Source organism: Oncorhynchus mykiss, chromosome 23 (assembly GCF_057628025.1).
Source record: "Oncorhynchus mykiss isolate SJ-2025 chromosome 23, ASM5762802v1, whole genome shotgun sequence".
NCBI lineage: Eukaryota > Metazoa > Chordata > Actinopteri > Salmoniformes > Salmonidae > Oncorhynchus > Oncorhynchus mykiss.
In genome coordinates, this window is record NC_143044.1 from 57,215,628 (window position 1) to 57,286,911 (window position 71,284).

The window sequence follows — 71,284 nt, forward strand, 5'->3', positions numbered from 1 at the left end:
CCTAGTGGTTATAGCAGGTAGCCTAGTGGTTAGAGCAGGTAGCCTAGTGGTTAGAACCAGGTAGCCTAGTGGTTAGAGCAGGTAGCCTAGTGGTTAGAACCAGGTAGCCTAGTGGTTAGAGCAGGTAGCCTAGTGGTTAGAGCAGGTAGCCTAATGGTTAGAGGGTTAGAGAAGGTAGCCTAGTGGTTAGAGCAGGTAGCCTAGTGGTTAGAGCAGGTAGCCTAGTGGTTAGAGCAGGTAGCCTAGTGGTTAGAGAAGGTAGCCTAGTGGTTAGAGCAGGTAGCCTAGTGGTTAGAGCAGGTAGCCTAGTGGTTAGAGCAGGTAGCCTAGTGGTTAGAGCAGGTAGCCTAGTGGTAAGAGAAGGTAGCCTATTGGTTAGAGCAGGTAGCCTAGTGGTTAGAGCAGGTAGCCTAGTGGTTAGAGCAGGTAGCCTAATGGTTAGAGCAGGTAGCCTAGTGGTTAGAGCAGGTAGCCTAGTGGTTAGAGAAGGTAGCCTAGTGGTTAGAGCAGGTAGCCTAGTGGTTAGAGCAGGTAGCCTAGTGGTTAGAGAAGGGTGCCTAGTGGTTAGAGAAGGTAGCCTAGTGGTTAGAGCCAGGTAGCCTAGTGGTTAGAGAAGGTAGCCTAGTGGTTAGAGCAGGTAGCCTAGTGGTTAGAGCAGGTAGCCTAGTGGTTAGAGAAGGTAGCCTAGTGGTTAGAGAAGGTAGCCTATTGGTTAGAACAGGTAGCCTAGTGGTTCGAGCAGGTAGTCTAATGGTTAGAACAGGTAGACTAGTGGTTAGAGAAGGTAGCCTAGTGGTTAGAGAAGGTAGCCTAGTGGTTAGAGCAGGTAGCCTAGTGGTTAGAGCAGGTAGCCTAGTGGTTAGAGCAGGTAGCCTAGTGGTTAGAGAAGGGTGCCTAGTGGTTAAAGAAGGGTGCCTAGTGGTTAGAGAAGGTAGCCTAGTGGTTAGAGCCAGGTAGCCTAGTGGTTAGAGAAGGTAGCCTAGTGGTTAGAGAAGGTAGCCTAGTGGTTAGAGCAGGTAGCCTAGTGGTTAGAGCAGGTAGCCTAGTGGTTAGATCAGGTAGCCTAGTGGTTAGAGCAGGTAACCTAGTGGTTAGAGCAGGTAGCCTAGTGGTTAGAGCAGGTAGCCTAGTGGTTAGAGAAGGTAGCCTAGTGGTTAGAGCAGGTAGCCTAGTGGTTAGAGAAGGTAGCCTAGTGGCTAGAGCAGGTAGCCTAGTGGTTAGAGCGTTGGGCCAGTTACCGAAAGGTTGCTGCATCGAATCCCCAAGCTGACAAGGTAAAAATCTGTCGTTCTGCAGGCAAGTCAGTTAAGAACAAATTGTTCTTTACAATGAGGGCCTACCAGAAGGCCTCCTGCAGGGACGGGGATTAAACATTTAAAATAAATAAATATAAATATAGGACAAAATACACATCACGACAAGAGAGACAACACAACACCACATAAAGAGAGACCTAAGACGACAACATAGCAAGGCAGCAACACATGACAACACAGCATGGTGGCAACACAACATGACAACAACATGGTAGCAGCACAAAACATGGAACAAACATTATTGGGCACAGACAACAGCAGAAAGGTCAAGAAGGTAGAGACAATACATCACACAAAGCAGCCACAACTGTCAGTAAGAGTGTCCATGATTTAGTCTTTGAATGAAGAGATGGAGATAAAACTGTCCAGTTTGAGTGTCTGTTGCAGTTTTCATCAAGGATTTCTCTGTGCTTTGCTCTGTTCATCTTTCCTTCCATCCTGACTGGTCTCCCAGTCCCTGCCGCTGAAAAACATCCCCACAGCATGATGCTAACACCACCATGCTTCACCGTAGGGATGGTGCCAGGTTTCCTTCAGATGCTTGGCATTTAGGCCAAAGAGTTCAATCTTGGTTTCATCAAGCCAGAGATTCTTGTTTCTCATGGTCTGAGAGTCCTTTTGGTGCCTTTTGACAAACTCCAAGCGGGCTGTCATGTGCCTTTTATTGAGTAGTGGCTTCCGTCTGGCCACTCTGCCATAAAAGCCTGATTGGTGGAGTGCTGCAGAGATGGTTGTCCTTCTGGAAGGTTCTCCCATCTCCACAGAGGAAGTCTGGAGCTTTGTCAGAGTGACCATCGAGTTCTTGGTCACCTCCCTGACCAAGGCCCTTTTCCCCTGATTGCTCAGTTTGGCCGGGCAGACAGCTCTAGGAAGAGTCTTGGTGGTTCCAAACTTCTTCCATTTGAGAATAATGGAGGCCACTGTGTTCTTGTAGACCTTCAATGCTGCAGCCATGTTTTGGTACACTTCCCCAGATCAGTGCCTCAACACATCCTGTTTTGGAGCTATATGGACAATTCCTTTGACCTCATGTCTTGGTTTTTGCTCTGACATGCACTGTCAACTGTGGGACCTTATATAGACAGGTGTGTTTCTTTCCAAATCATGTCCAATCAATTGAATTTACTGCATGTGGACTCCAATCAAGTTGTAGAAACATCTCAGGGATGATCAATGGAAACAGGATGCGCCTGAGCTCAAATTTGATTCTCATAGCAAAGGGTCTGAATACTTATATAAATAAAAGGTATTTATGTTTTTAATACATTTCTATAAAACCTATTTTCACTTTGTCATTATGGGGGTATTGTGTGTAGATTTTACGAAGACATTTTCTTATTAAACTGTAACATAACAAAACGTGGTAAAAAGTCTGAAAACTTTCCGAATGAATCTTCCTCTATCAGGTTTACTAGAACACATAGAATACACATCGTTTACCCAGATGTTGATGTTGGGGTGGTGCTGGAAAAGGATGAACACGGAGCTGAAACATTTTGAAACTTCTGTTTAAGGGTCATGTTTCTGAGACGAGCCATTGAGAGCTGTCCGTCCGTCTGTCTATAAACAGTAACACCTGACTATAAATAGCCACCAGGGGGGTTTCCTGTTGTGGCCAAACAGCACCAGTGATTGTGTAATCACTGCTACGCATTAAACATTAAGAAAGCGGCTGCAGAGAGTAGCAGAGCAACAGACCATAATACTGTAGCAAGAGGCACCTATCAAAGATCCAGTGATCAAGGAGAGATCAATCTGTTTCCATGGCGTCTGAGCAGCAAAAGGGTGATGAGCCCTCTCTCCCCAGGGAAGAGGCTGTGTGCCCGGGCTGTCAGGGAACAGGGCCCCTGGTCCTGCCGTGTGGCCACAGCCTGTGTGAGGCCTGCCTGGGGCTGTGTGAGGGCGAGCTGGGCCAAGGGGGCTGTACCATCTGCTATGGCAGAGACCTGCTGGACTGCGTCCTGAAGAGACTGCTGGACTCCCTGTTCCAAGGGCAGCCGCGGCGTGCCAGGGATGGAGGGGTAGAGGACGGGGACAGGGAGCTGTGTCCTCTGCATGGGAAGAGGCTGACGTTGTATTGTGTGGAGGACAAGGAGATGGTGTGTGTGGCGTGTCAGAGCGAGGAGCACGACGACCACGAGTGTTGTCCCACGGAGGAGGCTGTGCACGACTGCAAGGTGAGAGTGTTGTGACTGACTACCTACACAGATACTCAGAGACGAAAGCGGAATTCAGAGTCCACAAACGCAGAGCTGCAATAGTTCAGTGGCCAATTGTGACATAACTACAACTGCTCCTCGGGGGAAACACAGTCCAGTCGCACACCATCCCAACACTCCCAACCAACACGGCTCCATGAATATAATCAGAATTCATGTAAACATTACAGTTTTCAAAATATAGCTTGTCAAAAAAGTTGTCTCTTGGCATACCTTACGTATGAGGTAAGTTGAGCCCGGGACAGGGTAAGATAAGCCGCCTACAAATTTCTCAACTGAATTCAATTTTACCACTACCTTGTTAAAAAACATGTCAATTTTTATTTCCCAAATCACAATCACTTTTTTTAAAAACAAAATTTTAAGCATCTTTGAACTCAGGCTTAACACCTAAGAAACACTTTGTACTTTTTAAAACACTTTTAACATGGGCCAGGCCCTGTTGTTACCTCATATCCCAGAGATAATGCCAGAGATAATGCCTTGGATTTTGCCTGGGAAGAAAACACTTCAATTTGCTCAAATTGTCATTGGCTCAACCAGTGGCTCAACTTACCCAATGGCCATTGGCTCAACTTACCCAATGGCCATTGGCTCAACTTAACCAATGGCCATTGGCTCAACTTAACCCAAGCCCATTGGCTCAACTTACCCACAAGGAAAATATTTTGACTGTATTAGTCCACACAGCTACAAGGAGGCACTTTCATGCCAGGTTTAAGACCTCATATTGAAGCTGATAGAGACCCCAACTGATGTATAAAACAATCTTAATATGATCTACTTTGGTTTAGATACAAACATCATTAAAACCACGTTTTTTTGTACCTCTTTCTTATCACTTTTTCCACGTGGTTTCTTCCTTCACAGACGCCATGAAATTATGACCTCTTTCTAAATATTTTGTAAAATTATAAATTTTGTGTATGATTTCCTAGAAACAAGGTTGGCTCAACTTACCCCACTCCCCTACAGTACAACTGATCTGACGTGGTTGTTAGAAACCCTAACCGAGTGTGATGGAGACAATCTTTGGTTGATCACTGTCACACATATGTGTATGTTGACTCACCGCTGACCTCTCTCTAACCACTGACCTCTGACCCCAGAGGGAGCTGACGTCTGCCCTGAGACCTCTACAAGAGAAGCTGGAGGCTCTGAACACTGTCAAACAGACCTGTGAGGAGTCAGCTGAACACATCAAGGTTAGGAGGGGTCAGCTGAACACATCAAGGTTAGGAGGGTCAGCTGAACACATCAAAGTTAGGAGGGGTCAGCTGAACACATCAAGGTTAGGAGGGGTCAGAAGGGCTGAACACATCAAGGTTAGGAGGGGTCAAAAGGCTGAACACATCAAGGTTAGGGGGGGTCAGCTGAACACATCAAGGTTAGGAGGGGTCAGGCTGAACACATCAAGGTTAGGAGGGGTCAGCTGAACACATCAAGGTTAGGAGGGGTCAGCTGAACACATCAAGGTTAGGAGGGGTCAGGCTGAACACATCAAGGTTAGGAGGGGTCAGATGGCGTCAGATCCATCCGATAGACAGAACAATGGATCATTTCTGGGTTTGAATGAGACTAGTTCTGTGTCGTACCATTGATCAAATATACTCCCAGCAGGACTGTGAAATGGTAACAGCACAATAACTGGGATTGATGTTGAAACAGTAGATTCAGTCAAAGTACAATATCAATATCATACAGTCGAAGTACATTATCATTGATATCCGGCAGTAGATCCAGTCAAAGTACATTATCATTGATATCCGGCAGTAGATCCAGTCGAAGTACATTATCATTGATATCCGGCAGTAGATACAGTCGAAGTACATTATCATTGATATCAGACAGGAGATCCAGTCGAAGTACATTATCATTGATATCAGACAGGAGATCCAGTCAAAGTACATTATCATTGATATCAGACAGTAGATCCAGTCGAAGTACATTATCATACTATAAATCAGACAGTAGATCCAGTCGAAGTACATTATCATTGATATCAGACAGTAGATCCAGTCGAAGTACATTATCATTGATATCAGACAGGAGATCCAGTCAAAGTACATTATCATTGATATCAGACAGTAGATCCAGTCGAAGTACATTATCATACTATAAATAAGACAGTAGATCCAGTCGAAGTACATTATCATTGATATCCGGCAGTAGATCCAGTCGAAGTACATTATCATTGATATCAGACAGTAGATCCAGTCGAAGTACATTATCATTGATATCAGACAGTAGATCCAGTCGAAGTACATTATCATTGATATCAGACAGTAGATCCAGTCGAAGTACATTATCATTGATATCAGACAATAGATCCAGTCGAAGTACATTATCATTGATATCAGACAGGAGATCCAGTCGAAGTACATTATCATTGATATCAGACAGTAGATCCAGTCGAAGTACATTATCATTGATATCAGACAGTAGATCCAGTCGAAGTACATTATCATTGATATCAGACAGCAGATCCAGTCGAAGTACATTATCATTGATATCAGACAGTAGATCCAGTCGAAGTACATTATCATTGATATCAGACAGTAGATCCAGTCGAAGTACATTATCATTGATATCAGACAGCAGATCCAGTCGAAGTACATTATCATTGATATCAGACAGTAGATCCAGTCGAAGTACATTATCATACTATAAATAAGACAGTAGATCCAGTCGAAGTACATTATCATTGATATCAGACAATAGATCCAGTTGAAGTACATTATCATTGATATCAGACAGTAGATCCAGTCGAAGTACATTATCATTGATATCAGACAGCAGATCCAGTCGAAGTACATTATCATTGATATCAGACAGTAGATCCAGTCGAAGTACATTATCATTGACATCATTTCCTGAGCTCCTAATCCCACTTGATAAACTGCTAAAGTATTGATAGAGATGAGGTCATTCGGATTCTGATATTCCCTCCATCTCCTACATCTCCTCCTTTCATTCCTTCTTTATCCCGTCGTCCCCTATCCCCGTTTACCCCTGCAGAGCCAGGCACAGCAGACCGAGCGCCTGGTCCAGCAGCAGTTTGAGAAGCTGCACCAGTTCCTCCGAGACGAGGAAGCTGCTGTGATCTCTGCTCTGAAGGAAGAGGAGCAGGAGAAGACCCAGGGGATGAGGGACAGGATAGACAGAACAACAGACCAGATCAACTCTCTAGCTGAGGCCATTGAGGTGACGGTGGAGGCCATGGACACTGGTGATGACATAACCTTCCTCAAGGTACGGACTCATCAGAGAACGAGATCACGGTATGAAAAGAGGTTGTAATAAAAGGATATTATCGTTTGCCTTTCAAGTAAGACGTCATATTTTCCATTAGAACTTCAAGAGGACCTCTGAGAGGTGGGTGTGTTGCTCTATTATTTTCCTTCATAGTTGTGCATCTTGTAATCTCAGCACCTATAACCTAATCTCACCTCTAACCTAATCTCACCTCTAACCTAATCTCACCTATAACCTAATCTCACCTCTAACCTAACCTAATCTCACCTCTAACCTAATCTCACCTATAACCTAATCTCACCTCTAACCTAACCTAATCTCACCTCTAACCTAATCTCACCTCTAACCTAATCTCAGCACCTATAACCTAATCTCAGCACCTATAACCTAATCTCAGCACCTATAACCTAATCTCAGCACCTATAACCTAATCTCAGCGCCTATAACCTAATCTCACCTATAACCTAATCTCACCTATAACCTAATCTCAGCACCTATAACCTAATCTCAGCACCTATAACCTAATCTCAGCACCTATAACCTAATCTCAGCACCTATAACCTAATCTCACCTACAACCTAATCTCACCTATAACCTAATCTCACCTATAACCTAATCTCACCTATAACCTGATCTCACCTATAACCTAATCTCACCTCTAACCTAATCTCACCTATACCCTAATCTCACCTATAACCTAATCTCATCTATAACCTAATCTCACCTATAACCTAATCTCACCTACAACCTAATCTCACCTACAACCTAATCTCACCTACAACCTAATCTCACCTATAACCTAATCTCACCTATAACCTAATCTCACCTACAACCTAATCTCACCTATAACCTAATCTCACCTATAACCTAATCTCACCTACAACCTAATCTCACCTACAACCTAATCTCACCTATAACCTAATCTCACCTATAACCTGATCTCATCTATAACCTAATCTCACCTCTAACCTAATCTCACCTATACCCTAATCTCACCTATAACCTAATCTCATCTATAACCTAATCTCACCTATAACCTAATCTCACCCATAACCTAATTTAGCACATATAACCTAATCTCACCTATAACCTCATCTCACCTATAACCTCATCTCACCTATAACCTCATCTCACCTATAACCTAATCTCACCTATAACCTAATCTCACCTATAACCTCATCTCACGTATAACCTAATCTCACCTATAACCTAATCTCACCTACAACCTAATCTCACCTACAACCTAATCTCATCTATAATCTAATCTCACCTATAACCTAATCTCACCTATAACCTGATCTCATCTATAACCTAATCTCACCTACAACCTCATCTCACCGAAAACCAAATCTAATTTTGAACCTAATCTCAGCTACAACCAAATCTCACCTATAACCAAATTTCGCATGGGCTACCTCTGTCTGTCTGTCACAAGCGATTATACATTTTGTAAACCTGTTGACACATGAACCTTCCTCCTACAGGACTCAGGTGACAGTACAGGAGCCAGAGGAGGTGACAGGAGCTCTGCTGGACGTGGCCAAACACCTGGGCTGTCTCAACTACAGAGTCTGGGAGAGGATGCAGGACGTCATTACATACAGTGAGTAGAGGGAGACCATAAGACCACAATACATGTGCAGATAATGTGTTTTGAGTACCGTAGGAATGATAACTCAATGTACTCTCTGTCTCAATCAATCATTCTCTCTCTCTCTCTCTCTCTCTTTCTCTGTCTCAATCAATCATTCTCTCTCTCTCAATCAATCACTCTCCCTCTCTCTCTGTCTCAATCAATCATTCTCTCTCTCTCTCTCTGTCTCAATCAATCATTCTCTCTCTCTCTCTCTCTATCAATCATTCTCTCTCTCTCTCTCTCTCTCTCTCTCTCTCTCTGTCTAAATCATTCTCTCTCTCTGTCTCAATCATTCTCTCTCTCTCTCTCTCTCTCTCTCTCTCTCTCTCCCCTCCCTCCCTCCCTCCCTCCCTCACATCCAGCTCCTGTGACTCTTGACCCCAACACGGCTGATGTCTGCCTGTCTCTGTCTGATGATCTGACCAGCCTGCGGTACACAGAGGAGGAGGAGCGACTCCCTGACAACCCAGAGAGGTTCTGTTACTATGAGTGTGTCCTGGGTTCCGAGGGCTTCAACTCCGGACGACACACCTGGGACGTGGAGGTGGGCGTGAACAGCGAGTGGGCCGTGGGCGTGGCATGGGAGACGGTCTCGAGGAAGGAGTGGTTCCCCCCGAGCCCAGGTACCATCTCTTGCCATTGTGCCATTGAGCAAGGCACATAACTTCAACAACTCTCTGTCCAGAGGCGCTGCTCTGTGGCTGACCCTGTGCCAATCGTTGTGAATGTGTGTACGTGTGGCGGTTAAGTTGTGCAAAAATAAACCTTTTCTCAAATGGACAATAAAGTATCTATTGGTTTGGCTGGAGTAGGCCGCCATTGTAAATACGAATTTGTTCTTAACTGACTTGCCTAGTTAAATAAAGGTTAAATAAATACAATATATGTATAATCTATTCTATTCCATTCTATTCTATTCCATTCTATTCTATTCCATTCTATTCTATTGCATTCTATTCTATTGCATTCTATTCCATTCTATTCTATTGCATTCTATTTTATTCCATTCTATTCTATTCCATTCTATTCTATTCCATTCTATTCTATTGCATTCTATTCTATTGCATTCTATTCTATTCTTTTGCATTCTATTATATTCTATTCTATTGCATTCTATTCTATTCCATTCTATTCTATTGCATTCTATTCTATTCTATTCCATTCTATTCTATTGCATTCTATTCCATTCTATTCTATTGCATTCTATTCTATTCCATTCTATTCTATTGCATTCTATTCTATTGCATTCTATTCTATTCCATTCTATTCTATTGCATTCTATTCTATTGCATTCTATTCTATTCCATTCTATTATATTCTATTGCATTCTATTCTATTCCATTCTATTCTATTGCATTCTATTCTATTGCATTCTATTCTATTGCATTCTATTCTATTCTATTCTATTGCAACTATTCTATTCCATTCTATTCTATTGCATTCTATTCTATTCCATTATATTCTATTGCATTCAATTCTAGAGAGGGGCCTGTGGACCATCTGCTACTATGGAGGTGAATACCGCGCCCGCACGGCCACCGCCACCCCCCTGGTCCTGAAGAGAAGGCCCCAGGAGGTCAGAGTGCAGCTGGACTGGGACAGAGGCAGGGTGATCTTCTCCGACGCCTCAGACAACACGCTCATCTACAAGTTCCAACACAAGTTCACCCAGAGAGTGTTCCCTTACTTCTCCAACACCTGCAAGAGGCACCCTCTGAGGATCTCAGCCGGGAAGGTGACAGTTACAGCGGAGTAGCTTGGTTCATTCATTAAGAGCTGATTTGGTAAACCTTTAGTTAAGGGACATTAAAAAGCTGTTGCTGCAGAACAGGTAAAAACATTAGCTTTAATGTGGATGCACCTTTACTGCAGCAAAGGCATTTTTTATGCAGCTACGTGACTGTTTTCTGTCTCTCTGGGTTCTAATCTAAATAGATCATTACCGACTCTCTCTGGGTTCCAATCTAAATAGATCATTACTGACACTCTCTCTGGGTTCCAATCTAAATAGATCATTACTGACTCTCTCTGGGTTCTAATCTAAATAGATAATTACTGACTCTCTCTCTGGGTTCTAATCTAAATAGATAATTACTGACTCTCTCTCTGGGTTCTAATCTAAATAGATCATTACTGACTCTCTCTGGGTTCCAATCTAAATAGATCATTACTGACTCTCTCTGGGTTCTAATCTAAATAGATAATTACTGACTCTCTCTGGGTTCTAATCTAAATAGATAATTACTGACTCTCTCTCTGGGTTCTAATTTAAATAGATAATTACTGACTCTCTCTGGGTTCCAATCTAAATAGATAATTACTGACTCTCTCTGGGTTCTAATCTAAATAGATAATTACTGACTCTCTCTCTGGGTTCTAATTTAAATAGATAATTACTGACTCTGGGTTCTAATCTAAATAGATAATTACTGACTCTCTCTCTGGGTTCCAATCTAAATAGATAATTACTGACTATCTCTGGGTTCTAATCTAAATAGATAATTACTGACTCTCTCTCTGGGTTCTAATTTAAATAGATAATTACTGACTCTGGGTTCTAATCTAAATAGATAATTACTGACTCTCTCTCTGGGTTCCAATCTAAATAGATAATTACTGACTCTCTCTGGGTTCTAATCAAAATAGATAATTACTGACTCTCTCTCTGGGTTCCAATCTAAATATATAATTACTGACTCTCTCTGGGTTCTAATCTAAATAGATAATTACTGACTCTCTCTCTGGGTTCTAATTTAAATAGATAATTACTGACTCTCTCTGGGTTCCAATCTAAATAGATAATTACTGACTCTGGGTTCTAATCTAAATAGATAATTACTGACTCTCTCTCTGGGTTCTAATTTAAATAGATAATTACTGACTCTCTCTGTGTTCTAATCTAAATAGATAATTACTGACTCTCTCTGTGTTCTAATCTAAATAGATAATTACTGACTCTCTCTCTCTCTCTGTGTTCTAATCTAAATAGATAATTACTGACTCTCTCTCTCTCTGTGTTCTAATTTAAATAGATCATTATTGAATTGTGCAGCAATGTAAACATGCTATAAAACACATTTAGTCTTTACATTAGAGGGTATAAATGCAGGGCTTGTATGACCTCCATGTGATTTGCACTAATTTCATTTAACAGTAGCAATGTGATGCATTATATGTTTTCTGTGACAGGGTACAGTATACAAGGCGTTTGTAACGTTTGATAGACTCTGTACTGTTTGCATAAAAGGTTTTGCTTGTTTTCCTGTCCCATGCTTTCAGGAGAATCTATGCACACAAACAAATGACTGTAGTTAGGCAAGCCTAAAGTACTGTAACAATGTTAACATGAAACATACAACTGTTTTAAAACCTATCACCTGTCCACAGCTTGTCCATATGAACGAACATAAAGACATATAAAGCAATTGGATCTGTTGTGGTTTTGTATCAGTGGTTTTCAGAGCAGGGTGAGGGAGGGTGTGTAACCTTTCAGAGCAGAGCAGAGTGATGGAGGGTGTGTAACCTTTCAGAGCAGAGCAGAGTGATGGAGGGTGTGTAACCTTTCAGAGCAGAGCAGAGTGAGGGAGGGTGTGTAACCTTTCAGAGCAGAGTGAGGGAGGGTGTGTAACCTTTCAGAGCAGAGCAGAGTGAGGGAGGGTGTGTAACCTTTCAGAGCAGAGCAGAGTGATGGAGGGTGTGTAACCTTTCAGAGTAGAGTGATGGAGGGTGTGTAACCTTTCAGAGCAGAGCAGGGTGAGGGAGGGTGTGTAACCTTTCAGAGCAGAGCAGGGTGAGGGAGGGTGTGTAACCTTTCAGAGCAGAGCAGAGTGAGGGAGGGTGTGTAACCTTTCAGAGCAGAGCAGAGTGAGGGTGTATAACCTTTCAGAGCAGAGCAGAGTGATGGAGGGTGTGTAACCTTTCAGAGCAGAGCAGGGTGAGGGAGGGTGTGTAACCTTTCAGAGCAGAGCAGAGTGAGGGAGGGTGTGTAACCTTTCAGAGCAGAGCAGAGTGAGGGTGTATAACCTTTCAGAGCAGAGCAGAGTGATGGAGGGTGTGGAACCTTTCAGAGCAGAGCAGAGTGAGGGAGGGTGTGTAACCTTTCAGAGCAGAGCAGGGTGAGGGAGGGTGTGTAACCTTTCAGAGCAGAGCAAAGTGAGGGAGGGTGTGTAACCTTTCAGAGCAGAGTGAGGGAGGGTGTGTAACCTTTCAGAGCAGAGTGAGGGAGGGTGTGTAACCTTTCAGAGCAGAGCAGAGTGAGGGAGGGTGTGTAACCTTTCCGAGCAGAGTGATGGAGGGTTTGTAACCTTTCAGCGCAGAGTGAGGGAGGGTGTGTAACCTTTCAGAGCAGAGCAGAGTGAGGGAGGGTGTGTAACCTTTCAGAGCAGAGTGAGGGAGGGTGTGTAACCTTTCAGAGCAGAGTGAGGGAGGGTGTGTAACCTTTCAGAGCAGAGCAGAGTGAGGGAGGGTGTGTAACCTTTCAGAGCAGTGCAGAATGAGGGAGGATGTGTAACCTTTCAGAGCAGAGTGATGGAGCGTAAACCTTCACAGCAGAGTGAGGGAGCGTAAACTTTCAGATCACATGAACCATACCCCAGCTGTTACACAACACATTATAATCCTGGGATGACATGGCACCTGTTTCTGTCTGTCTGGTGTGTGTGTGCGTGTATGTGTGCGTGTGCGTGTGTGTGTGTCAGACCAGAGCACCTACGTCACGTGACTCCTTACAGAGGGAACTGGATCCTCCAGCCCTCCAGAGTAGAGGCTCGTTGGCACGCAGCCATGTTCTTAACCTTTCACACACACACACAGGAACACATACATTCACACGCACACAGACACACACACAGACAGACACAAGTAACGCACACACACAGACACAAGTAACGCACACACACAGACACAGACACACAGTCACGCACACACAGTCCCACACACACACAATCCCCCCCCCCCCCCACACACACACACACACACACACACACACACAGGAACACATGCAGTCATGCACATACAGTCACACACACACACAGGAACACATATAGTCACACGCACACAGACACACACGCAGACAGGCACACACACACACACTCAGATGAGTTAACTATGTACCAATGGAGATGTCACAAACAACAGAGAGACATGTAAGAGACCGACTTGATTTGTGCAGAGTCATATTGAATCTACAGTTGAAGTCGGAAGTTTACATACACCTTAACCAAATACATTTAAACTCTGTTTTTTTTTACAATTCCTGACATTTAATCCTAGTAAAGATTCCCTGTCTTAGGTCAGTTAAGGATCACCACTTTATTTTAAGAATGTGAAATGTCAGAATAATAGGAGAGAGAATTCTTTATTTCAGCTTTTATTTCTTTCATCACATTCCCAGTGGGTCAGAAGTTAACATACACTAAATTAGTATTTGGTAGCATTGCCTTTAAATTGTTTAACTTGGGTCAAATGTTTTGGGTAGCTTCCCACAATAAGTTGGGGGAATTTCGGCCCATTCCTCCTGACAGAGCTGGTGTAACTGAGTCAGGTTTCTAGGCCTCCTTGCTCGCACACACTTTTTAAATTCTGCCCACAAATTCTCTATAGGCATGAGGTCAGGGCTTTGTGATGGCCACTCCAATACCTTGACTTTGTTGTCCATAGGCCATTTTGCCACAACTTTGTAAGTATTCTTGGGGTCATTGTCCATTTGGAAGACCCATTTGCGACCAAGCTTTAACTTCCTGACTGATGTCTTGAGATGTTGCTTCAATATACCCACATACTTTTTCTTCCTCGTGATGCCATCTATTTTGTGAAGTGCACCAGTCCCTACTGCAGCAAAGCACCCCCACAACATGGTGCTGCCACCCCCTGCTTGACGTTTAGGATGGTGTTCTTCGGCTTGCAAGACTCCCCCTTTTCCTTCATACATAACGATGGTCATTATGGCCAAACAGTTTTATTTTTGTTTCATCAGAACAGAGGACATTTCTCCAAAAAGTACAATCTTTGTCCCCATGTGCAGTTGCAAACTGTAGTCTGGCTTTTTTATGGCGGTTTTGGAGCAGTGGCTTCTTCCTTGCTGAGCGGCCTTTCAGGTTATGTCGATATAGGACTCATTTTACTGTGGATATAGATACTTGTGTATCTGTTCCCTCCAGCATCTTCACAAGGTCCTTTGCTGTTGTTCTAGGATTGCACTTTTCACACCAAAGTAAGTTCATCTCTAGGAGACCGAAGGCGTCTCCTTCCTGAGCGGTATGATGGCTGCGTGGTCCCATGGTGTTTATACTTGCGTATTATTGTTTGTACAGATGAACGTGGTACCTTCAGGCGTTTGGAAATTTCTCCAAAGGATGAACCAGACAATTTATTTTCTGAGGTCTTGGCTGATTTCTTTTGATTTTCCCATGATGTCAAGCAGAGGCACTGAGTTTGAAAGTAGGCCTTGAAATACATCCACAGGTACACCTCCAATTGACGCAAATGATGTCAATTAGCCTATCAGAAGCTTCTAAAGCCATGACATCATTTTCTGGAATTTTACAAGCTATTTAAAGGCACAGTCAACTTGGTGTATGTAAACTTCTGACCCACTGGAATTGTGATACAGTGAGTTATAAGTGAAATAATCTGTCTGTAAACAAATGTTGGAAAAATTACTCGTGTCATGAACAAAGTCGATGTCCTAACCGACTTGCCAAAACTATAGTTTGTTAATAAAAAAATTGTGGAGTGGTTGAAAAATGACTTTTAAATGACTCCAACCTAAGTGTACGTAAACTTCAGACTTCAACTGTATATAAGACATGTTATGACAATGTCATTACAAATAACAAATATAAACCAATTACACTTTTCCCCCCTCAAACTTTATTCAGGACATGCTTACATTAGCTTTCGGGACACAAATCCTATTTCCATTGGACACAGAAACAGTAGAAAAAGACTAAAAATGGACCACTTCATTTGCCCTTTTTTACATGACCACTTAACGAATGCAAACAACCTTTCCAAAGACTGACCGAGTTACAACACTGTTGAACAAGAACAACGTTAATGTTGTTGATGTCTATTTAGGCAACAAACAAACAAAATAAAGTTTACTTTCTCAACCGGACCATGTAAAAGTACAAACGTGAAGTCTACAAAAAGAGAGAAAGGAAATGGTAGAAAATTAAATAAAATCATTACAAATAAGAGTCAGGTTTTTTTTTTAAAGCGAAAGACTTTTAAAACCACTGTTTTATTGTTCACAGCTCCACGTATCCCTGTGTATCCCTGGTTACAACGTGGGTGTTCGATAGCCTGGAATCCTGACTGCTATGCTCTGTTTCACCAAGTCAGTGGAGTATTCAGTATGGCTGAACCAGGCTAGGGTTTCAAAGCACCAGGATGTTTGGTCTTTATATACAAAAATATAAAAGTCACACGATGACAGTGGAACATGGCTGTGCTATAAAGACAAAAACACAGATATACAGATGATATGGGCTTCCCTGTACCTCCTATATAGACATGAAGGATTGGTGAAGTTCTTATTCTGACTGACTGAATAGAAGGATTGGTGAAGTTCTTATTCTGACTGACTGAATAGAAGGATTGGTGAAGTTCTTACTCTGACTGACTGAATAGAAGGATTGGTGAAGTTCTTACTCTGACTGACTGAATAGAAGGATTGGTGAAGTTCTTATTCTGACTGACTGAATAGAAGGATTGGTGAAGTTCCTATTCTGACTGACTGAATAGAAGGATTGGTGAAGTTCTTATTCTGACTGGCTGAATAGAAGGATTGGTGAGGTTCTTACTCTGACTGACTGAATAGAAGGATTGGTGAAGTTCTTATTCTGACTGACTGAATAGAAGGATTGGTGAAGTTCTTATTCTGACTGACTGAATAGAAGGATTGGTGAAGTTCCTATTCTGACTGACTGAATAGAAGGATTGGTGAAGTTCTTATTCTGACTGACTGAATAGAAGGATTGGTGAAGTTCTTATTCTGACTGACTGAATAGAAGGATTGGTGAAGTTCCTATTCTGACTGACTGAATAGAAGGATTGGTGAAGTTCTTATTCTGACTGACTGAATAGAAGGATTGGTGAAGTTCTTATTCTGACTGACTGAATAGAAGGATTGGTGAAGTTCTTATTCTGACTGACTGAATAGAAGGATTGGTGAAGTTCTTATTCTGACTGACTGAATAGAATGATTGGTGAAGTTCTTATTCTGACTGACTGAATAGAAGGATTGGTGAAGTTCCTATTCTGACTGACTGAATAGAAGGATTGGCGAAGTTCCTATTCTGACTGACTGAATAGAAGGATTGGCGAAGTTCCTATTCTGACTGACTGAATATACCATGGAAGCAAAGTTAGCTCACCTGCATTGGGATAAAACATCATAATAATAGTAAGACAAGCGTGACTAGAGGACTGTCCCTACAGTCTGTTCACAGTAACAGTAACACGCACTTATTTTCCTTGTTGTATTTGTAATGAGTAACGATGAAGAGGAAAAGTCATGCATATAACAGTAAGAGACGGTAAGATGAAGCCTAAATAGCCTACAGCCATGACTAAATAACAACAGAGAGAGACAACAAGTTCGCGTCAGTCTGAAATGGCCCTCTATTCCCTAGATAGCGCACTACTTTTGTCCTCTAGTGCACTATCTAGGGAATAGAGTTCCATGTTGGACTCAACTACAGAGTTTCTTAGAAGCACTGAAGCGAAAGCAGAAGCAGGCATCACTACGACGAGAGAGAGAGAGAGAGAGCTGAGAGGCATTCTGTGGTCTAAAGAGAACTACTTTCATCTAGGACTCATGTATCACCATGTTAGTAAAGCTATAGTGAAGCTGAGGAGACGATGAGAGAGACGGTTATCTGACTGAGGAGACAGAGACTGTTTAAACTGCATGCTATGGAGATCTGACAGGGACAGTTGACTATTGACGGGTGATGAGATAAATTGATTTGAGGAATTGATCACAATATTGATAAAGGATGACAGATCAAAGTACTAAGTTAGTGGGTTTTATCAGTTGGTGTGTCTACCATAGAAATAGAATGACTGGTAACTACTAGTGGTAATTGTAGTTCTATGCTGTATACTGTTGGTAACTACTAGTGGTAAATGTAGTTCTAATCTGTATACTGTTTTACAGTTGTATCTGAGAAGAGGATTGCATGTTCAGGTTTCACTGTTGAGTTTAGTTCTGGAAGCCGGGTGAGATTTGTTTTGATTGATGCAGTTGGTTGTTGCTACAGTAGTTGATTTATTTTTCTCCCTACAGCAGACGTGAGGAGCAAGGAGCTCCCAGGTTCACGACAGAGAGGTGATATTGGAGCGGCCACCGGGTGGCGCCACGATCCTCTGTGCTGAGCGTCGTGGGATGTGGTCGTCAATCTGAGTTCCTGTATCGGAGAACAAGAACAAAGATCCGTTACAAACAATTGAGTACATTTTGGGTTCTGATAGGAGTAAGACAGTATAACTATGATTATGACTATGAAATTACCATTGTACAGCTTCCCAAAGCCCTGACCTTAGATGTAACTACAGCTATACTGTAGCTATAATTGGTCCCGTGTGGTTCAACAGAGACAGTAAACAGAGCTAGAAGTTAGACTGTAATAAGACTGACAGGATAGACAGGACTCCCAATTAGAAAGATGATTGGCTGAAACAAGGGAATGGGAGTGAGATGGTCAGAGTGAGAGAGAAGGAAGGAGAGGGAGGAAGACGGAGAGAGTGGAAGAGAGGGAGATGGGGGGGGGGGGGAGAGTGAGAAGGGGGAGAGAGATTAGGATGCTTATAGACAGAGACACAGAGAGAAAAGGAAGGACAAATAAATAATTAAATAATACAGCCCTGACATCAAGACAAAAGGAGATGTGCAGTTTCCTGTCTGGTACTTCCAGAGAGTGAAAGAGATTTGATCTTAATGAGAATAACCCTGTATGAACAAAGGTTCAATTAAAAAAGTGAGGAGAAACATCCACACCCAGTAAAGAGTAGACGAAGCTTACCCATACCGGATAGGGTGAAACCAGACTGGTGCAGGTTCCTGGTGGGGCCGAGGGGGCCTTTCCCTGGGCACTGGGGCCCCCTGCTGGAGGGAGTGGCCGGCACTGACTTAGTCATGCTGATGACATCATGGACCGGTCCATCATAGTTCCCTCGGGGGACGCCACGGGCATCAGCCATCTAGAGAGGGAGGAGAATGTCACGTAAAGGATCATGTAGATATTCAGCCATCTGGAAAGAATGTCATGTAAAGGATAATAGAAATCGTCAACCATCTGGAGAGAATGTCATGTTAGGATAATGTAGATATTCAGCCATCTGGAAAGAATGTCATGTAAAGGATAATAGAAATCGTCAACCATCTGGAGAGAATGTCATGTTAGGATAATGTAGATCATCAACCATCTGGAGAGAATGTCATGTAAAGGGTAATGTAGATTGTCAAGCATCTGGAGAGAATGTCAGGTGAATGTCATGTAAAGGATAAAGTCATTAAGAGGATAATGTAGCCTTAATGTAGCCTCACTAAAAAGTGATTTACTGTGTAATATACAGTAAGTAAAGGGTGGAAAGAGAGTTATGCCACATTTGTAAAAGCACAAGTTGCGATGGACCTTTATACTATCACACTCTTAACTAGCCAAAAGCCCTTAGCCGTTAGCCATTAGCTGTTAGCCATTAGACCTTAGCCGTTAGCCATTAGCCGTTAGCCATTAGCCTGTAGCCGTTAGCCGTTAGCCATTAGCCGTTAGCCATTAGCCGTTAGCCATTAGCCGTTAGCCATTAGCCGTTAGTGTTTAAATGGCTGCAAGTGCACTTCAAAAGCACAGTTTCTTAAAAACCTAATGTGGTAAGAGTTTCAGGCCTCTGTCTGTAAAGTTTACCTCTCGCTCTAGGTGACTTCTGCAACAGGATAATGACAGGGACATTTGAGGATGGATTGTTCGTATTCCTCTTTAGCTCTCAGCTCTTACCTTTCACTGGTTCTCTGACTTTATCTCTTACTCTGCTGCGGGCTTTGAGAAATTATACAACTGAATGGTGGCAAAAGCTTTAAGACAATGAAATGTCCCTCTTGCTTCAAGTGAGATCTACAACACGATAATGACAAGGACATTTAACACCCCTACTGCTTCTCTTTCTGGACAGAACATCTTTGTCTTTATTAGCTTATTAAATTCCCAACCTGGCCCCATTCCATCATGGCCACCTAATCATCCCCTTCGTTCCTAATTGGGATATATCACTCCTCACCTCAACAGTCAAGTGAATTACTCAAGTGGATGCCACACATTGGTGGTGGATGAGGTGAGTTATCCCTTACATACCTAAAGCTCTTTGAGTACCTCAGTAGGTAAAAAGGCGCTACGTTAATCCAATGTAATATTATTTGTATTAGCCGTTAGCTCCTAGCTCTTACCCTGCTTCTGTAATTTATCCCACCTGCTCCTCTTTTTTGTTGGCACTGTAGGTCAATTTTCTCATCAGCTCTTACCCTGCTAGCATTAGCCTCTAGCTATTACCCTGCAAGCATTAGCCTCTAGGTATTACCCTGCTAGCATTAGCCTCTAGCTATTACCCTGCAAGCATTAGCCTCTAGGTATTACCCTGCTAGCATTAGCCTCTAGCTCTTACCCTGCTAGCATTAGCCCCTAGCTATTACCCTACAAGCATTAGCCCCTAGCTATTACCCTACAAGCATTAGCCCCTAGCTATTACCCTGCTGTCCTTTTACCCTGCAAGCATTAGCCACTATCTCCTAACCTGCTGTGCTCTTACCCTGCTAGCATTATCCACTATATCCTACCCTGCTGTGCTTTTACCCTGCAAGCATTAGCCCCTAGCTCTTACCCTGTTAGCATTAGCCACTATATCCTACCCTGCTGTGCTCTTACCCTGCTAGCATTAGCCACTATCTCTTACCCTGCTAGCATTAGCCCCTAGCTCTTACCCTGCAAGCATTAGCCCCTAGCTCTTACCCTGCTAGCATTAGCCACTATCTCCTACCCTGCTGTGCTTTTACCCTGCTAGCATGAACCCCTAGCTCTTACCCTGGTTAGCCTTCACCACTATTCTCTTACCCTGTTGGTTGTTAGCCCCTAGCTCTTACCCTGGTTAACCTTCATCTCGCTTATCTTACCCTGCTGGTTGTTAGCCCCTAGCTCTTACCCTGGTTAGCCTTCAACTCTCTTCTCTTACCCTGCTGGTTGTTAGCCCCTAGCTCTTACCCTGATTAGCCATCATCTCTCTTCTCTTACCCTGCTGGTTGTTAGCCCCTAGCTCTTACCCTGATTAGCCATCATCTCTCTTTTCTTACCCTGCTGGTTGTTAGCCCCTAGCTCTTACCCTGGTTAGCCTTCATCTCTCTTCTCTTACCCTGCTGGTTCTTAGCCCCTAGCTCTTAACCTGGTTAGCCTTTATCTCTCTTCTCTTACCTTGCTGCGTGCTTTGATCCTCTTGTAGATGAAGTCAGGATAAGCCTTTCTGGGTACGAAGCGTCCAGAGCCCTCTGTGACGTTCAGCTTTCCCCCCTCCAGGACGATCTTCCCCTGGCTGATCACCACCACCGGGGCTCCCCGAACCTCCATGCCCTCAAAGATGTTAATCTCCACTGTCTGGAAACACACACAAGGACAGAATAATGAACATCCAGCTCAGACATGATATCATCATCATCACACCCTTACAGACAGACGGACAAAACTCCTCCCTGACAGGCAGACAGACACATTGGAGAGGAATGATGTCTGAATGATTTCTGGAGGTTGTGTGTGTGTGTGTGTGTGTACCAGTGCGTGGGTCGCGGCTGAGATGGTCTTGGTCTCCTTGGGGTTCCAGATCACGATGTCTGCGTCTGACCCCACAGCGATCCTTCCTTTACGAGGATACAGGTTGAACAGCTTGGCAGCGTTGGTGCTCGTCACCGCAACAAACTCATTCTCATCCATCTTGCCTGTCGCCTGGGGAATACAGAACAACACATCCTCTTCACGATCAGGAGAGAGCTGTCTTTTATACAACAATGCAAAGACGTTACTGTTAAAGACATATCGCATCACTGTGAAAACCAGTGAAGAAGAAGAAGAAGAAGAAGAACAAGAAGAAGAAGAAGAAGAAGAAGAGGAAGAAGAAGAAGAAGAAGAAGAAGAAGAAGAAGAAGAAGAAGAAGAATAGGAGGAAGAAGAAGAGGAAGAAGAGGAAGAAGAAGAAGAATAGGAGGAAGAAGAAGAGGAAGAAGAAGAAGAAGAATAGGAGGAAGAAGAAGAGGAAGAAGAAGAAGAAGAAGAATAGGAAGAAGAAGAAGAATAGGAAGAAGAAGAAGAATAGGAAGAAGAAGAAGAAGAAGAAGAAGAAGAAGAAGAAGAAGAAGAATAGGAAGAAGAAGAAGAAGAAGAAGAAGAAGAAGAAGAAGAACAGGAAGAAGAAGAAGAATAGAAAAAAGAAGAAGAAGAAGAAGAAGAAGAACAGGAAGAAGAAGAAGAAGAAGAAGAACAGGAAGAAGAAGAAGAATAGAAAAAAGAAGAAGAAGAAGAAGAAGAAGAACAGGAAGAAGAAGAAGAAGAAGAAGAACAGGAAGAAGAAGAAGAATAGAAAAAAGAAGAAGAAGAAGAAGAAGAAGAACAGGAAGAAGAAGAAGAATAGAAAAAAGAAGAAGAAGAAGAAGAAGAAGAAGAACAGGAAGAAGAAGAAGAAGAAGAAGAACAGGAAGAAGAAGAAGAATAGAAAAAAGAAGAAGAAGAAGAAGAAGAAGAACAGGAAGAAGAAGAAGAAGAAGAAGAAGAACAGGAAGAAGAAGAAGAAGAAGAAGAAGAAGAACAGGAAGAAGAAGAAGAAGAAGAAGAAGAAGAAGAAGAAGAAGAAGAAGAATAGGAAGAAGAAGAAGAAGAAGAAGAAGAAGAAGAACAGGAAGAAGAAGAAGAATAGAAAAAAGAAGAAGAAGAAGAAGAAGAAGAACAGGAAGAAGAAGAAGAAGAAGAAGAAGAAGAAGAAGAAGAAGAAGAAGAAGAAGAAGAAGAAGAAGAAGAATAGAAAAAAGAAGAAGAAGAAGAAGAAGAAGAACAGGAAGAAGAAGAAGAATAGAAAAAAGAAGAAGAAGAAGAAGCAACAACAACAACAGAAACAGGGGTGCCCTACGGTGGTCTAGCTGTCTAAACTGCTGCCTCCAGATCATATATACAGCTGCAGCACCACTTTGAATCAGGCCAACTACAAAAACTCTTTATTTCCCTGTAAAGCATACAATGACAAAAAATAAACCTTTTGAAAATAAAACAACAAAACATACCACAGCCTTCTCCCAGATGATGGCTAGCCTCTCCTCGATGCCGTTAGTTCCCTCAGGGATGAGGGTGAAGTTGTCTTTCCCAACAGCCTTCTGGGCCGTCGAGAAGGTACTGTGGCCACTGGCCGTCACCTGAAGGTCTCCACTGTGGACCAAGAGAACAGGACAGTCAGACCACTGTGGACCAAGAGAACAGGACAGTCAGACCACTGTAGACCAAGAGAACAGGACAGTCAGATCACAGCACAGTGAGTCATCATCTAAGAGGGCCACACAGTGATTCACCATCAGGGATGACTAAGAGAACAACACAGTGAGTCATCATCAGGGATGACTAAGAGAACAACACAGTGAGCCACTATCAGGGATGACTAAGAGGACAACAGTGAGTCACCATCAGGGATGACTAAGAGAACAACAGTGAGTCACCATCAGGGATGACTTAGAGAACAACACAGTGTGTCATCATCGGGGATGACTAAGAGGACAACAGTGAGTCACCATCAGGGATGACTAAGAGAACAACACAGTGAGTCATCATCGGGGATGACTAAGAGGACAACAGTGAGTCACCATCAGGGATGACTAAGAGAACAACACAGTGAGTCACCATCAGGGATGACTAAGAGGACAACAGTGAGTCACCATCAGGGATGACTAAGAGGACAACAGTGAGTCACCATCAGGGATGACTAAGAGAACAGCACAGTGAGTCACCATCAGGGATGACTAAGAGGACAACAGTGAGTCACCATCAGGGATGACTAAGAGAACAGCACAGTGAGTCACCATCAGGGATGACTAAGAGAACAACACAGTGAGCTACTATCAGGGATGACTAAGAGGACAACAGTGAGTCACCATCAGGGATGACTAAGAGAACAACAGTGAGTCACCATCAGGGATGACTTAGAGAACAACACAGTGTGTCATCATAAGGAATGACTAAGAGAACAACACAGTGAGTCACCATAAGGGATGACTAAGAGAACAACACAGTGAGTCATCATCAGGGATGACTAAGAGGACAACAGTGAGTCACCATCAGGGATGACTAAGAGAACAACACAGTGAGTCACCATCAGGGATGACTAAGAGGACAACAGTGAGTCACCATCAGGGATGACTAAGAGAACAACAGTGAGTCACCATCAGGGATGACTTAGAGAACAACACAGTGTGTCATCATAAGGAATGACTAAGAGAACAACACAGTGAGTCACCATAAGGGATGACTAAGAGAACAACACAGTGAGTCATCATCAGGGATGACTAAGAGGACAACAGTGAGTCACCATCAGGGATGACTAAGAGAACAACACAGTGAGTCACCATCAGGGATGACTAAGAGGACAACAGTGAGTCATCATCAGGGATGACTAAGAGAACAACACAGTGAGTCACCATCAGGGATGACTAAGAGAACAACACAGTGAGTCGCCATCAGGGATGACTAAGAGGACAACAGTGAGTCACCATCAGGGATGACTAAGAGAACAACAGTGAGTCACCATCAGGGATGACTAAGAGAACAACAGTGAGTCACCATCAGGGATGACTAAGAGAACAGCACAGTGAGTCACCATCAGGGATGACTAAGAGAACAGCACAGTGAGTCACCATCAGGGATGACTAAGAGAACAGCACAGTGAGTCACCATCAGGGATGACTAAGAGAACAGCACAGTGAGTCACCATCAGGGATGACTAAGAGAACAGCACAGTGAGTCACCATCAGGGATGACTAAGAGAACAGCACAGTGAGTCACCATCAGGGATGACTAAGAGAACAGCACAGTGAGTCACCATCAGGGATGACTAAGAGAACAGCACAGTGAGTCACCATCAGGGATGACTAAGAGAACAGCACAGTGAGTCACCATCAGGGATGACTAAGAGAACAGCACAGTGAGTCACCATCAGGGATGACTAAGAGAACAGCACAGTGAGTCACCATCAGGGATGACTTAGAGAACAACACAGTGTGTCATCATAAGGAATGACTAAGAGAACAACACAGTGAGTCACCATAAGGGATGACTAAGAGAACAACACAGTGAGTCATCATCGGGGATGACTAAGAGGACAACAGTGAGTCACCATCAGGGATGACTAAGAGAACAACACAGTGAGTCACCATCAGGGATGACTAAGAGGACAACAGTGAGTCACCATCAGGGATGACTAAGAGAACAGCACAGTGAGTCACCATCAGGGATGACTAAGAGAACAACACAGTGAGCCACTATCAGGGATGACTAAGAGGACAACAGTGAGTCACCATCAGGGATGACTAAGAGAACAACAGTGAGTCACCATCAGGGATGACTTAGAGAACAACACAGTGTGTCATCATAAGGAATGACTAAGAGAACAACACAGTGAGTCACCATAAGGGATGACTAAGAGAACAACACAGTGAGTCATCATCAGGGATGACTAAGAGGACAACAGTGAGTCACCATCAGGGATGACTAAGAGAACAACACAGTGAGTCACCATCAGGGATGACTAAGAGAACAACAGTGAGTCACCATCAGGGATGACTAAGAGAACAACAGTGAGTCACCATCAGGGATGACTAAGAGAACAACAGTGAGTCACCATCAGGGATGACTAAGAGAACAACAGTGAGTCACCATCAGGGATGACTAAGAGAACAGCACAGTGAGTCACCATCAGGGATGACTAAGAGAACAGCACAGTGAGTCACCATCAGGGATGACTAAGAGAACAGCACAGTGAGTCACCATCAGGGATGACTAAGAGAACAGCACAGTGAGTCACCATCAGGGATGACTAAGAGAACAGCACAGTGAGTCACCATCAGGGATGACTAAGAGAACAGCACAGTGAGTCACCATCAGGGATGACTAAGAGAACAGCACAGTGAGTCACCATCAGGGATGACTAAGAGAACAACACAGTGAGTCATCATCAGGGATGACTAAGAGAACAACACAGTGAGCCACTATCAGGGATGACTAAGAGGACAACAGTGAGTCACCATCAGGGATGACTAAGAGAACAACAGTGAGTCACCATCAGGGATGACTTAGAGAACAACACAGTGTGTCATCATAAGGAATGACTAAGAGAACAACACAGTGAGTCACCATAAGGGATGACTAAGAGAACAACACAGTGAGTCATCATCGGGGATGACTAAGAGGACAACAGTGAGTCACCATCAGGGATGACTAAGAGAACAACACAGTGAGTCACCATCAGGGATGACTAAGAGGACAACAGTGAGTCACCATCAGGGATGACTTAGAGAACAACACAGTGTGTCATCATAAGGAATGACTAAGAGAACAACACAGTGAGTCACCATAAGGGATGACTAAGAGAACAACACAGTGAGTCATCATCAGGGATGACTAAGAGGACAACAGTGAGTCACCATCAGGGATGACTAAGAGAACAACAGTGAGTCACCATCAGGGATGACTTAGAGAACAACACAGTGTGTCATCATAAGGAATGACTAAGAGAACAACACAGTGAGTCACCATAAGGGATGACTAAGAGAACAACACAGTGAGTCATCATCAGGGATGACTAAGAGGACAACAGTGAGTCACCATCAGGGATGACTAAGAGAACAACACAGTGAGTCACCATCAGGGATGACTAAGAGGACAACAGTGAGTCACCATCAGGGATGACTAAGAGAACAACAGTGAGTCACCATCAGGGATGACTTAGAGAACAACACAGTGTGTCATCATAAGGAATGACTAAGAGAACAACACAGTGAGTCACCATAAGGGATGACTAAGAGAACAACACAGTGAGTCATCATCAGGGATGACTAAGAGGACAACAGTGAGTCATCATCAGGGATGACTAAGAGGACAACAGTGAGTCACCATCAGGGATGACTAAGAGAACAACACAGTGAGTCACCATCAGGGATGACTAAGAGGACAACAGTGAGTCATCATCAGGGATGACTAAGAGAACAACACAGTGAGTCACCATCAGGGATGACTAAGAGAACAACACAGTGAGTCACCATCAGGGATGACTAAGAGGACAACAGTGAGTCACCATCAGGGATGACTAAGAGAACAACAGTGAGTCACCATCAGGGATGACTAAGAGAACAACAGTGAGTCACCATCAGGGATGACTAAGAGAACAACAGTGAGTCACCATCAGGGATGACTAAGAGAACAGCACAGTGAGTCACCATCAGGGATGACTAAGAGAACAGCACAGTGAGTCACCATCAGGGATGACTAAGAGAACAGCACAGTGAGTCACCATCAGGGATGACTAAGAGAACAGCACAGTGAGTCACCATCAGGGATGACTAAGAGAACAACACAGTGAGTCACCATCAGGGATGACTAAGATAACAACACAGTGAGTCACCATAAGGGATGACTAAGAGAACAGCACAGTGAGTCATCATCAGGGATGACTAAGAGAAGAGCACAGTGAGTCACCATCAGGGATGACTAAGAGAACAGCACAGTGAGTCACCATCAGGGATGACTAAGAGAACAGCACAGTGAGTCACCATCAGGGATGACTAAGAGAACAGCACAGTGAGTCACCATCAGGGATGACTAAGAGAACAGCACAGTGAGTCACCATCAGGGATGACTAAGAGAACAGCACAGTGAGTCACCATCAGGGATGACTAAGAGAACAGAAGCTGTAATCTGTTTTCTGGTTGCTTTAGGGTGATTGTACTTTTTCTTCGTTGAACAATGTCCGTGAGAGCTTTCAAGGGTGTCCGTGAGAGCTTTCAAGGGTGTCCGTGAGAGCTTTGAAGGGTGTCCGTGAGAGCTTTCAAGGGTGTCCGTGAGAGCTTTGAAGGGTGTCCGTGAGAGCTTTCAAGGGTGTCCGTGAGAGCTTCCAACAGTGTCCGTGAGAGCTTCCAACGGTGTCCGTGAGAGCTTCGAAGTATGTGCTAGATGCAGACAAAGTAATTCAGATAGAATTCAGAAACGTTCTGTCTTCATTCTAGTTTCTGTGTCTCTATGGCTGCGTTCACACAGGCAGCCCAATTCTGATCTTTTGCAAAACAAAATTGTATTTTTTGACCAATCAAATCAGATCTTTTGTCAATAAATGGGAAAGATCAGAATGGGGCTGCCTGTGTAAACGCAGCGTATGTGTTCTCACCAGGAAAGCAGGGAGTTGAGGTAGTCGGGGGTGCTGGGGTCTGGGCTGAGGGGCGGGGACATGACGAACGCTGCTGCCTTAGCCCAGTTCTTACTCCAATAGTGTGATCCGTCTGTCCCAAGGCTGGCTGTGATTGGCTCGCCATAAACCACCATGCCTGAAAATCATCCAATGAAAAAAGACGAGGCATTTGTACAAGAAATATCAGCTTTTTCAGACATTTTTTGCCAGGTCAACAACAAATGTGTTTAGCCATCAAAGTTAACAAAGAATGTATGATACAGAAATTATTTCCAAATAAAGTTGTTATTGAATCGCTAAACCCAGTCTCACCCTTCTTTCTGGCCTTGGCGATGACATCAGCAGCCGACTTGCTCATCACCTTGGTGATGTAGAGAGGACAGTTGGCCTGCTTGGCGATGGTGATGGCCCGGTACACTGCCTCTGTCTCCACCTAGTGGTCACAAATTAAAAAACCTTACTGTAACATCTCAACCAACATTTATTTTTTGTTTAACTCGGCAAGTCAGTTAAAGAACAAATTCTTATTTACAATGACGGAATAGGAACAGTGGGTTAACTGCCTTGTCAGCAGTTAATGTTTACCTTGTCAGCTCGGGGATTCAATATAGCAACCTTTCGGTTACTGGCCCAACGCTCTAACCACTAGGCTACCTGCTCTAACCACTAGGCTACCTGCTCTAACCACTAGGCTACCTGCAATAACCACTAGGCTACCTGGCTCTAACCACTAGGCTACCTGCTCTAACCACTAGGATACCTGGCTCTAACCACTAGGCTACCTGCTCTAACCACTAGGCTACCTGCTCTAACTACTAGGCTACCTGCTCTAACCACTAGGCTACCTGCAGCCACAAATCACGGTTTCTACTAGGTACAACAGCCACAAAGTCAAAATTGGCAATATCATCATTTTAAACATGTATTTTAAGTTCGGTTTAGGCATAAGGTTTGCAGTGTGGTTCAGGTTACACACCAAAAGTGTCCATAGGAGAACACTTTTTGATTCCAGGTAGAACTATTTTGGGTTCCATGTAAAAACCCTCTGTAGAAAGGGTTCTACATGGAAACGAAAAGGGTTCTACCTGGAACCAAAAATAGTTATACGGCTGTAGAACCCTTTTAGGTTCTAGATAACACTTTTTTTTCTAAGATTGTAGGCTTAGGTTTAAAATCAGATTTGAAGAAGAGAAATGGGAGAAATAGGTTTATGACTTTGTGGCTGTGGTAACTAGTGACGACCACAAATCACTTGAGTAACACTACGACTCCCGAGTGGCGCAGTGGTTTAAGGCACTTCTCAATTTACATCGACAACATAGCTCAGGCAGTAGGAAGCTCTCTCATCCATTTATATGCAGATGATACAGTCTTATACTGTTAAATGCTCTACAACAAAACGTTGTTAGTGTCCAACAAGCTTTCTCTGCCCTTAACCTTGTTCTGAACACCTCCAAAACAAAGGTCATGTGATTTGGTAAGAAGAATGCCCCTCTACCCACTGGTGTTATTACTACCTCTGAGGGTTTAGAGCTTGAGGTAGTCACCTCATACAAGTAGTTGGGAGTATGGCTAGACGGTACACTGTCCTTCTCTCAGCACATATCAAAGCTGCTGGCTAAAGTTAAATCTAAACTTTGTTTCCTCTATCGTAAAATGCTCCTCTTTCACCCCAGCTGCCAAACTAACCCTGATTCAGATGACCATCCTACCCATGCTAGATTATAGAGACAGAATTTATAGATCGGCAGGTAAGGGTGCTCTTGAGCAGCTAGATGTTCTTTACCATTCGGCCATCAGATTTGCCACCAATGCTCCTTATAGGACACATCACTGCACTCTATACTCCTCTGTAAACTGGTCATCTCTGTATACCTGTCGCAAGACCCACTGGTTGATGCTTATTTATAAAACCCTCTTAGGCCTCACTCCCCCCTATCTGAGATATCTACTGCAGTCCTCATCCTCCACATTCAACACCCGTTCTGCCTGTCACATTCTGTTAAAAGTCCCCAAAGCACAAACATCCCTGGGTCGCTCCTCTTTTCAGTTCGCTGCAGCCAGCGACTGGAACAAAACACTCAAACTGGACAGTTTTATCTCAATCTCTTCATTCAAAGACTCAATCAATGACACTCTTACTGACAGCTGTGTCTGCTTTGCAACATGTATTGTCTCTACCTTCTTGCCCTTTGTGCTGTTGTCTGTGCCCAATAATGTTTGTACCATGTTTTGTGGTGCTACCATGTTGTGTTGCTACCATGCTGTGTTGTCATGTGTTGCTGCCATGTTGTGTTGCTACCATGTTGTTGTCATGTTGTGTTGCTACCATGCAGTGTTGTCATGTGTTGCTGCCATGTTGTGTTGCTACCATGTTGTTGTCATGTTGTGTTGCTACCATGCTGTGTTGTCATGTGTTGCTGCCATGTTGTGCTGCTACCATGTTGTTGTCATGTTGTGTTGCTACCATGCTGTGTTGTCATGTGTTGCTGCCATGTTGTTGTCATGTTGTGTTGCCACCATGCTGTGTTGTCATGTGTTGCTGCCATGTTGTTGTCATGTTGTGTTGCCACCATGCTGTGTTGTCATGTGTTGCTGCCATGTTGTTGTCATGTTGTGTTGCCACCATGCTGTGTTGTCATGTGTTGCTGCCTTGCTATGTGTTGTTGTCTTAGGTCTCTCTTTATGTGGTGTTGTGTTGCTACCATGTTGTTGTCATGTTGTGTAGCTACCATGCTGTGTTGTCATGTGTTGCTGCCATGTTGTTGTCATGTTGTGTTGCCACCATGCTGTGTTGTCATGTGTTGCTGCCATGTTGTTGTCATGTTGTGTTGCCACCATGCTGTGTTGTCATGTGTTTCTGCCATGTTGTTGTCATGTTGTGTTGCCACCATGCTGTGTTGTCATGTGTTGCTGCCATGTTGTGTTGCTGCCATGTTGTTGTCATGTTGTGTTGCTACCATGTTGTGTTGTCATGTGTTGCTGCCTTGCTATGTGTTGTTGTCTTAGGTCTCTCTTTATGTAGTGTTGTGTTGTCTCTCTTCTAGTGATGTGTGTTTTGTTCTATATTTATATTGTATTTATTTATTTTTAATCCCAGCCCCCGTCTCTGCAGGAGGCCTTTTGCCTTTTGGGAGGCCGTCATTGTTAATAAGAATGTTTTTAACTGACTTGCCAGTTAAATAAATATTTAAAAAAATGTTAAAAGAGGACTGGCCACTCCGATCCTGGTTCCTCTCTAGGTTTCTTCCTAGGTTCCTTCCTTTCTAGAGAGATTTTCCTAGCCACTGTTCTTCTACATTGACATTGCTTGCTCTTTGGGGTTTGAGCACTTTGTGACTACAGCTGATGTAAAAAGGGTTTTAATAAAATACATTTGATTGATTGATTGAGATTACAATATTCAGTCTCATTTCCATTATTATTGAGAGTGGAAAATTCATCCACAAGGTATTTTCAACAAGAAATGGCATGTCTAGTCTCCCGGTTTCAAACCACTCTGTCACTAGCAGTAACACTGGCTCATAACAAGATACTGTAGTGTGATCATGTAAATGAGGCTATTGTTTACACAGAGACAGGAAGTCCCTACCTCCTCTGGGTGACACAGCACATGTCCCTCAGGCCCAGTGATCCCCAGCTCCAGTAGTCGCTTCTGCTCCTATTTAGATAGAAGGGGAAAGACGGAAACTACACTTCACATGGTGCAATCAAAGACAGCAGTTTATTCTGCTCCTATATAGATAGAAATATGTCAACTGAAGATGACCTTTGCCCAGGAGAGATCTGCCCAGTCACTGTCAAAGGCCAGTCTTTCAAGTCAACAGTACAGTAGCCTACCTCGTCAATGATGTCTCCGTTCTCAGCGTGAACCTGCGCGATGGCCCCCAGGTCTCTAATGATACCAAACATCTCATACATCTGGCATGGGAAAGAGATAAAAACAAGGAGAGTGGGGGGGGGGGTTCATCAAAATGCAGAGGACCGTGCTCCACACTCTCATGCTCTAAAAGCCTTCTCTTGTTTGGTATCTATTGTTGCCATTGTCCTGGCTGGAAGAAGGTTCAATGAATGTGGAGGTGTGACGACCCTCCCACTCTGTCTGCCGTATTCTCGCTTTGTTCTTGTTTCCTTATTAGGATGCCGGTGGGCGGAGTTGGGAGGGTCGTCAGCTTCATGGGAAACACCTGGGCCAGGTGTGTCCCAGGATAAATAGACCTCTTCCACATTCATGGTGGGAGACTCTCTCCATGCAGACACCTTTGTAGATCGTGTTGTGGTTCTTGGTGGCCTTTCGTTTGTTTGCTTTGGCACCTTTCAACACCCTGCATTATCACATTCATGCATGCATAACACTCACTTACACTACTGATTACTGATTACACACACCATTGTATATTTTCCTTAGTTGTTTTAGTTAATAAATACATATTTTGTTACTCCTTATCTCCACGTTGTCTCCCTTTGTTACGGGCTTTGAGCCGGTTCGTGACAGAGGTGCAGCGTGAGGTAATACAGTAGAGGGAGTGCTGCTCAGCGTGAGGTAATACAGTAGGGGGAGTGCTGAGGTAATACAGTAGAGGGAGTGATGCTCAGCGTGAGGTAATACAGTAGGGGGCAGTGCTGCTCAGCGTGAGGTAATACAGTAGGGGGAGTGCTGAGGTAATACAGTAGGGGGAGTGCTGCTCAGCGTGAGGTAATACAGTAGGGGGAGTGCTGCTCAGCGTGAGGTAATACAGTAGGGGGAGTGCTGCTCAGCGTGAGGTAATACAGTAGGGGGAGTGAGGTAATACAGTAGGGGTGGTGAGGTAATACAGTAGGGGGAGTGCTGCTCAGCGTGAGGTAATACAGTAGGGGGAGTACTGAGGTAATACAGTAGAGGGAGTGCTGCTCAGCGTGAGATAATACAGTAGGGGGCAGTGCTGCTCAGCGTGAGGTAATACAGTAGGGGGAGTGCTGAGGTAATACAGTAGGGGGAGTGCTGCTCAGCGTGAGGTAATACAGTAGGGGGCAGTGCTGCTCAGCGTGAGGTAATACAGTAGGGGGAGTGCTGAGGTAATACAGTAGGGGGAGTGCTGCTCAGCGTGAGGTAATACAGTAGGGGGCAGTGCTGCTCAGCGTGAGGTAATACAGTAGGGGGAGTGCTGAGGTAATACAGTAGGGGGAGTGCTGCTCAGCGTGAGGTAATACAGTAGGGGGAGTGCTGCTCAGCGTGAGGTAATACAGTAGGGGGAGTGCTGCTCAGCGTGAGGTAATACAGTAGGGGGAGTGCTGCTCAGCGTGAGGTAATACAGTAGGGGGAGTGCTGAGGTAATACAGTAGGGGGAGTGCTGCTCAGCGTGAGGTAATACAGTAGGGGGAGTGCTGCTCAGCGTGAGGTAATACAGTAGGGGGAGTGCTGAGGTAATACAGTAGGGGGAGTTCTGCTCAGCGTGAGGTAATACAGTAGGGGGAGTGCTGCTCAGCGTGAGGTAATACAGTAGGGGGAGTGCTGCTCAGCGTGAGGTAATACAGTAGGGGGAGTGCTGCTCAGCATGAGGTAATACAGTAGGGGGAAGTGATGCTCAGCGTGAGGTAATACAGTAGGGGGAGTGATGCTCAGAGTGAGGTAATACAGTAGGGGGAGTGCTGCTCAGCGTGAGGTAATACAGTAGGGGGAGTGCTGAGGTAATACAGTAGGGGGAGTGCTGCTCAGCGTGAGGTAATACAGTAGGGGGAGTGATGCTCAGCGTGAGGTAATACAGTAGGGGGAGTGCTGCTCAGCGTGAGGTAATACAGTAGGGGGAGTGCTGAGGTAATACAGTAGGGGGAGTGCTGCTCAGCATGAGGTAATACAGTAGGGGGAAGTGATGCTCAGCGTGAGGTAATACAGTAGGGGGAGTGCTGCTCAGCGTGAGATAATACAGTAGGGGGAGTGCTGCTCAGCGTGAGGTAATACAGTAGGGGGAGTGCTGCTCAGCGTGAGGTAATACAGTAGGGGGAGTGCTGCTCAGCGTGAGGTAATACAGTAGGGGGAGTGCTGCTCAGCGTTAGGTAATACAATAGGGGGAGTGATGCTCAGCGTGAGGTAATACAGTAGGGGGAAGTGCTGCTCAGCGTGAGGTAATACAGTAGGGGTGGTGAGGTAATACAGTAGAGGTGGTGAGGTAATACAGTAGGGGTGGTGAGGTAATACAGTAGGGGTGGTGAGGTAATACAGTAGGGGTGGTGAGGTAATACAGTAGGGGTGGTGAGGTAATACAGTAGGGGGGAGTGCTGCTCAGCGTGAGGTAATACAGTAGGGGTGGTGAGGTAATACAGTAGGGGGAGTGCTGCTCAGTGTGAGGTAATACAGTAGGCGTGGTGAGGTAATACAGTAGGGGTGGTGAGGTAATACAGTTTTCCTTAGGGGGGGGGGGGGGGTCATCAAAATGCAGAGGACCGTGCTCCACATTCTCATGCTCTAAATGCCTTCTCTTGTTTGGTATCTATTGTTGCCATTGTCCTGGCTGGAAGAAGGTTCAATGAATGTGGAGGTGTGACGACCCTCCCACTCTGTCTGCCGTATTCTCGCTTTGTTCTTGTTTCCTTATTAGGATGCCGGTGGGCGGAGTTGGGAGGGTCGTCAGCTACATGGGAAACACCTGGGCCAGGTGTCTCCCAGGATAAATAGACCTCTTCCACATTCATGCTGGGAGACTCTCTCCATGCAGACACCTTTGTAGATCGTGTTGTGGTTCTTGGTGGCCTTTTGTTTGTTTGCTTTGGCACCTTTCAACACCCTGCATTATCACATTCATGCATGCATAACACTCACTTACACTACTGATTACTGATTACACACACCATTGTATATTTTCCTTAGTTGCTTTAGTTAATAAATACATATTTTGTTACTCCTTATCTCCACGTTGTCTCCCTTTGTTACGGGCTTTGAGCCGGTTCGTGACAGAGGTGCAGCGTGAGGTAATACAGTAGAGGGAGTGCTGCTCAGCGTGAGGTAATACAGTAGGGGCAGTGCTGCTCAGCGTGAGGTAATACAGTAGGGGGAGTGCTGCTCAGCGTGAGGTAATACAGTAGGGGGAGTGCTGCTCAGCATGAGGTAATACAGTAGGGGGCAGTGCTGCTCAGCGTGAGGTAATACAGTAGGGGGAGTGCTGAGGTAATACAGTAGGGGGAGTGCTGCTCAGCGTGAGGTAATACAGTAGGGGGCAGTGCTGCTCAGCGTGAGGTAATACAGTAGGGGGAGTGATGCTCAGCGTGAGGTAATACAGTAGGGGGAGTGCTGCTCAGCGTGAGGTAATACAGTAGGGAGAGTGCTGCTCAGCGTGAGGTAATACAGTAGGGGGAGTGCTGCTCAGCGTGAGGTAATACAGTAGGGGGAGTGCTGCTCAGCATGAGGTAATACAGTAGGGGGAGTGCTGCTCAGCGTGAGGTAATACAGTAGGGGGAGTGCTGCTCAGCATGAGGTAATACAGTAGGGGGAGTGATGCTCAGCGTGAGGTAATACAGTAGGGGGAGTGCTGCTCAGCGTGAGGTAATACAGTAGGGGGAGTGAGGTAATACAGTAGGGGTGGTGAGGTAATACAGTAGGGGGAGTGCTGCTCAGCGTGAGGTAATACAGTAGGGGGAGTACTGAGGTAATACAGTAGGGGTGGTGAGGTAATACAGTAGGGGTGGTGAGGTAATACAGTAGGGGGAGTGCTGCTCAGCGTGAGGTAATACAGTAGGGGGAGTGCTGCTCAGCGTGAGGTAATACAGTAGGGGGAGTGCTGGTCAGCGTGAGGTAATACAGTAGGGGGAGTGCTGCTCAGCGTGAGGTAATACAGTAGGGGGAGTGAGGTAATACAGTAGGGGTGGTGAGGTAATACAGTAGGGGGAGTGCTGCTCAGCGTGAGGTAATACAGTAGGGGGAGTACTGAGGTAATACAGTAGGGGGAGTGCTGCTCAGCGTGAGGTAATACAGTAGGGGGAGTGCTGCTCAGCATGGGGTAATACAGTAGGGGGGAGTGCTGTTCAGCGTTAGGTAATACAGTAGAGGGAGTGCTGCTCAGCGTGAGGTAATACAGTAGGGGGCAGTGCTGCTCAGCGTGAGGTAATACAGTAGGGGGAGTGCTGAGGTAATACAGTAGGGGGAGTGCTGCTCAGCGTGAGGTAATACAGTAGGGGGAGTGCTGCTCAGCGTGAGGTAATACAGTAGGGGGAGTGCTGCTCAGCGTGAGGTAATACAGTAGGGGGAGTGCTGCTCAGCGTGAGGTAATACAGTAGGTGGAGTGCTGAGGTAATACAGTAGGGGGAGTGCTGCTCAGCGTGAGGTAATACAGTAGGGGGAGTGCTGCTCAGCGTGAGGTAATACAGTAGGGGGAGTGCTGCTCAGCGTGAGGTAATACAGTAGAGGTAGTGATGCTCAGCGTGAGGTAATACAGTAGGGGGAGTGCTGAGGTAATACAGTAGAGGGAGTGATGCTCAGCGTGAGGTAATACAGTAGGGGGAGTGCTGCTCAGCGTGAGGTAATACAGTAGGGGGGGTGCTGAGGTAATACAGTAGGGAGAGTGCTGCTCAGCGTGAGGTAATACAGTAGGGGGGGTGCTGAGGTAATACAGTAGGGAGAGTGCTGCTCAGCGTGAGGTAATACAGTAGGGGGAGTGCTGAGGTAATACAGTAGGGGGAGTGCTGCTCAGCGTGAGGTAATACAATAGGGGGAGTGCTGCTCAGCGTGAGGTAATACAGTAGGGGGAGTGCTATTCAGCGTGAGGTAATACAGTAGGGGGAGTGCTGAGGTAATACAGTAGGGGGAGTGCTGCTCAGCGTGAGGTAATACAGTAGGGGGAGTGCTGCTCAGCGTGAGGTAATACAGTAAGAGGAGTGCTGCTCAGCGTGAGGTAATACAGTAGGGGGAGTGCTGCTCAGCGTGAGGTAATACAGTAGGGGGAGTGCTGCTCAGCGTGAGGTAATACAGTAGGGGGAGTGCTGCTCAGCGTGAGGTAATAAAGTAGGGGGAGTGCTGCTCAGCGTGAGGTAATACAGTAGGGGGAGTGCTGCTCAGCGTGAGGTAATACAGTAGGGGGAGTGCTGCTCAGCGTGAGGTAATACAGTAGGGGGAGTGCTGCTCAGCGTGAGGTAATACAGTAGGGGGAGTGCTGCTCAGCGTGAGGTAATACAGTAGGGGGAGTGCTGCTCAGTGTGAGGTAATACAGTAGGCGTGGTGAGGTAATACAGTAGGGGTGGTGAGGTAATACAGTAGGGGTGGTGAGGTAATACAGTAGGGGTGGTGAGGTAATACAGTAGGGGTGGTGAGGTAATACAGTAGGGGGAGTGAGGTAATACAGTAGGCGTGGTGAGGTAATACAGTAGGGGGAGTGAGGTAATACAGTAGGGGGAGTGAGGTAATACAGTAGGCGTGGTGAGGTAATACAGTAGGGGTGGTGAGGTAATACAGTAGGGGTGGTGAGGTAATACAGTAGGGGTGGTGAGGTAATACAGTAGGGGTGGTGAGGTAATACAGTAGGGGTGGTGAGGTAATACAGTAGGGGGAGTGAGGTAATACAGTAGGCGTGGTGAGGTAATACAGTAGGGGTGGTGAGGTAATACAGTAGGGGTGGTGAGGTAATACAGTAGGGGTGGTGAGGTAATACAGTAGGGGTGGTGAGGTAATACAGTAGGGGGAGTGAGGTAATACAGTAGGGGTGGTGAGGTAATACAGTAGGGGTGGTGAGGTAATACAGTCGGGGTGGTGAGGTAATACAGTAGGGGTGGTGAGGTAATACAGTAGGGGGAGTGAGGTAATACAGTAGGGGTGGTGAGGTAATACAGTAGGCGTGGTGAGGTAATACAGTAGGCGTGGTGAGGTAATACAGTAGGGGTGGTGAGGTAATACAGTAGGGGGAGTGAGGTAATACAGTAGGCGTGGTGAGGTAATACAGTAGGGGTGGTGAGGTAATACAGTAGGGGTGGTGAGGTAATACAGTAGGGGTGGTGAGGTAATACAGTAGGGGTGGTGAGGTAATACAGTAGGGGTGGTGAGGTAATACAGTAGGGGGAGTGAGGTAATACAGTAGGCGTGGTGAGGTAATACAGTAGGGGTGGTGAGGTAATACAGTAGGGGTGGTGAGGTAATACAGTAGGCGTGGTGAGGTAATACAGTAGGGGTGGTGAGGTAATACAGTAGGGGTGGTGAGGTAATACAGTAGGGGTGGTGAGGTAATACAGTAGGGGTGGTGAGGTAATACAGTAGGGGTGGTGAGGTAATACAGTAGGGGTGGTGAGGTAATACAGTAGGGGTGGTGAGGTAATACAGTAGGGGGAGTGCTGATCAAATGGAATGTTTTACTCAAGAGAACGTCCTCAGAAAATACACTTGGAGCGTGAGAGTACGGAGTACGGTAGTACGCATATTGAGAAACACCCAAGATTATTATTTACATTACATTTTAGAGACGTCTGAATAAATTGTTTGAAGAAATAAAACTCACCTGACTATCTGAGCTCTGGAATTTGTCCTTGTAAGCCATGAAGATCAAGAAGGAATTGACTCCTGGATAAATTCAAACAAAACACATTTCAAACCATTTCAAGGAATTGAATTTCTCTTATTTGAAAATCACAAGCATGTGCAGATGTGTCTATATGTCTGTGCGCTCCTGTGTGTGCATATGGTTGTGTGGTTGTGTGTGTGTGTGGTTGTGTGGTTGTATGTGTGAGTGAGTGAGTGGTTTTGTGTGTGTGTGTGAGTGCATGAGTGAGTGTAGTTCAGCTGGGTGAGAGAGAGTTGGTGGGCTGACTGGCTGTCTGTGTGGATTAGTGAGTGTGCCTGTGTGGATTGGTGAGTGTAGTTCAGCTGGATGAGAGAGAGTTGGTGGGCTGGCTGGCTGTCTGTGTGGATTAGTGAGTGTGTCTGTGTGGATTGGTGAGTGTAGTTCAGCTGGGTGAGAGAGAGTTGGTCGGCTGCCTAGCTGTCTGTGTGGATTAGTGAGTGTGTCTGTGTGGATTAGTGAGTGTAGTTCAGCTGGGTGAGAGAGAGTTGGTGGGCTGGCTGGCTGTCTGTGTGGATTAGTGAGTGTGTCTGTGTGGATTGGTGAGTGTAGTTCAGCTGGGTGAGAGAGAGTTGGTCGGCTGCCTAGCTGTCTGTGTGGATTAGTGAGTGTGTCTGTGTGGATTAGTGAGTGTAGTTCAGCTAGGTGAGAGAGAGTTGGTGGGCTGACTGGCTGTCTGTGTGGATTAGTGAGTGTAGTTCAGCTGGGTGAGAGAGAGTTGGTGGGCTGTCTGGCTGTCTGTGTGGATTAGTGAGTGTGGACATCATCTCATGTACAGTATGTGTCTCTAGTGTTGTGTTGTCACCTGCAGTAATCGTCTAGCTGCAAGGACACAGGTGTATATGTGTGTGTGTTTGTGTGTGTTTGTGTGTGTGTGTGTGTGTGTGTGTGTGTGTGTGTATGTGTGTTCCATGGACATGAGGGAGGCTTGGTAGAGCCTAACAGCGTATCAGACACATTACCACAACACCATTAACAACACAGTATCAGACACATTACCACAACACCATTAACAACACAGTATCAGACACATTAACACAACACCATTAACAACACAGTATCAGACACATTACCACAACACCATTAACAACACAGTATCAGATACATTACCACAACACCACTAACAACACAGTATCAGACACATTAACACAACACCACTAACAACACAGTATCAGACACATTACCACAACACCATTAACAACACAGTATCAGACACATTACCACAACACCATTAACAACACAGTATCAGATACATTACCATTAACAACACAGTATCAGACACATTACCACAACACCATTAACAACACAGTATCAGATACATTACCACAACACCACTAACAACACAGTATCAGACACATTAACACAACACCACTAACAACACAGTATCAGACACATTACCACAACACCATTAACAACACAGTATCAGACACATTACCACAACACCATTAACAACACAGTATCAGATACATTACCACAACACCACTAACAACACAGTATCAGACACATTACCACAACACCATTAACAACACAGTATCAGACACATTACCACAACACCATTAACAACACAGTATCAGACACATTACCACAACACCATTAAAAGCTGGACCTGACCCCTTTCAAAGTTATTTTTACACAAGCTAATATCATCTTAGATGCTCATCTAGTAGTTATATGGTAGGGAAACGATTTAAGAGTCATATTGGGTGGTTTTGTGTCAGACAGATTGAGATTTGAAGACAGAAACAGGTACTATCTACACAGGTAGATCCAGAACATCAGGTACTATCTACACAGGTAGATCCAGAACATCAGGTACTATCTACACAGGTAGATCCAGAACATCCTGAAACAATACCTTTATTCTTCACCAGACTCTCCATCTCTTCAAAGAGTCCGTCGTGCCAGCGGGTGATGTCCATGTGGAGGGAGTAATCACAGCAGGACCCCCTGTCTGCTATGTCCTTCCACTGGTCGTAGGCCCCCAGGAGGCTGGCACCAGGCTCGGGGACCACATGGTCAACTATAGGACAGGAGAGAAGAAGAGGACCAGGTCAACTATAGGACAGGAGAGAACAAGAGGACCAGGTCAACTATAGGACAGGAGAGAAGAAGAGGACCAGGTCAACTAGAGGACAGGAGAGAAGAAGAAGACCAGGTCAACTAGAGGACAGGAGAGAAGAAGAAGAGGACCAGGTCAACTATAGGAAAGGAGAGAAGAAGAAGACCAGGTCAACTAGAGGACAGGAGAGAAGAAGAAGACCAGGTCAACTATAGGACAGGAGAGAAGAAGAGGACCAGGTCAACTATAGGACAGGAGAGAACAAGAGGACCAGGTCAACTATAGGACAGGAGAGAAGAAGAGGACCAGGTCAACTATAGGACAGGAGAGAAGAAGAGGACCAGGTCAACTATAGGACAGGAGAGAAGAAGAGGAGGACAGGGTCAACTATAGGACATGAGAGAAGAAGAAGAGGACCAGGTCAACTATAGGACAGGAGAGAAGAAGAGGACCAGGTCAACTATAGGACAGGAGAGAAGAAGAGGGGGACAGGGTCAACTGTAAGACAGGAGAGAAGAAGAAGACCAGGTCAACTAGAGGACAGGAGAGAAGAAGAAGAGGACCAGGTCAACTATAGGAAAGGAGAGAAGAAGAAGACCAGGTCAACTAGAGGACAGGAGAGAAGAAGAAGACCAGGTCAACTAGAGGACAGGAGAGAAGAAGAAGACCAGGTCAACTATAGGACAGGAGAGAAGAAGAGGAGGACCAGGTCAACTATAGGACAGGAGAGAAGAAGAGGACCAGGTCAACTATAGGACAGGAGAGAAGAAGAGGAGGACATGGTCAACTATAGGACAGGAGAGAAGAAGAGGAGGACCAGGTCAACTATAGGACAGGAGAGAAGAAGAGGAGGACAGGGTCAACTATAGGACAGGAGAGAAGAAGAGGAGGACAGGGTCAACTATAGGACAGGAGAGAAGAAGAGGAGGACAGGGTCAACTATGGGACTGACAGGAGAGAGAGGAAACCACACACTGAGCAGAGAACTTCAACTCAGTTTCTTTCATTCAAGATCGATGATGATTCACGAATAACGTAGACGACGCAAAGTCACAGCAGTATCCATTAAAAACATCAGGCTGATATTTCCTCCAATGTTCCATCCCTAAAAACACAGCTCACATAACAGCCGTATGGGGTCTGTGCTGCTGTTTACACAGATCCAATAGGAGCAGGGGGACGGTTTGAGGGTAAAGAGTTCAGAGTAAAGTCTCTCTGACAGGCTGGGATAGCGTGACCCGGTTTCAGATGATCTAACTGCAGCACTCAGACATGCTCTCCTCCAGCTCTCCTCTGCCCCCCCCCCCCCCCAGCCTGTCTCACTCGCTGCCACAAAGGAACACAAATTGTCTCCCTCTGATCTGACCCAGAGGCAGCTGCCCTACCCCTCCCTCTCCCTATACCACCTCCATCCCTCTCCCTGTTCCACCTCCCTCCCTCTCCCTATACCACCTCCATCCCTCTCCCTGTTCCACCTCCCTCCATCCCTCTCCCTGTTCCACCTCCCTCCCTCTCCCTATACCACCTCCATCCCTCTCCCTGTTCCACCTCCCTTCATCCCTCTCCCTATACCACCCCTCTTTCCCTGTTCCACCTCCCTCCATCCCTCTCCCTGTTCCACCTCCCCCCTCTCCCTAAACCACCTCTCTCTCCCTGTACCACCCCCTCCTCCCTCCCTTTCCCTGTATAATACAGTGGGGGAAAAAAGTATTTAGTCAGCCACCAATTATGCAAGTTCTCCCACTTAAAAAGACGAGAGAGGCCTGTAATTATCATCATAGATACACTTCAACTATGACAGACAAAATGAGATGACAAAATAAAAATCCAGAAAATCACATTGTAGGATTCTTAATGAATTTATTTGCAAATTATGGTGGAAAATAAGTATTTGGTCACCTACAAACAAGCAAGATTTCTGGCTCTCACAGACCTGTAACTTCTTCTTTAAGAGGCTCCTCTGTACTCCACTCGTTACCTGTATTAATGGCACCTGATTGAACTTGTTATCAGTATAAAAGACACCTGTCCACAACCTCAAACAGTCACACTCCAAACTCCACTATGGCCAAGACCAAAGAGCTGTCAAAGGACACCAGAAACAAAATTGTAGACCTGCACCAGGCTGTGAAGACTGAATCTGCAATAGGCAAGCAGCTTGGTTTGAGGAAATCAACTGTGGGAGCAATCTCCCTCGATCTGGGGCTCCACGCAAGATTTCACCCCGTGGGGTCAAAATGATCACAAGAACGGTGAGCAAAAATCCCAGAACCACACGGGGGGACCTAGTGAATGACCTGCAGAGAGCTGGGACCAAAGTAACAAAGCCTACCATCAGTAACACACTACGCCGCCAGGGACTCAAATCCTGCAGTGCCAGACATGTCCCCCTGCTTAAGCCAGTACATGACCAGGCCCGTCTGAAGTTTGCTAGAGAGCATTTGGATGATCCAGAAGAAGATTGGGAGAATGTCATATGGTCAGATAAAACCAAAATATAACTTTTTGGTAAAAACTCATCTCGTCGTGTTTGGAGGACAAAGAATGCTGAGTTGCATTCAAAGAACACCATACCTACTGTGAAGCATGGGGGTGGAAACATCATGCTTTGGGGCTGTTTTTTTTTCAAAGGGTCCAGGACGACTGATCCGTGTAAAGGAAAGAATGAATGGGGCCATGTATCTTGTATTTTCTTTGTACTATCTTTTACCAGATCTATTGTGTTATATTTTCCCACATTTCCTTCACATTTTCACAAACTTCAAGTGTTTCCTTTCAAATGGTACCAAGAATATACATATCCTTGCTTCAGGGCCTGAACTACAGGCAGTTAGATTTGGGTATGTCAAATACCCAGATCCTTAAGAGGTTTTAAGGTTAGGGTTAGATAGGGTTAGTTAGGGTTAGATAGGGTTAGTTGAGGTTAGAGTTAGTTAGGGTTAGATAGGGTTAGTTAAGGTTAGGGTTAGATAGGGTTAGTTAGGGTTAGATAGGGTTAGTTGAGGTTAGAGTTAGTTAGGGTTAGATAGGGTTAGTTAAGGTTAGAGTTAGTTAGGGTTAGATAGGGTTAGTTAAGGTTAGAGTTAGTTAGGGTTAGATAGGGTTAGTTGAGGTTTGGGTTAGTTAAGGTTAGAGTTAGTCAGGGTTAGTTAGGGTTAGATAGGGTTAGTTGAGGTTTGGGTTAGTTAAGGTTAGAGTTAGTTAGGGTTAGTTAGGGTTAGATAGGGTTAGTTAGGGTTAGATAGGGTTAGATAGGGTTAGTTGAGGTTAGGGTTAGTTAGGGTTAGATAGGGTTAGTTGAGGTTTGGGTTAGTTAAGGTTAGAGTTAGTTAGGGTTAGTTAGGGTTAGATAGGGTTAGTTGAGGTTTGGGTTAGTTAAGGTTAGAGTTAGTCAGGGTTAGTTAGGGTTAGATAGGGTTAGTTGAGGTTTGGGTTAGTTAAGGTTAGAGTTAGTTAAGGTTAGTTAGGGTTAGATAGGGTTAGTTGAGGTTTGGGTTAGTTAAGGTTAGAGTTAGTCAGGGTTAGTTAGGGTTAGATAGGGTTAGTTGAGGTTTGGGTTAGTTAAGGTTAGAGTTAGTTAGGGTTAGATAGGGTTAGATAGGGTTAGTTGAGGTTTGGGTTAGTTAAGGTTAGAGTTAGTTAGGGTTAGATAGGGTTAGTTAGGGTTAGTTAGGGTTAATTAAGGTTAAGGTTAGTTAGGGTTAGTTAAGGTTAGGGTTAGTTAGGGTTAGTTAGGGTTAGGGTCAGCAGGATAATAGAGGAACCCTACTGATCATGGTGGTGCCCCCTGCCAGGGCAGCCTTGGTCCCGTGGTAGAAGTCATCTGAAGGGCTCATTCCCAGCTGGGAGGTCTGGAGGCTGGTGTTCACATCGATGCCACCGGGGATCACGATGTGTCCGTAGGCATCAACCGTCTTCACCCCTCCTGGAACTAAAAGGTTCTCACCAATCTGCCTGGTGAGGAGGACACAGACCATGATGCAGGACAATGGTCACATTTTAACAGCAACAACAGTTTGTGTGTCTGTCTCCCTCCTCTGTCTGCCTGTCTGTCTGTGTCTATATGTCTGTCTGCCTCTCTGTCTGCATGGCTGTCTTTCTGTGTCTGTCTGCCTCTCTGTCTGCCTCGCTGTCTGCCTGTGTCTATATGTCCATCTGCCTCTCTGTCTGCATCTCTGTCTGCCTGCCTGTCTGTCTGCCTGCTTGTGTCTATATGTCTGTCTGCCTCTCCATCTACCTCTCTGTCTGTCTGTCTCTTTGTCTCTCTGTCTGCCTGTGTCGTTATGTCTGTCTGCCTCTCCGTCTGCCTGTATCTATATGTCTGTCTGCCTCTCTGTCTGCCTGTCTGTCTGTCTGTCTGCCTGTGTCTATATGTCTGTCTGCCTCTGTGTCTCTGTCTGTGTCTTTGTCTGTATGTATGTGTGTCAATCTGTCTGTGTGTGTGTCTGTGTGTGTGTGTGTGTGTGTCTGTGTGTTAACAGTAACATCTTACTTGATGAAGCCATCCTCCACATAGACGTCTCTCTCTGTGTGTGTGTGTGTGTGTGTGTGTGTGTGTGTGTGTGTGTGTATCTGTGTGTGTGTGTGTATCTGTGTGTGTGTGTGTGTGTGTGTGTATCTGTGTGTGTGTGTGTGTGTGTGTGTGTGTGTGTGTGTGTGTGTGTGTGTGTGTGTGTGTGTGTGTGTGTGTGTGTGTGTGTGTGTGTGTGTGTGTGTGTGTGTGTGTGTGTGTGTGTGTGTGTGTGTGTGTGTGTGTGTGTGTGTTAACAGTAACTTCTTACTTGATGATGCCATCCTCCACATAGACGTCTGTATGTGTGTATCTGTGTGTGTGTGTGTGTGTGTGTGTATCTGTGTGTGTTAACAGTAACTTCTTACTTGATGGTGCCATCCTCCACATAGATGTCTGCGTAGAACGACTGGTCGTCATTAACAATCTTTCCTCCTTTGATAATGAGGCGATCAGTCTGGAGACACAGGAACCATCAACAGCAGTGAGGAACACAAATACACATTTACATGTTAGTGATTCAACACACACTCGTATCCAGAGGAACTTACAGGTAGTACCATCACCTTAAGGTAGCTTGGGGAGACAACCACATGTCTCAGTCATATAAAGACAAGTGTACTAAAGCAGCTATCAGTAGGGGCGGTGCTGCTATCAGTAGGGGCAGTGCAGCTATCAGTAGGGGCAGTGCTGCTATCAGTAGGGGCAGTGCAGCTATCAGTAGGGGCAGTGCTGCTATCAGTAGGGGCAGTGCAGCTATCAGTAGGGGCAGTGCTGCTATCAGTAGGGGCAGTGCAGCTATCAGTAGGGGAGGTGCTGCTATCAGTAGGGGCGGTGCTGCTATCAGTAGGGGAGGTGCTGCTATCAGTAGGGGAGGTGCTGCTATCAGTAGGGGAGGTGCTGCTATCAGTAGGGGAGGTGCTGCTAAGACCAGACAAGTGTACTAAAGCAGCTATCAGTAGGGACAGTGCTGCTATCAGTAGGGGCGGTGCTGCTATCAGTAGGGGAGGTGCTGCTATCAGTAGGGGAGGTGCTGCTAAGACCAGACAAGTGTACTAAAGCAGCTATCAGTAGGGGCAGTGCTGCTATCAGTAGGGGCAGTGCTGCTAAGACCAAACAAGTATACTAAAGCAGCTATCAGTAGGGGAGGTGCTGCTATCAGTAGGGGCAGTGCAGCTATCAGTAGGGGCGGTGCTGCTAAGACCAGACAAGTGTACTAAAGCAGCTATCAGTAGGGGCAGTGCAGCTATCAGTAGGGTCAGTGCAGCTATCAGTAGGGGCAGAGCAGTTATCAGTAGGGGCAGTGCAGCTATCAGTAGGGGCAGTGCTGCTATCAGTAGGGGAGGTGCAGCTATCAGTAGGGGCGGTGCTGCTAAGACCAGACAAGTGTACTAAAGCAGCTATCAGTAGGGGAGGTGCTGCTATCAGTAGGGGCAGTGCAGCTATCAGTAGGGGCAGAGCAGCTATCAGTAGGGGCAGTGCAGCTATTAGTAGGGGCGGTGCTGCTAAGACCAGACAAGTGTACTAAAGCAGCTATCAGTAGGGGCAGTGCAGCTATCAGTAGGGGCAGTGCAGCTATCAGTAGGGGCAGTGCAGCTATCAGTAGGGGAGGTGCAGCTATCAGTAGAGGCGGTGCTGCTAAGACCAGACAAGTGTACTAAAGCAGCTATCAGTAGGGGAGGTGTTGCTATCAGTAGGGGCAGTGCAGCTATCAGTAGGGGCAGAGCAGCTATCAGTAGGGGCAGTGCAGCTATTAGTAGGGGCGGTGCTGCTAAGACCAGACAAGTGTACTAAAGCAGCTATCAGTAGGGGCAGTGCAGCTATCAGTAGGGGCAGTGCAGCTATCAGTAGGGGCAGTGCAGCTATCAGTAGGGGCAGTGCTGCTATCAGTAGGGGCAGTGCTGCTATCAGTAGGGGCAGTGCTGCTATCAGTAGGGGAGGTGCAGCTATCAGTAGGGGCGGTGCTGCTAAGACCAGACAAGTGTACTAAAGCAGCTATCAGTAGGGGCAGTGCAGCTATCAGTAGGGGCAGTGCAGCTATCAGTAGGGGCAGTGCAGCTATCAGTAGGGGCAGTGCAGCTATCAGTAGGGGCAGTGCTGCTATCAGTAGGGGCAGTGCAGCTATCAGTAGGGGAGGTGCTGCTATCAGTAGGGGCAGTGCTGCTATCAGTAGGGGAGATGCTGCTATCAGTAGGGGCAGTGCAGCTATCAGTAGGGGAGGTGCTGCTATCAGTAGGGGCAGTGCAGCTATCAGTAGGGGAGGTGCTGCTATCAGTAGGGGTGGTGCTGCTATCAGTAGGGGAGGTGCTGCTATCAGTAGGGGCAGTGCAGCAATCAGTAGGGGCAGTGCTGCTATCAGTAGGGGCAGTGCAGCTATCAGTAGGGGCAGTGCTGCTATCAGTAGGGGAGGTGCTGCTATCAGTAGGGGCAGTGCTGCCAAGACCAGACAAGTGTACTAAAGCAGCTATCAGTAGGGGCAGTGCAGCTATCAGTAGGGGAGGTGCAGCTATCAGTAGAGGCGGTGCTGCTAAGACCAGACAAGTGTACTAAAGCAGCTATCAGTAGGGGAGGTGCTGCTATCAGTAGGGGCAGTGCAGCTATCAGTAGGGGCAGAGCAGCTATCAGTAGGGGCAGTGCAGCTATTAGTAGGGGCGGTGCTGCTAAGACCAGACAAGTGTACTAAAGCAGCTATCAGTAGGGGCAGTGCAGCTATCAGTAGGGGCAGTGCAGCTATCAGTAGGGGCAGTGCAGCTATCAGTAGGGGCAGTGCTGCTATCAGTAGGGGCAGTGCTGCTATCAGTAGGGGCAGTGCTGCTATCAGTAGGGGAGGTGCAGCTATCAGTAGGGGCGGTGCTGCTAAGACCAGACAAGTGTACTAAAGCAGCTATCAGTAGGGGCAGTGCAGCTATCAGTAGGGGCAGTGCAGCTATCAGTAGGGGCGGTGCTGCTAAGACCAGACAAGTGTTTGTTGAACTAAGGCCAGGGGGTTTAAACATCAACATGAGAGGAGAAGTGGAAATGATAATGAATGTCTTCTAATCATAAACATCTCTAATTATTACAGTGTGTGTGTGTGTGTGTGTGTGTGTGTGTGTGTGTGTGTCTCTCTGTGTGCGTGCGTGCGTGCGTGTGTGTGTGTGTGTGTGTCTCTCTCTGTGTGCGTGCGTGCGTGCTTGCGCGTGTGTGTGTGTGTGTGTGTGTGTGTGTTTGTGTGTGTGTGTGTGTGTGTGTGTGTCTCGCTGTGTGTGCGTGTATGCATGCGTGCATGCGTGTGTGTGTGTGTGTGTTTGTTTATATGGAGGGTTGAATGAGTCCAGGAGAGAAATGCTGCCCAGCATAAAGTGTAAAGTGCATTCAGTAACATCCAAAGGGATTTAGCATCAACGTGATTCAGGGTTCTCTGTGTTTCACTGTCCACATATCAAATAATGCTTTTCTCTCTGTGCTAATAGTACAGAAATGTACAATGTTAACAATGAGGTTCTCAGTGAGTTTAGATGGAGAGAGACCCTGTTAACAAAGACAGACAGACAGACAGACAGACAGACAGACAGACAGACAGACAGACAGACAGACAGACAGACAGACAGACAGACAGACAGACAGACAGACAGACAGACAGACAGACAGACAGACAGACAGACAGACAGACAGACAGACAGACAGACAGACAGACAGACAGACAGACAGACAGACAGACAGACAGACAGACAGACAGACAGACAGACAGACAGACAGACAGACAGACAGACAGACAGACAGACAGACAGACAGACAGGAGGTTCTCAGTGAGTTTAGGGGCAGAGAGACCCTGTTGGGAAAGACAACAGTGAAGGCATAATGTAAAGTGACAGATCCACAGAGAGCCAGGACACCAGAGGGACACCAGAGGGCTACACTCTAGGACTTCACAGTTTAGGTTCAGAGTTACTGCTGCTACTGGTTGACAAAAAAACATTGCACTCTAAAAAATATCTGGGATTAAAAACAACCCCAATTTGGGTAACTATTGGACAGAACACACATTGGGTTATTATGACTCAGCCAGTTGGGTCACAAAAACCCCATTATTTTTCTTTAAGAAGAACCAGGTTGGGTTGTTGATGCAGGGTTACTGAGCTGTGATCCATCGGGTCAGATCAGAACACTGGGAGAGTAAATGTCATTCCAGTCCATCTGTTCTGTTGTCTTGTCAACACGTGTTAATGTTGAGCACTGACACTTCTGGGGCTTTAATAAGGCTTACACAAGAGTATGAGGTCCTTATAGCGCCTATGGCTTGTTACAGATTTGTTAACATATTTAAATAATAACATAATTAAATTTATAATAAAATATGTAATAGGCAAAAATATTGAAGGATAATTTAAATTTGCAGTGTACAAACTCAACATGACAAATAAGAATGACATTTACTCTTACGGGTGGCCAAAAATAACTCTGAAAACCATGCCCCCCTAAATAGGCAAATGCCTTTGGATTATCTAAACATGGGTTAATTTAACCATCGAATGGGTTTTTATTGTCATGCTATTTTCAGGAAGTATAGCCTATTGGGGGCGTGGCTTTCAGATAGGTCTTGTTGACCATTCCGAAAGAGTAAATGTCATTCCTGTTCATCATGTTATGTTTTGTACACTGCTAATTAAAAATGTCCTTCAATATTTTTTGAACATTGCATATTTTAATATACAGGTAATAACATGATTATTTAAATATTATAACGAAGTGGTAACTATCCCAACATTGGGATTTGCATATGCACCTGTGGCACTCATTTTGTGTAAGTCTCGTTAAACTTCAAAAGTGTCTGTGCTTAACTTAAATACATGTCGACAAGACAACAGAACAGATGATCGGAATGACATTTACTCTCACGGGTGGCCTAAAATAACTATCTGAAAGCCACGCCCCCTACTAATCCATACCTCCAGTCTTCTGATCTGACCCAATGGGTCATAGCTCAATAACCCAACTAAGTGCTCAACTGGCTGGGTCAAAAATAATACCATGTGTATTCTGTCCGGTTTTTACCCTGTGTTGTTTTTAACGCAGATTGTTTTTTTTTAGAATGTGACTGGTAGACAGACTGATGGATGGACAGACGGACAGACAGACACATGGGCGTACGGGCAGACAGGCCTACATGCAGACAGGCAGGCAGGTAGAGACACAGAACGACAGGCAGATAGACAGACACGGCCCCAGAAGAACATACAGTAAGCTACCATCAGTGCCTCCCATACAGAAAGAGTGTAACCGGGGAACAGTTATCATTTCTCTCACACGGGTCTTTTGGTTACAGTTAGGAATTATGGCAGTCTTAATCTCTGTATTGATTTTAGTCATGTAGCCTTTTTAATGGCTTCATATTCAACTGCTGCTCGTCAAAAATGGAGCGAATAATTCCAAAGGAGGAGAATGTGGGTCATGCTGGTTAAAGGAGCGGCCCTGTACTGTGTAGGCTTTGCATCAGCCAGACCACTGTGTCAAATTGCCCGGAAGAAAATAGGATTCCGTGTGGCTTCACTAACTACGCCCTGTCTCTGTTGCTATAGCGTACACACAACTGTGTGCTCCCTTCCTCCGCATGGATGCATCTGTCCCGTTTTAACGACAATGGGAAACCTTTAGCAGGAGACATAGAGGCTCTCGGAGTCTCAGACAAGACCGTTTCGGCTGCAAGATGTCCATGGTTTGATGGTTAACGATATAGGCTGTCGTGGTCACTTAGAAATGCATCTCTGAGACGTTTGAGATCTTTGTTGAGTCTTTTCAATGGAAAACATTTATTGGACGATATTATATGCAATTCAAATGTATTATTTGGCCGGATTCTGCATGCCATTCAATTAAATCACTGACTGAAATGTGGGGACATGCGACAATGCGAGACAGCCCTCTGATCAGTCCATAGCGGCCGGCGCCGCCATGATCAATTCACTACAATTTATTGTTCGCCTATATTATATAGCCTCTGTGTGTTTTACTTGTATTTGCAGCGAGAAAACGTCCTACCAGGACGGAACAGACATTCGATGCCAAGAGAGGATCTTGTTCGGGCTTTGACATTGTGAAGTCAGTAGGCTAAAGCAGTAGCCGGTAGTTGCGTGCGTGTGAGGGGTGTATAGAAGAAAGATGATTCAAATACGATTTATCACACCATTTAGGTTACCTTTTTCTCGTTGCAATCGATAAATAATACCGGTGTGTGGGGCGACAAACGTATATACCTACAGATGAACGAGGAGTGCCTACCGACAAAAACGTATATACCTACCGATGAACGAGGAGTGCCTACCGATGAACGAGGAGTGCCTACCGACAAAACGTATATTCCCTACCGATGAACGAGGAGTGCCTACCGACAAACGTATATACCTACCGATGAACGAGGAGTGCCTATCGACAAACGGGGAATGTTCTTCTTGCCTTGGTAAGACATGCCGGCCGGTGTAGCGGTTCACTGGGAGGCAGAGCTTTGATTCCCGATGTTTCAAAAAACACGAGAAACGGATTTATCACCGCTTGGTAGCCTATTTCCTCGCTTTAATAAAATCCGTCGTCGGAGCCAATTTCTCTAATCTAATTTACACTATCCTACTGGTCAGATCGTGTGAATATAGGAATATACCGACAAAAATAATAGAAACAATATGTTCTAGGTTACTATTACTTTGTTAGTGCTGTCGCGCACCAGTCAGAGCCCTCCCTTCAACAATACATCCGGCTGCCTCGCGCACCATCTGCTCGTTTAATATTCCAGACACATCACATCCTACCGGCTAATGGCTGGCATCACACATCCTACCAGCTAATGGCTGGCATCACACATCCTACCAGCTAATGGCTGGCATCACACATCCTACCGCTAATAGGGGCTAGGCAGGCATCCTGGCAGGCTTTTGCCCTACACAGCCACAATAATTTAGTGGCCACTTAAAACTCGTGTTCTTGATAAAACTCGGAGCCTGTTACCAGTGGGAGTAGCCAGGTGTTGAAATCATAGATACAAATGTGAGATCTTTCTTTAGGCCATGGGCAACCAATGGGCAGAATAATGGTCATTTCAGTGCCATGCCCATTGGGACAGCTCCTATAGGCTAAACATTGGTCTAGCTTAGAATAGCCTAAACATAGCCTGGGCTATACTTGATCAATTAATTACATATCAATTAGATTGTGTTAGGTTTACTTCCTCCATAAAGATATACGTCCAAAACACGGAGAGGAAAAAATATCTGATTTGTAAATTGACCTTTGACATGTTGTCAATTCAGGCACCGGGAAAATAAATCTGTGAGGTGTGGATTTACCTTCCGTTTTCCATTGTGCTCACGGTTGTGTCCAGGTCCAGTCTGGTAAACGATTTGACCCCGGGAGGAGCCGGTTTCGGTCCCAACTGCCCTGTCTCCACTTGGTCTGGTCTCGCTGACCGACGAGAAGTTACTCACACTCCCGGTGTCACTGAAAGTATCTGACCAGCATTTCTCCTCGTTCTTAATCTTAACGTGCCGTCTCACAGACTGGGGGCTGCTGTTGTACGACTCAAAATTTAAAGTTTTATTCTCATAAGCGCCTTCCACGTTGCAGAACATGCCGCCGAATTTTACCCTGGGTTTCGGGCTGTCTGTCCCCAGTCTAGACAGCAACGACCCTTCATCGTCACTATCTCTTGGGAGAAGTTTCCTCTCTGCCATGGCCAATAACTATTCTTATTCTCAGAAAGAAAGAAATTAAAACGTTTGTGAAAAATATCCAAAGTTGTCCCAAGTAAAACCTAAGAGTTAATTCCCCTTTTAAGTAGCCCTACTATAGCAGAGGACTTGGTTAGTCAAGTGACTAGAAGAGCTGTCCACTGGGGCGTGGTCCTGAAATAACCACAGTACAATACTCTTACTGGGAGAAAGATATGACAGGCGACCAGGGGAACTACGGGAGGTCTTGTTCTCATCGGCATGAAATGTTGATATGGGTTCATCGCCATCAGTGAAATCCAATCGGGATTCTTCAACTTCCACGCCGAGACGCTAATTACTGTAATGGAAACGATGACATACTGTCATTTGTTGAATAATAATTCACAAATGTCTGAGAATGTGGGAGAGGGGGGGGGGGGGGGGGGGGGGGGGGGTTGTAGTTAGCCTACACACTTGAATGCTCACTCAGATCACTTAACGCTGAATGCGGTTGTGTTTTGCCCGTGGCCCGGGGACGCAGTTATAATGTGTGGTAGACCCGCTGGATGACTGGTTTTACATGACAGACTAAGTTAGCTGGCTAGACTTAGACTTAAAGTAGACTTAAAGTTCTAGTAATCATGGTCAAATAACCGACCATTGATTTTGTTAGTCACTCAGATATTATATTTAAAAAAACCTGCAAACATTTTTCTCTGCTAAATTAGTAGAATTGCATGAAATTAGTTATACAATTGCTAAATCTTCTCAATGCGCCATGGGAAACCATGTAAAATTGCAGCAAAGTTGCTTTAAGATTTAAGATGTAACATTTTCTCTTTGCCCCATGGCAAAGTGTAGAATTGAGGCAAATTAAGTCTAACATGCAGACTAGCCGGGGCGTGCGCCATCGCGCGCATGTTGATTTTGTCCATCCACAACAGACACGATCGGGACACGCAGGTTGAAATATCAAAACGAACTCTGAAGCAACTATATTCATTTGTGGACAGGTCTAAAAGCAGTAAACATTTATGGGCATTTAGCTTCTGTAGCTTCCCGTTGTTCATTTGTCCTGATATAAACATGTGTGGCTCCACCCCCATCGAAGATGCCTTTCCCTGACATACAACATTCAAACATGATTTGATCATTAACGTTCCCGTGTAAACAACCTAACTACTTAAACATCTAAGGTGAGGGTTAGAGTCATGTAGACACAGACTCAACAAGCTAACAAAAAAGGCAGGCAGTACACACAAAAAAAGGCAGGCCCCCTCCACACACACACACACACACACACACACTTCCGTGTCTTAGACATCACAGAGAGCAGGCATGGCTGTGGGGTAACTGCTTATTAGTCTTAGACATTAGTGCATGTGAGGTCACAGTGTGGCTGAGAGAGTCTGCATGTTTTCTGAGATGCCCTATGGCAGAGACCTACATTTAACAAAAACATTCCTCCACCTCTCTCTACTCCTCCTCGCCACTAGCTTCTCTCCTGTTAGAGGACATACTGTGTTACGGCTGTGGGTTCTCTCACAGAGGTCATACTGTGTTAGGGCTGTGGATTCTCTCCTATTAGATGTCATACTGTGTTAGGACTGTGGATTCTCTCCTATTAGAGGTCATATTGTGTTAGGACTGTGGATTCTCTCACATAGGTCATACTGTGTTAGGGTGGTGGATTCTCTCATATTAGATGTCATACTGTGTTAGGACTGTGGATTCTCTCACATAGGTCATACTGTGTTAGGGTGGTGGATTCTCTCATATTAGATGTCATACTGTGTTAGGACTGTGGATTCTCTCCTATTAGAGGTCTTATTGTGTTAGGACTGTGGATTCTCTCACATAGGTCATACTGTGTTAGGACTGTGGATTCCATCCCACTATGCCGCAAACTGCCTGTTATTAAAGATGGAATCTGTTGAAAAATTAAATGGAGAGCCGCACACTTTAGGAGCTCAGATGTAATAATTTAATAACCTGATATCCAACGTTTCACCAGACAAGCTGTCTTCATCAGGGTATAGAGATGCAATCTACACTAGGAGAAACAGCATCACTTAAACATGGAATCTACACTAGGAGAAACAGCACCACTTAAACATGGAATCTACACTAGGAGAAACAGCACCACTGTTAAATAAGGAATCTACACTAGGAGAAACAGCACCACTTAAACATGGAATCTACACTAGGAGAAACAGCACCACTTAAACATGGAATCTACACTAGGAGAAACAGCACCACTGTTAAATAAGGAATCTACACTAGGAGAAACAGCACCACTGTTAAATAAGGAATCTACACTAGGAGAAACAGCACCACTGTTAAATAAGGAATCTACACTAGGGGAAACAGCACCACTGTTACACATGGAATCTACACTAGGAGAAACAGCACCACTGTTAAATAAGGAATCTACACTAGGAGAAACAGCACCACTGTTAAATAAGGAATCTACACTAGGGGAAACAGCACCACTGTTACACATGGAATCTACACTAGGAGAAACAGCACCACTGTTAAATAAGGAATCTACACTAGGAGAAACAGCACCACTGTTAAATAAGGAATCTACACTAGGAGAAACAGCACCACTGTCCGCCCCACCGCTGTCGTTATTGTTTTTGTTTTGTTGATGAAGCGGAGGGGAGGAGCATGGCGCAACATGGTAAAAAAAAAAAATAATAATCAGCACATTTTCTGCTGTTCTGATGCGCGTTGCAATGACGTCATATCGCAGTTTCACCATTAACGATTCCAGCTTGAAGCTTCTGCTTTTCTACAACTGTAGAACGATCCAAAATGAATCCCCTTTCGTGTATGGATTTGGATTGAACTTTACATCCTTCTAATAATCATATCCAAGAGTGGCATGGAGAATTTTTTACACTTTTGTGCTTAAATATTAAGTATTTCAGGTATTTGAAGGTTCAGCCGTACATTTAGCTCACCCTTAGCAAACCAGATTGGAACGATCCAGAGTAGAGCGCTGAAGGCCACATAGTCTATTCCTATTGGGAACACATACAAACGCATTGAAGCATCCACGTCTATGGCAAACATTTTCTGTAGTGTAGCGCCCTCTGCTGTTGAAATTCTGCACAGACAACTGAGCCTCAATTCACTTTACACATTCAACTTTAATCAACCAACCAATAACACTTGCATATATATATATATAAAAAATATATATATCAAAAGATAAAACAATATTCAACATTGTTTGATAATAATAATACATTTTTAGATGTGTCATAAAGCATTCATATAATATGATTCTTACCTGTGCCTCTGTTTGGGGTGGAGACTTTTCCTTATTTGGTTTCAGAAGTGATGTCATCTATCCTAGTATTCAGATATGGCTGGTGACGTCCTGTGTTAATCATTTCAAGTCTTCTGTGTGTGAGTGCGTGTGGGTGCGTGCGTTGTGTTCCTCTGTGTGTGTGTGTGTGTGTGTGTGTGTGTGCGTGCGTGCGTGCGTGCTTTGTGTGTGTGTGTGTGTGTGTCTGTGTGTGTGTGTGCGTGTGTGCGTTGTGTTCCTGTGGGTGTGTGTGTCTGTGTGTGTGTGTGTGTGTGTGCGTGCATGCTTTGTGTTCCTGTGGGTGTGTGTGTCTGTGTGTGTGTATGTGTGTGTGTGTGTGTGCTTTGTGTTCCTGTGGGTGTGTGTGTCTGTGTGTGTGTATGTGTGTGTGTGTGTGTGTCTGTGTGTGTGTGTCTGTGTGTGTGTATGTGTGTGTGTGTGTGTGTCTGTGTGTGTGTGTCTGTGTGTGTGTATGTGTGTGTGTGTGTGTGCTTTGTGTTCCTGTGGGTGTGTGTGTGTGCTTGGTTATGAAGGTGCAGTAGTCCATAAAAACGGGGCTTGATCCCATTTAATGGCAACATAATGCATAAAATACATCTTTCATACACAATCTGCTTTAACATGGAGTCATGAAAACTCAATGGGAGGTATTTGTCTCCATCAGGACATAACAGAACTAACCAAGGTCCCCTATCTAAAACAAACACACCCTCTCCATCAGGACATAACAGAACAAACACACCCTCTCCATCAGGACATAACAGAACTAACCAAGGTCCCCTATCTAAAACAAACACACCCTCTCCATCAGGACATAACAGAACTAACCAAGGTCCCCTATCTAAAACAAACACACCCTCTCCATCAGGACATAACAGAACTAACCCACCCTCTCCATCAGGACATAACAGAACTAACCAAGGTCCCCTATCTAAAACAAACACACCCTCTCCATCAGGACATAACAGAACTAACCAAGGTCCCCTATCTAAAACAAACACACCCTCTCCATCAGGACATAACAGAACTAACCAAGGTCCCCTATCTAAAACAAACACACCCTCTCCATCAGGACATAACATAACTAACCAAGGTCCCCTATCTAAAACAAACACACCCTCTCCATCAGGACATAACAGAACTAACCAAGGTCCCCTATCTAAAACAAACACACCTTCTCCATCAGGACATAACATAACTAACCAAGGTCCCCTATCTAAAACAAACACACCCTCTCCATCAGGACATAACAGAACTAACCCACCCTCTCCATCAGGACATAACAGAACTAACCAAGGTCCCCTATCTAAAACAAACACACCCTCTCCATCAGGACATAACAGAACTAACCAAGGTCCCGTATCTAAAACAAACACACCTTCTCCATCAGGACATAACAGAACTAACCCACCCTCTCCATCAGGACATAACATAACTAACCAAGGTCCCCTATCTAAAACAAACACACCCTCTCCATCAGGACATAACAGAACTAACCCACCCTCTCCATCAGGACATAACAGAACTAACCAAGGTCCCCTATCTAAAACAAACACACCCTCTCCATCAGGACATAACAGAACTAACCAAGGTCCCGTATCTAAAACAAACACACCTTCTCCATCAGGACATAACAGAACTAACCAAGGTCCCCTATCTAAAACAAACACACCCTCTCCATCAGGACATAACAGAACTAACCCACCCTCTCCATCAGGACATAACAGAACTAACCAAGGCCCCCTATCTAAAACAAACACACCCTCTCCATCAGGACATAACAGAACTAACCAAGGTCCCGTATCTAAAACAAACACACCTTCTCCATCAGGACAGAACAGAACTAACCAAGGTCCCCTATCTAAAACAAACACACCCTCTCCATCAGGACATAACAGAACTAACCAAGGTCCCCTATCTAAAACAAACACACCCTCTCCATCAGGACATAACAGAACTAACCAAGGTCCCCTATCTAAAACAAACACACCCTCTCCATCAGGACATAACATAACTAACCAAGGTCCCGTATCTAAAACAAATACACCTTCTCCATCAGGACATAACAGAACTAACCCACCCTCTCCATCAGGACATAACAGAACTAACCCACCCTCTGCATCAGGACATAACAGAACTAACCCACCCTCTCCATCAGGACATAACAGAACTAACCCACCCTCTCCATCAGGACATAACAGAACTAACCAAGATCCCCATCTGAAACAAACACACCCTCTCCATCAGGACATAACAGAACTAACCCACCCTCTCCATCAGGACATAACAGAACTAACCAAGATCCCCATCTGAAACAAACACACCCTCTCCATCAGGACATAACAGAACTAACCTACCCTCTCCATCAGGACATAACAGAACTAACCCACCCTCTGCATCAGGACATAACAGAACTAACCCACCCTCTCCATCAGGACATAACAGAACTAACCAAGATCCCCATCTGAAACAAACCCACTCTCTCCCAAGCACCAAGGGGGAAGATCAGATTTACATAAATCTGATCAAATGAAAAATTCTAAAATCATTGAAAGGTCCTTCATTCTTCATCAACAAAAAAATTATATCTAAATTAGCATTTTATTTATTCCTCTTTTGAGAAATGTATTTTAAAATCTTTGCCTTTTTTCATACATTCAAAAATACATGATGTCTAATAATACCAACAGTTTGGCTTCTGGTTTCATTTCAAACACTGAGATTCTGAGGAGTTAATGAGTCCCACAGCATGTCTGGACTAGACAGGGGAAGGGCTGAGGCCATAGAGATAGATAGAGGGCACACTGGCCACAAAGCCAGTTTTAAGTATGGGCAGCATCGCTGAAGGCTTTCACCATTTTAAAGTTCGGGGATGGGCTCTCTTTCTGTGACTAGCTCCCTGTGAGTGTAATAACAGCGTGGTCAGATAGTGTAAACAGTGGTATGGTGTCCATTTTAGGAAATGCCCAGCTTCAGTGGAGTGTGTGTGAATGTTAAGAGCTGAGGTAAAAATGTCTCAGTTCACCGTCGTTTAACATAACCCAACACCTAGTGACCTCGTCAAGAGGTTTTGGATCTCTTGGCTAAAGTGTTGGGTTGAACAGAAAAGATCCAGGTTCAAGCCCCGAGCAGGAGTACCGCCTGACTTCACTACAGTTCGTTTTTCAATCAATCAATCAAACTCTTCTTCTTCTTCTTCTTCATGCTTCCAAAGGGAAGCGACCAGAGCACCACCTGCTCAGCAGGGAAAAGAAGACACAAAACACTCCCCTTTATTAAGAGTTCTTCAATTCCACTGAAGTCTTCATCCATAGAGAGGAACTCTTCCATAGGGTGTTCCATCGAGACGTCATCATCATCATCATCACTAACGAGGGACAGCAGTCAGGTTTAAAAAGGTTACTGAAGTAAAAAATAAAAAAAAACGTTTTTTTTGTCCTTTAAAAAAAAACGAAAAAAAAAACATGGTGATAGAATTCTATCTAAAGTCAGTGTTGCAGCATAGTTGACTTGTTTCTCGTGTGAAGAAGTCTCCGAAAAGACTTTCAGGACACTGGGAGCCATCTTGGATTCCAAATCCTGTCCTCTTGAACACAATGTACAAGACAATCTGGAAACCTGTGAACTGAAAGGAAAATATGATATCATGCACAGTATATAGCCTAATTTATTATTAGAATAGCGAAATAAAACAGACATTTAGATGTGTTTTTTTTTTGTAAAATACATACTTGCTCTGGCTTCCCTGGAGAACTATGACCAAAGAATGAAGGCTAAAGAAAAAAACAAAAATAAAAATAAAAACTGAACGAATTGAAAAGAAGAGAATGGAGAGAAAGTAGTCATTTTTTTTTGCCAGACAGAGGAAAAAAAACTGCAATTTGTAGCATTTAAACTCCAAGTCAGATTCCATCTAAATAAATTTGAACGATACAACACAGTGTCGCTGGCTTCAAAAGGGACCATTTGACCCGGATGTACCTTTTCTTCTAGTTCCTTTATCTGTCTTTTCTGAGCTGCTATCCATTCCTCCAGCTCTTTGATTCTCTGGACATGAAAAACAGGAGGAACAATAAGGTGGAGAACAAGTCAAATCAGATCAGAGAAATGTTTAACATTGCTATACTGTAGCCGAGGAAGGAGAATCTGCCTGGGGAATGGACTGTAGGGTAGCTGAGGAAGGAGAATCTCCCTGGGGAATGGACTGTAGGGTAGCTGAGGAAGGAGAATCTCCCTAGGGTATGGACTGTATGGTAGCTGAGGAAGGAGAATCTCCCTGGGGGATGGACTGTAGGGTAGCTGAGGAAGGAGAATCTCCCTGGGGAATGGACTGTAGGGTAGTTGAGGAAGGAGAATCTCCCTGGGGGATGGACTGTAGGGTAGTTGAGGAAGGAGAATCTCCCTGGGGGATGGACTGTAGGGTAGTTGAGGAAGGAGAATCTCCCTGGGGGATGGACTGTAGGGTAGCTGAGGAAGGAGAATCTCAGCGGGGAATGTTCTGTAGGGTAGCTGAGGAAGGAGAATCTCCCTGGGGTATGGACTGTAGGGTAGCTGAGGAAGAAGAATCTCCCTGGGGAATGGACTGTAGGGTAGCTGAGGAAGGAGAATCTCCCTGGGGAATGGACTGTAGGGTAGCTGAGGAAGGAGAATCTCCCTGGGGAATGTTCTGTAGGGTAGCTGAGGAAGGAGAATCTCCCTGGGGAATGTGCTGTAGGGTAGCTGAGGAAGGAGAATCTCCCTGGGGAATGTTCTGTAGGGTAGCTGAGGAAGGAGAATATCCCTGGGGTATGGACTGTAGGGTAGCTGAGGAAGGAGAATCTCCCTGGGGAATGGACTGTAGGGTAGCTGAGGAAGAAGAATCTCCCTGGGGAATGTTCTGTAGGGTAGCTGAGGAAGAAGAATCTCCCTGGGGAATGTTCTGTAGGGTAGCTGAGGAAGGAGAATCTCCCTGGGGAATGGACTGTAGGGTAGCTGAGGAAGGAGAATCTCCCTGGGGAATGGACAGTAGGGTAGTTGAGGAAGGAGAATCTCCCTGGGGGATGGACTGTAGGGTAGCTGAGGAAGGAGAATCTCCCTGGGGAATGGACTGTAGGGTAGCTGAGGAAGGAAAATCTCCCTGGGGAATGGACTGTAGGGTAGCTGAGGAAGGAGAATCTCCCTGGGGGATGGACTGTAGGGTAGCTGAGGAAGAAGAATCTCCCTGGGGAATGTGCTGTAGGGTAGCTGAGGAAGAAGAATCTCCCTGGGGTATGTACTGTAGGGTAGCTGAGGAAGGAGAATCTCCCTGGGGTATGTACTGTAGGGTAGCTGAGGAAGGAGAATCTCCCTGTGGAATGGACTGTAGGGTAGCTGAGGAAGGAGAATCTCCCTGGGGAATGTTCTGTAGGGTAGCTGAGGAAGGAGAATCTCCCTGGGGAATGTTCTGTAGGGTAGCTGAGGAAGGAGAATCTCCCTGGGGAATGTTCTGTAGGGTAGCTGAGGAAGAAGAATCTCCCTGTGGAATGTTCTGTAGGGTAGCTGAGGAAGGAGAATCTCCCTGGGGAATGTTCTGTAGGGTAGCTGAGGAAGAAGAATCTCCCTGGGGAATGGACTGTAGGGTAGCTGAGGAAGAAGAATCTCCCTGGGGAATGGACTGTAGGGTAGCTGAGGAAGAAGAATCTCCCTGGGGAATGTTCTGTAGGGTAGCTGAGGAAGAAGAATCTCCCTGGGGAATGTTCTGTAGGGTAGCTGAGGAAGAAGAATCTCCCTGTGGAATGGACTGTAGGGTAGCTGAGGAAGGAGAATCTCCCTGGGGAATGTTCTTTAGGGTAGCTGAGGAAGGAGAATCTCCCTGGGGAATGGACTGTAGGGTAGCTGAGGAAGGAGAATCTCCCTGGGGAATGGACTGTAGGGTAGCTGAGGAAGGAGAATCTCCCTGGGGAATGGACTGTAGGGTAGCTGAGGAAGGAGAATCTCCCTGGGGAATGGACTGTAGGGTAGCTGAGGAAGGAGAATCTCCCTGGGGAATGGACTGTAGGGTAGCTGAGGAAGGAGAATCTCCTGGGGAATGGACTGTAGGGTAGCTGAGGAAGGAGAATCTCCCTGGGGAATGGACTGTAGGGTAGCTGAGGAAGGAGAATCTCCTGGGGAATAAGACCCACGAGTAATGGTCCTTTCTCTCACCTCCTTTAGACAGGTAGGTGTTATACTGCAGATAGGCACAATAACAATATTGTCCCTGTTCTGACTGGTATTAAATAGACTCAGTGATAGCTGTCTCTTCTCTCACGTGCTGTGTGTTGTACCAGCTCCATCCTCTACCAGCTTCATCCTCTATCAGTACCAGCTCCATTCTCTACCAGCTCCATCCTCTACCAGTACCATCCTCTATCAGTACCAGCTCCATCCTCTACCAGCTCCATCCTCTACCAGCTCCATCCTCTACCAGCTCCATCCTCTACCAGTACCATCCCCTATCAGTACCAGCTCCATCCTCTACCAGCTCCATCCTCTTCCAGCTCCATCCTCTTCCAGCTCCAGCTCCATCCTCTACCAGTACCATCCTCTATCTGTACCAGCTCCATCCTCTACCAGCTCCATCCTCTACCAGCTCCATCCTCTTCCAGCTCCATCCTCTTCCAGCTCCAGCTCCATCCTCTACCAGTACCATCCTCTATCTGTACCAGCTCCATCCTCTACCAGCTCCATCCTCTACCAGTACCATCCTCTATCAGTACCAGTACCATCCTCTACCAGTACCATCCTCTATCAGTACCAGTACCATCCTCTATCAGTACCAGCTCCATCCTCTACCAGCTCCATCCTCTACCAGCTCCATCCTCTACCAGCTCCATTCTTTACCAGCTCCATCCTCTACCAGCTCCATCCTCTACCAGCTCCATCCTCTACCAGCTCCAGCTCCATCCTCTACCAGCACCAGCTCCATCCTCTACCAGCTCCATTCTCTACTAGCTCCATCCTCTATCAGTACCAGCTCCATCCTCTACCAGCTCCATCCTCTACCAGTACCAGCTCCATCCTCTACCAGCTCCATCCGCTATCAGCTCCATCCTCTATCAGTACCAGCTCCATCCTCTACCAGCTCCATTCTTTACCAGCTCCATCCTCTACCAGCTCCATCCTCTACCAGCTCCATCATCTACCAGTACCAGCTCCATTCTCTACGAGCTCCATCCTCTACCAGCTCCATTCTCTACCTGCTTCGTCCTCTACCAGCTCCATCCTCTACCAGCTCCATCCTCTACCAGCTCCATCCTCTACCAGCTCCATCCTCTACCAGTACCAGCTCCATCCTCTACCAGTACCAGCTCCATTCTCTACGAGCTCCATCCTCTACCAGTACCAGCTCCATCCTCTACCAACTCCATTCTCTACCTGCTTCGTCCTCTACCAGCTCGATCCTCTACCAGCTCCATTCTCTACCATCTCCATCCTCTACCAGCTCCAGCCTCTACCAGCTCCAGCCTCTACCAGTACCAGCTCCATTCTCTACCAGCTCCATCCTCTACCAGCTCCATCCTCTACCAGCTCCATCCTCTACCAGCTCCATCCTCTACCAGCTCCATCCTCTACCAGCTCCATCCTCTATCAGTACCAGCTCCATCCTCTATCAGTACCAGCTCCATCCTCTACCAGCTCCATCCTCTACCAGTACCAGCTCCATTCTCTACGAGCTCCATCCTCTACCAGTACCAGCTCCATCCTCTACCAGCTCCATTCTCTACCTGCTTCGTCCTCTACCAGCTCCATCCTCTACCAGCTCCATCCTCTACCAGCTCCATCCTCTACCAGCTCCATCCTCATCCAGCTCCATCCTCTACCAGTACCAGCTCCATCATCTACCAGTACCAGCTCCATCCTCTCCCAGCTCCATCCTCTCACCTGCTGTGAGTGCTGTAGCATGTCCATTCTCTCCCTGAGGATCTGTGAGTCCCTCTCTCTGAGCTCCATCATGACCCCTCTCTTCCACTGCTCCACCGCCCGACGCAGTGTCTCCCTCTCGTCGTCCGACAGCATCTCTGACATCTTGGCCCCCGCATCCTGTTGCAGGGTATCAAACAGCATTGCCTCTAGCTCCAAGATCCTCTGGAGGGAGGGAGGGAGGGAGGGAGGGAGGGAGGGAGGGAGGGAGGGAGGGAGGGAGGGAGGGAGGGAGGGAGGGAGGGAGGGAGAGAAAGAAGGAGAGTGGCAAGGTCATTGGTGTTACACCTAACGACCACAAGAGGGCAGAGCTGCAGCTAGTCAGTGGGTGGACAATGTGATCCACTGGCTCAATGTTTTCCATAAAAACTTATACACTGAGTATATAAAACATTAAGAACACCTGCTCTTTCCATGACACAGACTGACCAGGTGAATCCAGGTGAAACCTATGATCCCTTATTGATGTCACTTGTTAAATCCACTTCAATCAGTGTAGATGAAGGGGAGGAGACGGGTTAAACAAGGATTTAAGCCTTGAGACAATTGAGACATGGATTATGTATGTGTGCCATACACAATCCATGTCTCAATTGATTTAACCTGTTGAGGAGACAAGAGATTTAAGTGCCTTTGAACGGGGTATGGTAGTAGGTGCCAGGCGCACCGATTTGAGTCAAGAACTACAATGCTGCTGGGTTTTTCATGTGTATCAAGAATGGTCCACCGACCCAAAGGACATCTAGCCAACTAGCCAACTATGGGAAGCATTGGGCCAGCATCCCTGGGGAAGGCTTCTGACACCTTGCCCCGATGAACCGAGTCTGTCATGAGGACAAAAAGGGGGATGCAACTCAATATTAGGAAGGTGTTCTTAATGTTTTGTGCACTCATTGTATATTTTCACTTTAGTCATTTAGCAGATATCAATCAAATGTATTTATAAAGCCCTTCTTACATCAGCTGATGTCACAAAGTGCTGTACAGGAACCCAGCCTAAAACCCCCCAAACAGGAAGCAATGCAGGTGTAGAAGCACGGATGTTCTTATCCAGAGCGCGATTGTTAGTTTTACAAAGGCAAGTTTTTTTCCCTGGAACATTTGGGTCCATTTGAAATGTCTCACCTTGTGAGCCTGAGCCATGGACTGTTTCCTGTAGTCCAACTCCTCATCCAGATAGCCTTTCTGTTTACTGAACACATGCTGCAAATAACACACAACACAACAACCTGATCATCCCAGCCAACTCCAACTGAAGATTCATACAAAATCATTCATTAATTCATTCATTCATTCATTCGTTTGTTTGTTTGTTAATTCATTCATTAATTCATTTATTTATTCATTCATTTGTTTGTTTGTTTATTCATTCATTCATTAATTTCTTTAATTCATATTTTTTTTAAAATTCATTTATTCATTTGATAATTCATTATTTCCTTCATTCATTCATTTGTTAATTCATTCATTCATATAAGATGTCTGTTAAATACTGTAGGTCGGGCTACAATATATTGCCAGTTGCCAATGCACTTTTAAGCATATAACACGTTCTTCCGCATCAGCAACATATTAAACAACTTGAGCAACATGCTAAATGAGAAGGGTTAAAAAATAAAATATAGATCAGCCATTTACCTTCTCACTTTCAATGTCCATCCTTTTCTGTGCTAAAGCTGTTTTGGTGACCTCTATATTCTCAAGCCACTGAAAGGAGAAGATAATAAACTGGGATATTCAGCTGGGAATAAAAACATTATTTTATCTCATTAACTCAATGATGCAAAGCCTACTGTACGACGGGGATTCAAAGACAAGGCTGGCATTCAAACAAACAAAGATTTTAAAACAGCCTTTTGAAATGTAAGTTGTTGAGAATATAACTACCCTCTCTGCTAGCGTTAAGACGGTCCTGGCGTGAATGGCCACCACCTGCTCCTCGTTGGATAGGTTCTGGGTGGTACATGGCACATAAGGAGAACACAACACTCAGACACTCAGTATCAAGCAGACAGCAGATCCATCAACAATCAGCATCAAGCAGACATCAGATCCATCAACACTGAGACACTCAGTATCAAGCAGACAGCAGATCCATCAACAATCAGCATCAAGCAGACATCAGATCCATCAACACTGAGACACTCAGTATCAAGCAGACAGCAGATCCATCAACACTCAGCATCAAGCAGACATCAGATCCATCAACACTGAGACACTCAGTATCAAGCAGACAGCAGATCCATCAACACTCAGACACTCAGTATCAAGCAGACATCAGATCCATCAACACTCAGCATCAAGCAGACATCAGATCCATCAACACTGAGACACTCAGTATCAAGCAGACATCAGATCCATCAACACTGAGACACTCAGTATCAAGCAGACATCAGATCCATCAACACTGAGACACTCAGTATCAAGCAGACAGCAGATCCATCAACACTCAGACACTCAGTATCAAGCAGACATCAGATCCATCAACACTCAGCATCAAGCAGACATCAGATCCATCAACACTGAGACACTCAGTATCAAGCAGACATCAGATCCATCAACACTGAGACACTCAGTATCAAGCAGACATCAGATCCATCAACACTGAGACACTCAGTATCAAGCAGACAGCAGATCCATCAACACTGAGACACTCAGTATCAAGCAGACATCAGATCCATCAACACTGAGACACTCAGTATCAAGCAGACAGCAGATCCATCAACAGTCAACATCAAGCAGACATCATATCCATCAACACTGAGACACTCAGCATCAAGCAGACATCAGATCCATCAACACTGAGACACTCAGTATCAAGCAGACATCAGATCCATCAACACTGAGACACTCAGTATCAAGCAGACATCAGATCCATCAACACTGAGACACTCAGTATCAAGCAGACAGCAGATCCATCAATACTGAGACACTCAGTATCAAGCAGACATCAGATCCATCAACACTGAGACACTCAGTATCAAGCAGACAGCAGATCCATCAACACTGAGACACTCAGTATCAAGCAGACAGCAGATCCATCAACACTGAGACACTCAGCATCAAGCAGACAGCAGATCCATCAACACTGAGACACTCAGTATCAAGCAGACAGCAGATCCATCAACACTGAGACACTCAGTATCAAGCAGACAGCAGATCCATCAACACTGAGACACTCAGCATCAAGCAGACAGCAGATCCATCAACACTGAGACACTCAGTATCAAGCAGACAGCAGATCCATCAACACTGAGACACTCAGTATCAAGCAGACATCAGATCCATCAACACTGAGACACTCAGTATCAAGCAGACAGCAGATCCATCAACACTGAGACACTCAGCATCAAGCAGACAGCAGATCCATCAACACTGAGACACTCAGTATCAAGCAGAGAGCAGATCCATCAACACAGAGGAGACAGATAGACAGAGCAATGAGTCCAGTGAGGTTGGAGCGGATCCTACTGCAGGCAGACATACATGAACATACATGTAGATAGGAAATGAACATACACTTACGGCATTATCCCCCAGTATATCTAGCTTTTTCATTAGCTCTGTAATGATGATGTCCTGCCAGGGAGAAGAGACAAGAACATCAGGTTAAACTTCAAATCAACTCCTTAACACTCCCCCTAGACCAAGGGTATTCAACTCTGACCCTACGAGGACAACTACTGGTTGTCTGGTCAACCTGATCATTAATATCACCCACCTGATGTCCCAGGTCTAAATCAGTACCCGATCATTAATATCACCCCACCTGGTGTCCCAGGTCTAAATCAGGCCCTGATCATTAATATCACCCCACCTGGTGTCTCAGGTCTAAATCAGGCCCTGATCATTAATATCACCCACCTGGTGTCCCAGGTCTAAATCAGGCTCTGGTCATTAATATCACCCCACCTGGTGTCCCAGGTCTAAATCAGGCCCTGATCATAAATATCACCCCACCTGGTGTCCCAGGTCTAAATCAGTCCCTGATCATTAATATCACCCCACCTGGTGTCCCAGGTCTAAATCAGTCCCTGATCATTAATATCACCCCACCTGGTGTCCCAGGTCTAAATCAGTCCCTGATCATTAATATCACCCCACCTGGTGGCCCAGGTCTAAATCAGGCCCTGATCATTAATATCACCCATCTGGTGTCCCAGGTCTAAATCAGGCCCTGATTAGAAGGAAACAATGAAGAAATGCAGTGGAACTGGCTTTGAGGTCAAGATTTGAATTTGAGGCCCCTAGACACTCTCCTAGCCCCTAGCTCCTAGCTCCTAGCCTCTACCCCCTAGCACCTTTTATATGATATTATTATTATAGATATAGACTCAATGTGACTCCCTCTGAGTATAAAGGGAACACAAACAACACAATGTAACTCCAAGTCAATCACACTTCTTTGAAATCAAACTGGCCACTTAGGAAGCAACACTGATTGACAATAAATTTCACATGCTGTTGTGCAAATGGAATAGACAACAGGTGGAAATTATAGGCAATTAGCAAGACACCCCCAATAAAGGAGTGGTTCTGCAGGTGATAACCTCAGACCACTTCTCAGTTACTATGCTTCCTGGCTGATGTTTTGGTCACTTTTGAATGCTGGCGGTGCTTTCACTCTAGTGGTAGCATGAGACGGAGTCTACAACCCACACAAGTGGCTCAGGTAGTGCAGCTCATCCAGGATGGAACATCAATGCGAGCTGTGGCAAGAAGGTTTGCTGTGTCTGTCAGCGTAGTGTCCAGAGCATGGAGGCGCTACCAGGAGACAGGTCAGTACATCAGGAGACGTGGAGGAGGCCGTAGGAGGGCAACAACCCAGCAGCAGGACTGCTACCTCCGCCTTTGTGCAAGGAGGAGCAGGAGGAGCACTGCCAGAGCCCTGCAAAATGACCTCCAGCAGGCCACAAATGTGCATCTGTCTGCTCAAACGGTCAGAAACAGTCTCCATGAGGGTGGTATGAGGGCCTGACGTCCACAGGTGGGGGTTGTGCTTACAGCCCAACACCGTGCAGGACGTTTGGCATTTGCCAGAGAACACCAAGATTGGCAAATTCGCCACTGACACCCTGTGCTCTTCACAGATGAAAGCAGGTTCACACTGAGCACATGTGACAGACGTGACAGCCTGGAGACGCCGTGGAGAACGTTCTGCTGCCTGCAACATCCTCCAGCATGACCGGTTTGCCAGTGGGTCAGTCATGGTGTGGGGTGGCATTTCTTTGGGGGGCCATGTGCTCACCAGAGGTAGCCTGACTGCCATTAGGTACCGAGATGAGATCCTCAGACCCCTTGTGAGACCATATGCTGGTGCAGTTGGCCCTGGGTTCCTCCTAACGCAAGACAATGCTAGACCTCATGTGGCTGGAGTGTGTCAGCAGTTCCTGCAAGAGGAAGGCATTGATGCTATGGACTGGCCCGCCCGTTCCCCAGACCTGAATCCAATTGAGCACATCTGGGACATCATGTCTCGCTCCATCCACCAACGCCACGTTGCACCACAGACTGTCCAAGAGTTGGCGGATGCTTTAGTCCAGGTCTGGGAGGAGATCCCTCAGGAGACCATCCACCACCTCATCAGGAGCATGCCCAGGCGTTGTAGGGAGGTCATACAGGCACATGGAGGCCACACACACTACTGAGCCTCATTTTGACTTGTTTTTAAGGACATGACATCAAAGTTGGATCAGCCTGTAGTGTGGTTTTCCACTTTAATTTTGAGTGTGACTCCAAATCCAGACCTCCATGGGTTGATAAATTTGATTTCCATTGATAATTCTTGTGTGATTTTGTTGTCAGCACATTAAACTATGTAAAGAAAAAAGTATTTAATAAGAATATTTCATTCATTCGGATCTAGGATGTTATTTTAGTGTTCCCTTTATTTTTTTGAGCAGTGTATATATGATATTATTATTATAGACTCACTGTGACTCCCTCGGCCTCACAGTACACCTGCAGTGGACTGATGCCTTCACAGAAGTGGATGTCGTGGAAGTTGATTCCTGGAGATCTCCTCTCCCTCTCCTGGATGGTAATATATGACATTATTACTAGATGGCCCATCTTGGAGACCAGGGGCCTGTAAAACTAGCCTGCAACTCTTTCATTAGCTGAAGTATGTACGAGTACAGCTAAAACTGACAATACATTTCCAAAAACGTGAATATCATTAAGATTAAACATGTTTCTGTCCAATCGTTTACAAGGTCCAGTGAAACCTGATAGAGAATGGAGAGGATGAAGCTTGGGGGCGGCGCCCGAGAAAGAGGATGGGGCTAGGGGGCGGCGCCCGAGAAAGAGGATGGGGCTAGGGGGCGGCGCCCGAGAAAGAGGATGGAGCTAGGGGGCGGCGCCAGAGAAAGCAGTTGTTGTGAGGGGTCAAATGGCCGTGCTCTTACTTCAAGTTCAAGGATCCGGAACTCCAGGAGTTCATTTTGGTCTCTGGCGTCCTGAAATTCGTTTTTTAAACGTGACTCCTCTGTTTCCATGTGCTTGATCTGTTAAGAGACAGAAATACACCGGGGAAATGTAATCACATGTTCCCAATCACACCTGGATTACATGTGACATATCACTTCAGGTAAATATCACGGATAATAGTTTTATACCTTCTCTATAAGTTCTTGATTTCTTTGATACAGGGCTTGTTTCTCCTCGATCCACTTCATATCCTACAAACACACAGGAAATCAGTGGCAAAGAACTGTGTGTGTGTGTGTGAGTGAGTGTGAGTGTGAGTGTGAGTGTGAGTGTGTGTGTGAGTGTGTGTGTGAGTGTGTGTGTATGTAATCCAGTCACCTGTCCTTGCTGGGACAGAACACACTCCAGGTCCTGTATTCTGGTTTGGTAGAGAATAAGCTCTGCTTGCAACTGTTCTCTTGTCTGTGGAGTGAAGAGAAAAACATTCACTGGTTATATACAATGATAAAAAATGCTAGTAGAATATGTTTCTCTACCTGGTTCAGTCTCTATGGCAGCATTCTGTCTCTACCTGGTTCAGTCTCTACCTGGTTCAGTCTCTATGGCAGCATTCTGGATCTACCTGGTTCAGCCTCTACCTGGTTCAGTCTCTACCTGGTTCAGTCTCTACCTGGTTCAGTCTCTACCTGGTTCAGTCTCTACATGGTCCAGTGTTTACCTGGTTCAGTCTCTATGTCAGCATTATGTCTCTACCTGGTTCAGTCTCTATGTCAGCATTATGTCTCTACCTGGTTCTGTCTCTATGACAGCATTCTGGCTCCATGTCATCTACAAGACCCTGCTAGGTAAAGTCCCCCCTTATCTCAGCTCGCTGGTCACCATAGCATCTCCCACCTGTAGCACACGCTCCAGCAGGTATATATATCTCTCTAGTCACCCCCAAAACCAATTCTTTCTTTGGCCG

The 71,284-nt window shown here is 45.4% G+C and overlaps 3 protein-coding genes across 17 annotated transcripts in view; 1 reads left to right on the top strand and 2 right to left on the bottom strand.

Annotated features, from left to right (window-relative positions):
- Positions 1–2,830: 2,830 nt before the first annotated feature.
- Positions 2,831–11,851, top strand: LOC110531853 (E3 ubiquitin-protein ligase TRIM39). The gene is made up of 7 exons (XM_036988609.2): positions 2,831–3,493; positions 4,645–4,740; positions 6,554–6,787; positions 6,888–6,910; positions 8,275–8,393; positions 8,789–9,049; positions 9,908–11,851. The coding sequence occupies exons 1-7, from the start codon at positions 3,080–3,082 to the stop codon at positions 10,180–10,182; spliced, it is 1,422 nt and encodes a 473-aa protein (XP_036844504.2). The 5' UTR covers positions 2,831–3,079; the 3' UTR covers positions 10,183–11,851.
- Positions 11,852–15,276: 3,425 nt separating this feature from the next.
- On the bottom strand, positions 15,277–52,758 carry dpysl4 (dihydropyrimidinase like 4). Of its 5 annotated transcripts, none has more exons than XM_090217755.1 (14): positions 51,362–51,795; positions 45,345–45,433; positions 44,236–44,420; positions 40,263–40,427; positions 38,348–38,409; positions 31,737–31,817; positions 31,489–31,557; positions 28,209–28,329; positions 27,876–28,032; positions 22,738–22,879; positions 21,242–21,412; positions 20,888–21,067; positions 18,461–18,632; positions 15,277–17,839 (listed from the first exon to the last, which is right to left on the bottom strand). In XM_090217755.1, the coding sequence occupies exons 1-14, from the start codon at positions 51,419–51,421 to the stop codon at positions 17,748–17,750; spliced, it is 1,746 nt and encodes a 581-aa protein (XP_090073881.1). In that variant the 5' UTR covers positions 51,422–51,795; the 3' UTR covers positions 15,277–17,747. The 5 variants fall into 5 exon arrangements, with proteins under 5 accessions (XP_090073881.1, XP_090073880.1, XP_090073882.1 ...); XM_090217754.1 differs by having other exon boundaries at positions 18,455–18,632; positions 51,362–51,732; XM_090217756.1 differs by lacking the exon at positions 51,362–51,795 and adding an exon at positions 51,257–51,335.
- Positions 52,759–58,555: 5,797 nt separating this feature from the next.
- The window catches only part of LOC110515988 (janus kinase and microtubule-interacting protein 3), a 107,067-nt gene continuing 94,338 nt past the window's right edge, over positions 58,556–71,284 (bottom strand). For 3 of the 11 annotated variants that reach the window (XM_090217762.1, XM_090217769.1, XM_090217767.1), the window contains 12 exons: positions 70,699–70,782; positions 70,509–70,571; positions 70,299–70,397; positions 69,826–69,924; positions 67,417–67,470; positions 65,779–65,844; positions 65,530–65,598; positions 65,017–65,094; positions 63,853–64,056; positions 59,953–60,018; positions 59,703–59,775; positions 58,556–59,596 (listed from right to left, as the gene is read on the bottom strand). In XM_090217762.1, the coding sequence (XP_090073888.1) occupies positions 59,725–59,775; positions 59,953–60,018; positions 63,853–64,056; positions 65,017–65,094; positions 65,530–65,598; positions 65,779–65,844; positions 67,417–67,470; positions 69,826–69,924; positions 70,299–70,397; positions 70,509–70,571; positions 70,699–70,782 (933 nt within the window). In that variant the 3' untranslated portion in view covers positions 58,556–59,596; positions 59,703–59,724. Of the gene's footprint in view, positions 59,597–59,702; positions 59,776–59,952; positions 60,019–63,852; positions 64,057–65,016; positions 65,095–65,529; positions 65,599–65,778; positions 65,845–67,410; positions 67,471–69,825; positions 69,925–70,298; positions 70,398–70,508; positions 70,572–70,698; positions 70,783–71,284 lie in introns of all 11 variants that reach the window. The other 8 variants (XM_090217768.1, XM_090217766.1, XM_090217761.1 and 5 more) reach the window with 4 other exon arrangements.

Excerpts from the sequence above, each read along its gene's own strand:
- LOC110531853 (XM_036988609.2), top strand. The coding sequence starts at position 3,080 with ATGGCGTCTGAGCAGCAAAAGGGTGATGAGCCCTCTCTCCCCAGGGAA. Across the intron at positions 3,494-4,644 it reads AGGCTGTGCACGACTGCAAG|AGGGAGCTGACGTCTGCCCT; the intron begins GTGAGAGTGTTG and ends CTCTGACCCCAG. Across the intron at positions 6,788-6,887 it reads ATGACATAACCTTCCTCAAG|AACTTCAAGAGGACCTCTGA; the intron begins GTACGGACTCAT and ends ATTTTCCATTAG.
- dpysl4 (XM_090217757.1), bottom strand. The coding sequence starts at position 52,676 with ATGGCAGAGAGGAAACTTCTCCCAAGAGATAGTGACGATGAAGGGTCG. Across the intron at positions 31,818-38,347 it reads TCCAGAGCTCAGATAGTCAG|ATGTATGAGATGTTTGGTAT; the intron begins GTGAGTTTTATT and ends TTCCCATGCCAG. Across the intron at positions 18,633-20,887 it reads GGATCAAAGCACGCAGCAAG|ATGGCTGATGCCCGTGGCGT; the intron begins GTAAGAGAAGAG and ends CTCCCTCTCTAG.